The sequence below is a fragment of the Triticum urartu genome, chromosome 7 (genome assembly GCF_003073215.2).
Source record: "Triticum urartu cultivar G1812 chromosome 7, Tu2.1, whole genome shotgun sequence".
Classification (NCBI taxonomy): domain Eukaryota; kingdom Viridiplantae; phylum Streptophyta; class Magnoliopsida; order Poales; family Poaceae; genus Triticum; species Triticum urartu.
Window position 1 is genome coordinate 66,606,052 of NC_053028.1, and position 72,089 is coordinate 66,678,140.

A 72,089-nucleotide genomic window follows, 5' to 3' on the forward strand; every position below is an offset into this window, starting at 1 on the left:
ACTACCGAAACGAATCCCATCAGACCAGACCACCAGTCGCTTGGGCACTTGAAGAACTACCGAATCTTAGCACCGCAGCTACGAAATGATCCGGCACACCCCACCCGCGACCCCAAATTTCGAAAATCTCTCATATTCCCCCCCGGTTCGATCCCGAACCAACGCCATAGATTTTTCTTCAACGGAGCGGTAAAGAAGCTACGGCAGGGACTTTGGTGAAACGGATCCTGGGAGCAGAACGTACCTGATGGGCCGGCGGCGCCGCTCCGGGGACGAGCGTGGCCGGGAGGGGAGGGGCGGGGGCGCAGGCGGCGGCAGAGATGTGAGCGGTCGTGGTGGCGGGGAGAGCAAAGCGTGGACGCCATCCCGCGCGCGCGTAAGCGGAAGTTATCGCCGCCGACGCTCGCGAATCGAGGGAATGCGGCGGCCGACGAGGGGCTGACGCGCGTGCGGACGACGCGGCGGTTTCGGCGCTCGGGTGGGATACGGCGTCGCCGCCGTCCGTTGGATTCGCCGCGGACGGCCGGCGGCTCAAACGGCTCTACATCCGATAACTCTCCGTGGATTATTTTATTTAACACAGTATGGACTACAGACGCGGGTGTCATCATGAGATTTTTACATAGTTGATGGAAACGTCTCCTTCCACCGAATATGTATCCAAAATTTTGAAATAAATTCAGGATAAATGCGAGCAGCAAGATTCGAATTCTAATGGGTTGGGATACCACTGTTCTCAGCATATTGTCCCACACACAGTGTAAAACCTAAGGTAGACTGGTCACAAACCAAACATCCCCATATTTTTTTTCTGAGAGACCACCAATTTTATTGATTACTCGACAACATTATGCAGAGTTTCCCGAATGTAGTCCGGAACAGAAAAGAAAACACATGAACTAGCTGAATACATACAAGTTATAGCTAACAAATGAGCAACAATATTCAAATGCCGACGTACGAGCTTGAAGATCACCGAATTGAAGGCAGCGGCCGCATTTTTATTGTCAGAAACCACCGTGCCAATAGCAGAACGATCAATTCCTGAAGAATGAATTATGTGCACCAAAGATAGACAATCTGTAGCAAAGATAATATCATGTACTTGCTTTTGCAATGCCTCATGAACAGCTCGTATAAGAGCTATAGCCTCCGCCATCTTCGGCATGAGAACACCAAGAACCGGGTCACTGCAGGCCACTACAAAACGTGAGGCTAGGGGACATATCCGCGATGATGGACCTCGCTGGCGATGACGAGGGGTGGCGCGCGCAGTTGACGGAGGTGTGCGGCTGGTTCCCCAGCACGGAGATGTTGGTCAACCACGCGCATGGCCTCGTCAAAGTCCTCACCGACGCCGAGAGAAAGCGCGCCTTCCCCTACGGCCGCGGCGTCCCACCGGCTGTCCTACTCGTGTGGGCAATGCGAGAGGCCACGCTGAGCGAGTCCCCCTTCAGCGCGCAAGGTGGTGGATGTACCGCTCCACCACCATGACGCTGCGGCCAGATTCAGCACGCGTCGTGCCGAGGGCGGACCGCGTCGACGTCGAGCTCGCTCTCCCTGCGCCCGTCAGCCCGGACTACAAGGTCCGCCACGTGTCGAAGCCAGTGCTGCTGTTGGGCTGTGACGTCGTGGAGGACGATGTGGAGGAGGTACTGGTCATCCCTGATGACCATGAGGAGGGCGAGGAGGACGCTGTGCAGATGGTAGCACCGGTCGCGTCGAGGGTGGCAAGACAATGCCCATCGACGTCGAGCTCCTTCCCCTCCTCCCTGACATAGTGAAGGTGGAAGAAGAGGAGGTGGCGCAGGATCAGGTGGCGCAACTGTCGAACAGAACGGCGGTCAAGAAGAAGGCTTCTCCGTGTGTGGTGCGCCGCTCACGCTGCCTCAAAATTCTGAAGAAGTGAAGATGGGCACAGTTGCTGAAGGAGGAGGAAGCTGGTGGTTATCTTAAGTTAGGTATGTTGTTATATGTTTCAGCATATAAGTTAACATTATTTTGGGTTTGATGTTGGTTAGGTATGCTTTTATATGTAAGCATGTAAGTCATGCAATTCGTACGGTTTGATCGGGTTCTTTGTGGCCGAAGAACTGAATATCTACTGCTCACCCTAAGTGCCAAGTTCAGTTAAATTTCTGAATATTGAATATGTACTGTTGCTTTGCTTCAGTGTTGCATGGAAGCTGCTAGATGTTGCTCCTATGTTACAACAAGACAATGAACTGGGCTGCTGCATAAATCAGTAGTGTTGCTAGGTGATGTGCCCATGTGCATCACATACCAAATATAGAACATGCCAAAAGTGCATTGTCTGTCAAATATAGGACATGCCAAAAGTGCATTGTCTGCCAAATATAGAACATGCCAAAAGTGCATTGTCTACCAATCATGATGGCCCCATGTTATTTATGCTGCAATCTCTGTTACACTTTGCCCATAAATTGAATAGCAAATAATTCAGCAGCATTTCATCATGTCAATTACAATGATGTCAATAACTTTATGAACAATCTACTTGCTAACTATGACAGCAATCATAATGGCAAGCATGCCAAGATACAGAAGACCTCCAAATCCTAAAATCCTATCCCTATAGAGCAATATCTCCTTGTGCATCTTAACCATTGCCCTCTTTTCTTTCTCATTCCTTTTAATTTCAGCTTCATATTCTGTAATCTCAGTCTCCAGTTTCTTGTTCTTCATGGCAAGATACTTAATGACTGACTTTGCTTTGCTATCCCACTCCCCATCAACCCATTCAACATACTCAGAAGTGATATCATCCTAATTAAATCATGAGCAATTCAAGTCGTTTTATAACTGAACTTGTCGCTCCAAGCGTTAAACACTGAACTTTTTTGCAGCTTGACCGCAATAGCAATACTAGTTTGAAGATCATGCTCACTAGACTAACCTCAAACACACATCCCCCGAGTGTGCGCTGCCAAAATTGTCTGCATCTACGCAGACACGGCCATTAGGAGTTTCCTGATGACCACATAGATGGAGCTTGTCATGGCCACAGGTGATGAATTATGGGCGATAATGCTGGGATGTAAAGAACAACGGTAAAGAACTTACCTTTTTGCCACCAAAGTGTAGCACTGAAGAAACCCTAGCATTGGGTTCTCCCGGCCCGCCGCCGCCCACGAAACCCCCGTTCCCCTGTTCCACTAGATCCGCCGCCGCTGCCTCCTGTGCCACTGAATCCGCCCCACCTGCTTGCAGGACCCAGGGTTCGACCTAACTTGCGGTCGCCACCGCTCTTCTCGCCGCAGCCGCAGCCGCCCGACGCCCAACTCACTGTCATGCTTTCACCGTCGAGATTTGGAGGCGCAAATAGAGAGGGAGGGCTAGGGATTTGGAAAGGGAAACGAGAAAAGGGGAAAGATCGATGTGAACCTGGCAAAATGGACTGGTGTAGCGCTGCCGGGAAGATAGCCCGCCTGTGGGGCCCCTCATGTGGTTAGATGGGCCGTGCCTGGCATTATGGTGAGTACACAAAAAGTTAATTATACATATAATAAAAAATGAAGGGTTTGTAAAACAAAATATAAAAACATGATGGCTGATAACACGTGATAGAGCCAACGAGCTGACATGACTAATTTTGATCAGTGTAATATTACATTTTGGCTCGATATATTTACTTATCTACCATGACTACTTTTCATAATCATGTGATGAGGGGGAATTACTAGGAGATTATGCAAGATGATGACATGCAGATAGCTAAGGCAGAAGGCTAAGCTTGGTAGAGTTTTAAAAATAGTTAAGATTGTGAAAATTTTAATATGAAACTTACGAGAGCAGTTGAAGAGAAAAATAGACTATTATAAAAAATGGAGAACGAGAAAAATATTAAGCAAGAACACTTGATAAGTGAAGCCGTGAAAAATACAATTATAAAAAATTGGAAACAAGAAAAATATTAAGCAAGAATAATTGATAAATGAAGCCAAAACTTTATTGGTACGACCAAATTGTCTTCTCCGAGCGAATGTTATGACCGAATTGTCTTGTACGAGCGAATTGTCTGATAGACACATACACATGCATGTGTCACAATATTCGAGATGCCCTGTTTATTACATAAAAATGATAGAACCCCTAAGATAATCATGCCGTCGAAACCTTCGACCAGACTAAATCCAAACCACTAAAACTTCAATCTTGCATGCCGCATGAATTCTTCAGGCGCGCCTCTTATTCTTCACACACTCCATCGAGTTCGAAGGTGACATAATCAACTCTGCGACGAAACGTCTTCTCCTTGCGTCAACGACGGCCTGCAAAAAATGACATAAAGGTTACATGAACCGAAGTTGCTACACCACCATAGTAGCTAGTCTACAAACGTAAATAACAGCATACCTATGTAAAAGTGCAGGTGATTCGGTCCCCATCCCAATTTTCTAGACATTCTGTGACAAAAAGGCCACAAGAGTTCCTGGTACATATGCAAACATTAGCGGTGGGCAATACGAACATGTGTGTTGTTGTTTGATTGTGCATGATGTCCTATTAACTCACCCATCCTCTTGCTGGGGTATGTCATACTCCTTGATAGGCCACTTACTTACGTCTGGATATTTCCCTGGTGTAATAAGATTTGCCTCACGCATATCGTGTGCTATAGCCATTCGCTATAAAGAGGATAGTGTTAAAGAACAATCATAAACAATATGTAAGAGCAATGGTACAAATGTTGGTTACATTACCAGTGCTTTAACAGTCCTCTCAGTCAGCTCCAGAGGATAGAGCGAATCGAGAACTTGGAATTCTTTCTTGATCATGTGCATGACCACGGTCATCCAGTGGCTATTGTCGATATTCAACGCGATATACGTCTACAGTGCAAAAAACCATTATGGATCAAAAGAAATACTTGATGAACTATCCTGTAGTGATGAATCACAAACATTACGTACCTTATCACGCACAGTATACTCTTTCGTGACTCTATTAACTGCTCCAGCTTTGGTCAGAGCACTATCCATGTTGCGGCTCAATGGCAATGGATCGTCATGTGCGATAGCACGATCTACAAGGAATTTGGACCTCCACGCTGGACAGAGGTAAGGATCATGACCAACACGCAGCTCCAAATGTCCCATATAAGCATCAATAACCTGCATAGAATATCAGTGCATTACATGTTGAAAGTTGAGACATAGATTATTGAGCATTTAAAAAATAGGACATGCAAGTACTACTTACATCGCCCGACAGCCATCTATGAGCTAGTACTGGTAGAATCCTTTCGGAAGTCAGAGTTATGCCACGCCCTTCACTGTAGTAAATTTTTTTGTTCTTGTTCTTCTCAGTGCTAGCAGCTAACTCGACAAATGAAACAGCTGCATCAATTATTTCCGGCGTCAACTCATCTGCCACAACCTCTGGCACATTATTGTTCGAAAATAGAGCTGCATGAAATAATATGAACGTCAACAATGGTGATCATATGCATTGGTACTAAATAAAAAAATTAAGAATGTTAGTTACGATACCTCTAGTAGCAGTACTAGTACCAGAGGTTCTCTGACCACGGCTGGTACGCCTGCCGGGCTTGTCAAGTGCGTAGGGGGATTCAAATTTCTTGGGAACGGTCCGCTTTCGCTTACCAGACATAATCTCCTCATCCTTATCGATTGTTGCACCCTTTTTTTCATTCGCCTTAGCCATGAACTTGCTGACAGAAGATGGAAAAATGTCTATGTCCGATGAAGGTGCTAGAGTAGAAGTACCAACCACCCAAGGGTTTTTCGGTGTACCCCCACATACATCATTACGCTTAACAGGTGAAGCTTCCTTGTGTCCATTCATATTCGGTGGGGTTTTCTGTTTGGCAAACTAAATCGTGTGAACATTTCTGGACGTAAAAAAATTAAACGAGAAAATTATAGACAGAAAGATAAATACATAGTACCTCAGGTACGGTTTTATGGTCGGGAAGCACTATATCAGGCTGCGTCATGTCAATGATCGGCTGTCCATCACTGTCCATGTCTTCCTTGTACAAGAATTCCTTCTTTTCATATGGACCATTCTCGAACGAATCCACTTCGTCCGGATCATTCTCGGCGGATGGCACGGCAACAGCCGGCTTGTACATGACACCTGCTTTGTTCAACTTCTCCAACAACCTCTGCAATAGAAATATAAACTTAGTAATGCTAGCATGGTTTAAAACAGCAAACATATTGTAAACTATAAAGTTTGGGTGTGATACCTCAGCAACTTGATCAGGGATTTGCCTCATCTGGGTGTGTATGAAGTCCATGCACCGCTTCATTAGAAGCTCCATCAAATCTTCCGACAATGCGGCTATCGTCGACTTCTTTGCGTTTCCAGTTGCAGGCTTGGTTTTTGGCTTCATGGTAGGCGCATTATTTGGGATGTTGGGCTCCTGAGCCCTATACTCCTGGGTGATATTATTTTCGATCTGCATGCGATATTCAAGTACATGTGATCAATAAAAAATAAATATTATTAAGTTACAAAACATTTAAGAAAGACGAAACACAATGACTTACCCTGACGTTACCACGGTCGCGCCCATTGTCATAGTCGAACCTATCTCTCCTAGTGGTTGCACCTTCTGTCCAGTTCCTCATAAGAGGTTGTAAGGACAAGTTCTGATTATAGGCGCATTCGCCGTCGACCGGTTGCACCTTCTCCCAGTACAAGTACTACAAAAAAAACATAAGGATTTAGAGTTAGTAAACTACATCACATAAAATTGCAATGATCTGATAATTGACATTATGCAACAGGTCTCATATGTGTACCAGCAAGAGAGCCAAATTGCCTTTCGGCCATTGGCGGAGGTGTTTGCCTTTCTTCACTATGCGAAGGCAATCAAGGAGAACACGCATGGTGAAGTCATTCCAGTTAATCTTTGAAATATGTTTCACATCTTCGACCAAAGCGTAGTACTGCTTTGGCACAATCTTGCTCGACATGGAAGCAATAATTGTTCCTAACAGGACAAGGACTACTTTGCGAAGGAAATCATTGTCTGTGGCTTTACTTTTAATTATGTCCTCAATGAGATTATCTATCACTATGTTTTCTGATGTCTTACTGAGAAATTGTGGCGGCACCCGCTCCTTCATGTCCTCGCCTTCTTCAGTCAGAATGTCCGAAGCAGACAGTCCTTGGTTCTCGAGGTTAAAGATGCACTCGACATCGACCGCACAGAGAGTCACCTCCCCAACCTACTCTTGTATAATGAATCTGCCCGTGCTGGCCTGAAAATTCTCAATCATATACCTAATCAGTAGGGTACGCATCTTAATAGCTGGTATCTGCAGCATGTTGCGCAATGTTGTATCAGCCACTCTAGCGCGTTGGCCGCTCGATAGAGCTGCAACAAGCTTGCACCATTTCTCTACGGCGCATACCATTTCTCCATTCAGCTCGTCCATCCTGTTGAAAGAAAATATATAACTTCATGACATTAGCTAACACTAAAGCAAAAATAACAATAGACATGCAAAAATATAAAACTTTCTGGCAGTAGCTAACACTAATGCAAAAATAACACTAATGCAAATACAAAACTATCACCATGTATAATGCAACATGCAGCCAAGTGTGTGCTGACATGAGGCAAAAAAAATAACTACAATTGGTAATTGAATTTACTTGCATCTGATCAAGTTCTTTGAGTATCAGATAAATTATATAATCAATAAATTTAATATGGTCAACTGTTACTAATTCGTCTGGTTGTCTTATTAACAGGGTGACAAATTGTTCAGCTGTAACTATAAACTAGAGTCTATAGCAATGGTACCTATTTGAGGTTCATCAACACCTAATGCTAATAACTCTTTAATGTTCTATGTGCACAACAATATAATTGGATCGTGTGACAAAAATATAATTGGATCTTGTGACAAAAAATGTATTGCATCATGCTTCTCGAGAAACAACATCTTATTCTACCATGCTATGAAAGAACCAAAGATTGTTTTTATCTACGCCATCTGGTCAGAACGCATCTAGTCGAGTTCATACTAGTTGAAAATATGTGGTAAACCTAAGTCCATCAAAGCAACGAGACGGAGGAAGTAGCTTGCTATGAAGGCGCGAGTGAAGGAGGACAATTTACTTGATCGGTCGACGGAGATGAAAGAAGTCAGCGATGCGTTCTGGACGTAGTTCGTCGAGGTCGGCCTCCAAGTGCGGACGACCTTGATCTTCTCGGGGTTTTTGTGGCGTGTGGGATGCGGCGGACGGAGCTGTCGACGCCTCGCCGGCAGGAGTCGATCTAGTCGACGACATGTGCGAGGAGGAGGAGATTATATACGAGGTCGACGCCTAGGTCGTCGTAACTTCCCTGTGGCCAATCTCGCGATCTATATTTTCCTCCGTTGAAGCGAGGCTGAACGTGCTCCTCAATCATAGGGATTAGGAACATATGGATTAGCACGATCCTAGAAATGTGTAACTGAACGGCAACTACTCCCGTGATCGACGTGCGTGTGATCGACGTGCATGGAAAGCACAGCGTCGTGGGCCCCACAATATGGATCCGACACTTATTTGCGGTCTGGGCCGGTCCACCTACCTGCATTGTTTCTTCCCTCAAAATAAATATCATTGGTTCATCCCTAAAAAAACTCTTTGTGACACCTATTAGTTATTGTATACTTGTATATGTTCAATATCTCTATCATTTCTATAATATTATACATGGATCGAGTGTCGGAAATGAACGATACTTGTCATGCATGCATGCCATGGTCATCGTATAGGTTACGCATAATGTTTGGGATAATTTCGTGAGATCGTAGGTTACGCATAAACCACTTTCAGACCTGCCCTCCGGCAGACCCGAATGGTCCTGCTTGTACATGGTGCATGTGGAAGCATGCATGAGATGACCCCAACTTTTGGGACCATGTGGGCTTGGCCAATGTGGTCCCCCAGGCAAGGTGTGCACAAATTCGGACACAAAACGCACGTTGCGTCACGTGGGGGCAGTGTTGTAGGGTTTTGTCGTCGGAAATACCCTAGAAAATGCATCGAGTGTCGCAAATGAACGATACTTGTCACGCATGCATGCCATGGTCATCGTAGGCTATGCATGAAGTTTGGGATCATTTGGTGGGACCGTCAAGGAAAACCAATTTCAGACGTGACCTCCGGCAGACCCGAATGGTCCTGCTTGTACATAGTGCATGTGAAAGCATGCATGAGATGACCCCAACTTTTGGGACCATGTGGGCTTGGCTAATGTGGTCCCCCAGGCAAGGTGTGCATGAATTCGGACACAAAACGCACGTTGCGTCACGTGGGGGCAGTGTTGTAGGGTTTTGTCGCCGGAAAACCCTAGAAAATGCATCGAGTGTCGCAAATGAACGATACTTGTCACGCATGCATGCCATGGTCATCGTAGGGTATGCATGAAGTTTCGGATCATTTGGTGGGACCGTCAAGGAAAACCAATTTCAGACGTGACCTCCGGCAGACCCGAATGGTCCTGCTTGTACATAGTGCATGTGGAAGTATGCATGAGATGACCCCAACTTTTGGGACCATGTGGGCTTGGCCAATGTGGTCCCCCAGGCAAGGTGTGCATGAATTCGGACAAAAAACGCACGTTGCGTCACGTGGGGGCAGTGTTGTAGGGTTTTGTCGCTGGAAAACCCTAGAAAATGCATCGAGTGTCGCAAATGAACGATACTTGTCACGCATGCATGCCATGGTCATCGTAGGGTATGCATGAAGTTTGGGATCATTTGGTGGGACCGTCAAGGAAAACCAATTTCAGACCTGACCTCCGGCAGACCCGAATGGTCCTGCTTGTACATAGTACATGTGGAAGCATGCATGAGATGACCCCAACTTTTGGGACCATGTGGGCTTGGCCATTGTGGTCCCCCAGGCAAGGTGTGCACGAATTCGGACACAAAACGCATGTTGCGTCACGTGATGGCAGTGTTGTAGGGTTTTGTCGCCAGAAAAACCCTAGAAAATGCATCGAGTTTTGGAAATGAACGATACTCGTCATGCATGCTTGCCATGGTCATCCTAGGGTGTGCATACAGTTTGGTATGAATTGGTGAGACCGAGAAGATAATCCTGCTTCTAGTACATGGTGCACGTGGAGGTATGCATGCGAATGTCCCAACTAGATTTGATTTAATAATATTTCAAGGATCAAACAGAAAATAAAATTTATAATTAGGAACGAAGAATTGAAATAAAACAGAACATTTTATCAGAATGAAGAAGTGCAATAGAAGATAACATATTATCTTACATTTTGAAAATATTTCAAATATAAAGAAGAGAACAAATATTAGAATGAAGAAGTGAAATAAATCAGAACATTTTATCTTACAAACTAAAAATATTTAAAAAATAATAAAGATAAGAAATATTAGAATGAAGAATTGAAATAAAACACAACATTTTAGTTCATATTTCGTAAATATTATCAATATACAAAAGAGTACGAACAAATGAAATAAAACACAACAGAATTTGGCATTTTTTTTTAATTTTAGTAAACACTGTTAGAAATAATATAGAAAAAAAAGAGATTTGATTTTAAATATTAGAAATATAAACAAGAAAAGAAACAAAGAAAATATAAAACATATTAGCGCGCCGGTAAGGCTGCCCTGGGCCAGCCCGCCCGAATTGGGCCCAAGGCGGAGCCGCGCAGGGCACATTGCAGCGCACAGCCGTTGGGTGGTGGGAGTTTAGTCCCACCTCGCCAAGCGAGAGAGCGCCGCACCGGTTTATATACCCGACTGCGACTCCCCTCCCAAGCTCCTATCAATTGCAGGCAGTACATTGCCTAACTCTCGTCCCCTCTGCCCCGTGGGGCCTACTAGTAGCAGAGATATTCTGCACCACGGGCCTGCATCCTGGTCCATGCACGGCAGGGTTCCTAGTCGTATGCAGGCCGTGGAGTATGAATTCTCCTGCTCTGGTAGGCGGGCACTTTTTTTTGGCATATTGCCATGTGTATTGATCTTTAAATCACACACTAAATTATACACCTGCTCACTTGCATTCAATACACATTTTTTTGCATATATGACAAGTAAATGTTTTGACCTTCAAGTCATCTAATATATTTTACACATGCTCACTCACATGTAATACACATGGATATTAATTGGATTTCAACAAAAATGAGGCCGTGGTGTATGAATTCTACTACCACATTATATCATACATTAGGAAAGACAACCATGAAAAGTGAAATATGAGACAACATTATATCATACATTATTTAAATTTATAACTGTCAGAACAAAGAAAAGAGGAGAATATAGAAAACAGAAGAACAAATTTGAATGAATAAGTGCAATAAAAGACAATATATTATCTTACATTTTGGAAATATTTCAAATATAAAGAAGAGAACAAATATTAGAATGAATAAGTGAAATAAAAGATAACATATTATCTTACATTTTGGAAATATTTCAAATATAAAGAAGAGAACAAATATTAGAATGAAGAAGTAAAATAAAAAAGAACATTTTATCTTACAAACTAAAAATATTTAAAAAATAATAAAGATAAGAAATATTGGAAAGAAGAATTGAAATAAAACACAACATTTTAGTTCATATTTCGTAAATATTATCAATATACAAAAGAGTACGAACAAATGAAATAAAACACAACAGAATTTGGCATATTTTTTTAATTTTAGTAAACACTGTTAGAAATAATATAGAAAAAAAGAGATTTGATTTTAAATATTAGAAATATAAACAAGAAAAGAAACAAAGAAAATATAAAACATATCAGCGAGCGCGTAAGGCTGCCCTGGGCCAGCCCGCCCGAATTGGGCCCAAGGCGGAGCCGCGCAGGGCACATCGCAGCGCATAGCCGTTGGGTGGTGGGAGTTTAGTCCCACCTCGCCAAGCGAGAGAGCGCCGCACCGGTTTATATACCCGGCTGCGACTCCCCTCCCAAGCTCCTATCAATTGCAGGTAGTACATTGCCTAACTCTCGTCCCCTCTGCCCCGTGGGGCCTACTAGCAGCAGAGATATTCTACACCACGGGCCTGCGTCCTGGCCCATGCACGGCAGGGTTCCTAGTCGTATGCAGGCCATGGAAAATGAATTCTCCTGCTCTTGTAGGTGGGCACTTTTTTTGGCATATTGCCAATGTGTATTGATTTGATCTTAAAATCACACACTAAATTATACACATGATCACTTGCGTTCAATACACATTTTTTTGCATATATGACAAGTTAATATTTTGACCTTCAAGTCATCTAATAAATTTTACACATGCTCACTTACATGAAATACACATGGATATTAATTGGATTTCAACAAAATGAGGCCATGGTGTATGAATTCTCCTCCCACAAGCATGCCATGGTCATGGTACGCTGTGCAAAAAGTTTGTGATCATTTGGTGGGTCTGGCAAGGAAAACCTCTTTCAAACTTGCCCTCCGGCAGACCCAAATGGTCCGGCTTGTACATGGTGCATGTGGGGGCATGCATGAGATGACCCCAACTTTTGGGAGCATGTGGGTCACCATGATCAAGAAAGTTTGTGTGATTTGGAGGTGGTGGGAAAAATCACATTTTTTCAAAAACTGGCTTAAGTTAGACCAAATGGCCCCTCCGGAATGCGGTCATTTTTTCGACCACCTCCAAATGACCTCAACTTTGGCACACATGATCTATTGCACAAACAAAGGTGGGTTTCCAAGGTTTTATATTTTTTTGAATTTTTATTAATTTATAATGCCCTCTAGACTGACTGGTCAAAACATCGATCTATACCTCAGGGGGGCATTGTAAAATATTCTTTCTATATTTTTGAATTTTTTTGAATTTATAATGCCCTCTTATATTTGTTTACTTTTTTAATACCCTCTTATTTTTTTTGAATTTTTTATTTATAAAGCTAGGTTTCCAAGATGGCTAGGATGGCCCATACTTTTCCTTTTGTTTATTTTTTCCTTTCCCTTCACTTTACATAAAAATTACCTGTGCACTCAAAAAATAACATAAAAATTACATGACTCCTCAAATAATAACATACCAACAATTCAAAAGGTATTTTTATCAAACACATCATTTTGAATATTTATATTTTCTTTTCTTATAAATAAGTGACATTTTCAAAATTCTAATAAGTAGGGTAATATAACTTTATTACAAAATAAAGTAGATCTTATTTCAAATTCCTTTTTTTGCACACATTATTTTTAACTAGTATTACATTACTCTTCTAAATTTACATTTAATTCCTTCACACTTTGATGATGGAATATTTGCTCTCTAATTGCAATATAGGTTCAAATGATGGAACATTTGATCTTTTTGCTTATTCAAATTATGCGTTGATGGAATGTGTGAGGATGAACAATTATCAGTAACTTTACTAAACCCCATGTACTATAATTCATGATAGCCATTTTGGAACATTGCCACATTCAATATTTGGTATAATTGGCACATGGGCATAGCATGTTGCACTTGCCCACAGCATAGACAAGTGTTGCAGCATGTCTCAAGCAACACTGAACCGCCATTTGTGCTCATTGCACCATCGAAACAACAACTAAACATGAAGGAAGCATTCACCACCAATAAAGTTAAGGCCACATATATATAGATATCATTCTAGGCTACCACCACAGGTAGCAGGCAGTTCACAACAGATCCAGTTCAAACACACAATACATTACATTACATTACATTAATATAGCTAGTTTCCAAGCAGTTCAGACCCAGATGCAGCTTTCCAAAAGTAAAACATCATCAAATATACTGATGATGAGTACGGCTTCCAGCTTCCGATGATCAGCATGATGTACGACTAGAGGTCAGGGTTTCTCAGGACCTTCAGGAGGGCAGAATGCTGACCAATGATCTTGTAGTCATGACTGGAGATCGATGTAGCCCGGCAATGTTCCATCGGATGCTCCAATAACCCAGATCTGGGCTTGGGCTTGCTGCAGTAGGGGCAACGGTACTTTTCATTCCTCCAGTTGTAGTACTTAGCTGGTCCTTGGGCCCTGATCTTCAACACCTCCTTCTCTTCAAAGGACTCGACATTCCCCTCGACCACATCATCTCCAGATTCATACTGCACACATTAATGACTGACATTAATACATTATGCATTCAAAAACTATAAACACATAATACTAACTCAATGCAGAAATAACATTTCAACTAGGCCTTACCTCGTACGGCTCATCTTCATCAGACTCATATGGGTAGAACCCAGTCTTGTCCCACTTCCTCTTGTTGCCCACAAGATCCTCCTCCTCCTGCTATATTGTCAAACAAGCACATCAATTACAATGAATTAAATTGCAGTTCACAGAATGTCATTACAAACAAAATTGTTAATGTGAACCACATTGGTATGTTGCAAGTGACCAAATGCTTTCCTTATAAATACATAATCTAAGCAATCAATCAACAGACAAATGATGTCCTTCATAAATGCTAATGAAAATGCAAGCTGGATTCTTGACATTCCCTGGATTAACCCAACACTTTTCTTTTGAGGGAATTCCCCCCCACACACACACACTACTTAATGGAAACATATAGTATATTTTGTTGCTAGGATCCTGCCTTGGAATGTTTACTTCACACTTTACATATAGTATATACTAATTACAGAAGCCAACTACAAATTTTAATATGTTTTTGGGATAATGCAGCAAAGCTCCTACACATATTAACATAATGCAGTAGTTAATTAGGTACAACTTCAACTATAAATCCATACGTCTCCAACAAACATCTAAAATTTCATTACTTACCTAAACAACAACAAATTATACTATAGATGAATCTTGTATCATCTAAATCAATTCATTGGCACATCTTAATTAATGCATTCCAAATCAAATATGTTTCCATCCAGTATCATTGAACCACAGATCAAATCAAATAATCATAAATGTCAGCAGCATTGAACTACAGATCTAATAATCATATGACATCTATCTGACCTTAAATTCCCCCTTAAATAAGGTATTCAACCTCATACTAATTAAATTCTAACAAGCAAAAATTCAACTACTAATCTAATAAGCATCTGAAAAAACCCCAAGATACTTTTATCTCTGAAGCAACGGCATTGCAGAGGATGTTCAATGCTGTCAATATCTCTGAAGGAACGACAAAATTCCACTACTAACCCAAACTAAATAAGCATAGACTGCCCCTTCCCCTCGACCACGCTTCCCCTCTCCTTCAGAAGCCCCAATCCAGCACAAAACAAATCCAGCCCTTGAGAAGCTCTTTTTGATTAACATGACAACACCCAGTACATGAGCACATCCTTCACTATATTTACAACCAAACTAATGCACCATCTAATTACCTCACGTAGACAATTTCCAAAAACACAAGGCCATGCACAACCCATCTCATAGCCTCTGCCTGACAGGCATCAATCAAGCATCAAATAATTGCAACTATGACAACATGCATCAATCAAGCATCTAAGAATTGCAACTATGACAGCCATAATCCCTAGAACTAAGCATCCATTTAATTAATCATCAAGCCAAAGAACTAAAGCAGGCACCAACCCAAACCAATACAAAAGTATATATTTGACTAATCCATCGTCTAATCCTCAAGCCAAACACCTAAAGAATTGCAAAAATTCCACTACTAATCTAATAAGCATCTGAAAAAACCCCATCTCTCAATCTGGCTACTTCTAACCTAAACCAATACAAAAGAAGACGCATGGTGGGCGCACCGATTCCATCTCTCCAGAACCGGCGACGATCGAAACGGCGACTTTCCGTTGCACGTGCACATAGCTAGAGCACGCGGGTAGAGGATGTATGGTGGTGCACGGGACACGCAGAAGGCGATGAAACGACACTGCTTGTGAGCAGTATATATAAAAGAAAACGCCTCTAGCTACGTGGCCTTTGGTTCACCGCGGAAGGCTGCCCCAGCTCCGGCCAGCCCGATCGACCGGCCACCGCACCCGCAGAGAAAAGGAAAAGGAAAAAGACACGCAGAACTGTGCCGCGACGCCGAGACCTGACGCCGCACCTCCGACCGATCCACATCCATCCATCCACTCGGTAGGGAAGGAGGGCCGGTCACCCACCACCACCATGTTCATGTTCCGTCCATGAAAGCTAAGCTAGCTAGCTAGTCCATGTCGATCCTATCCACAACGTGCGTGCGTGCGTGCGTGCGTGTTTTCCGGCGCATGATCCAAAGCATGCACGCAGCAGGTGGCAACTGGGATTGGGATTTAGTTAGGTACGCACGTAGTAGTACGTAGCTGCTCCTGCTAGTCAAGTCAGCTAGATAGATAGTGCATGCCACACGCAAAGCCAACGACGAAACGAAACCCAATCCCACTCACATGTCCATGTCTATCTCCAGTTCTCGGTCGGGGCCGGGACCCGGAGGTTTGGGCTTTGGTGTTTCCTCCCAACCTCCCTCCCTCCCTCCATGCTGTCGTCGCATGCTTGGATGCTCAGGGATAGCAGGGCAGGGTAGGTGACTGGGTTGATCACATGGACGTCCCTCTTATTGGATGCTCCGCCCGGATAAGGCGGAGAAGATACCACATTTTGTTTAGTACTACTTGTGATCCTTATTTATTACTCGTGCTATCAGTGTAGGACCCAATAAAAGACGGTTTAATTAATTATAACATCGACAGATGTAATGTGTACTTCCTCCGTTCCTAAATACAAGTCTTTTTAAAGATTCCAGCATGGGACTACATACGAAGCAAAACGAGTGAATGTACACTCTAAAATATGTCTATATACATCCATATGTTGTAATCCATTTAAAACCTCTAAAAAGACTTATATTTAAGAATGGAGGGAGTATTAACGATTAGGATGAGCCACAGGGAGAAAAAAAACCCAGGATATACTCCGGTTAGTAGAATGGCACGATGCTTGATGATGAAAAAGACTGGGCAAGGTGGAAGGAAACTAGACAAGGGGACGGCCTAGCTAGGACGCACAAACTTGCTCCAAGCTATGCACCCAACCAAAACTAATCACACCTTTTCAAATTGGTCGATTTCTGAAGGCGTTGCTCCAAGGCAAATACGAGGATGCTGCGGATAGTGGCAGCGAGGCCGGGCAAGGAGTGACCAGGAGCCGAGGACGGCATGGCAACAGCGTCGCCTGAGGAGAGGAGTCGGAGGTTGATAGGTGGTGGGGGGTGCTGGAAGGTCATCGACGTTGGAGTTCAGGGCGGCGGCATGGTGGATGAAGCGGCTTGGACAGGGCGGGGCGCCGGGTGGTTGGGCGCGGGCGGGATGGATAAGGGACGAGGAAGATGAACGAGAACCATTGGATGTGAATTAAACAGCTATGAAAATCAACTGATCGAAAAGAAAAACGGACAAGGTTGTCTCAAACTGCTACTGAAAATCTAGGTTTAGGCAACTGGTTGGTGCGATTTATGGCTTCTAATTCTTTCCCGCGGGCCGACCCGGCTGGTACATATGCCAAGCATATACATGCATAGTATTTTCTTTAAATAATGGCAAAAGCTTTGTCTCATCTCATTAATTAAGAAGAGTTTTACAAGTTACCGAAACAATCAAGAGCGGCCAAAAAGCTCGTAAGCCGAATCTTACGGCATCAAGGATCTCAAATGTTTAGCGCCCGCTAATCCCTCAAGTGCGGACTCGGACTTAATCCTGCCTGCTATTACCGCGGGCGTGGATGCCACGTTCCCAAAAGACTCTTGCATTTCTCTCATTCCAAATCTTCCATGAAGCCAACATAACCATGGAGAGACACCTTTCCTCACATTACCGTTGGCATTTACCATACCATGGAGTGCCACCAATCTTCGATCGAGTCAAAAATTGATCCAATTTGTCCAAGTTGATGTGCGCTAGACCAAGCCTGTCCGCGGTCCACACACGATCTTGGATGTGCCCTAGCCTGATGGACGTACGGAATGCCGACGATGATGCACTTGCCTTGTCCGATCGAGTTGCAGATCGAAGTGGTATGCACGTACCCCTGTTTGAATTGATACGGCTACTGGCTAGCTGCTACGTACCCCTTGGGGGTTTTGGCTTAGCTTGGCCCTAGCCGGCCATTTGCTTTTGCCGACCTTCGGTGAAAGCAAAGGCTGAAAGCCTGAAAGCAGCATCCGGCGCAAGCTACTACTGGAACGCGCGCCGGGAGGAGGGTTCGCGATAGCCGAGATGCTACCGCACGCCGTCGCTCTCCGCCGCGATTCCTCTCCCGCTTTCTTTCTTTCTCCGTGGATGGATAACAAAGACAAAGCGCGCAGTGAATGGAGAGCCGATCGATCCCTACATGCTGCATGCAGTGAAGGCCGTTGATCCATACATGTCCGCAGGGAGGGATCGGTGACGGGCATGCTGCATGCAGTGAGAGAGCCAGCTGCCGGGTCTCGACGTACGCCGCGGTGGATGGCGTTGGCGCCTTAGCTACTTCGTGGATGAAAACGGGGTATAAAAGCGGCACCATCCGTAGAGTGGAAATCCTGGCCGCTGAATAGCCCAGCACAGACGGACGAGTCACAGCTGGGGCCGGGCCGCATGCACCTGTACGTGTCGATCCATCAGTGATGATCAGTGGACAGCACGTAACGTACGTAGCATGGTGACGTCACTGCATACGGCGACCCGCACGGAGACTAGTCCACGTGCGCCCTCCACCATGCATGCATTCTCGCAGTACATGTTGTACGTCTGGTGATCCATCGAACTAGACGAACGGTCACGACGCGGCGCAGCGGAGCGAAAACGAACGGACGGACGGGCGGTATCGATCAATGATCAATCTCATCAGTCTCGACCCGTCATGATCCGTTGTCTTCCATCGATCGATCGAACTTACGTACGTGCCGTTCCCTTTCGCTTTCATTTTTTAACTGCTACTACGTGGTGACCAGTACCACCACGGCCCGGCCGAACCGATCGAGGAACAATTAGACGGTCCAAATTATTATTTTTCCGGAACTTACGTGGTTTTGTTCATGTCTATATTTTACCAAACCTACGGGGGCACAAGTTTAAGGTAATCACGATCTGTTTAGTGTTAGTAGAAAGAGAGTATCGATGATTTATTTGTGGAATAGTTTCATTAATATTCGGAATAGTTACAAGAGGAACCGAAAGCGTTTCAAGGTCACCAGAAGGGTTTCGAAATTTATCAGGCAATACCGGATATTCCAGATAAATAATATACAGGTGAAAAACGTTTCTGATGATGTTAAACTAATAATAAAAGGTTCTAGTAATTGTAAGGAGGCTTTTATATTTTATGCAATATCAACAGGTCTTAAAAGACTGAAGTAGTGAAAGGCAGCTTGGGCAACAAGGGCCCAAATGGAGGTCCCCCCCCTTTTCTATAGGGGAGGCCAAACTGGGGGGGGGGGGGGTGGGGTGGGGGGGGGGATTCCTTGGCCGGCGCACCAAGGAGGGCCCTCCTTGGTGGCAGCCCCTCCTCCCCTCTCTAACCTATATATACTAATGGATTTTGTCCTTTGGACACACAAGTTTCGGAGCCTACTCTAGTTCATTTAGTTCTAATTCTAATTGATTCTATTTGATCTAATTAGATCTAGACCTAGTTCTTCTGATCCTCATAATTAGAAGCCCCGTGTGGTTCTAATCTCCCCCTCTAATTCTCCGGCGATGATTAGCTCTGGACGACGAAGCGCTTTCGGATCGTGAAGACTGTACGCTTGCAACCAAGTAGAGAGGCTGTGCTTTCGGTCTTTCGTTCGAGTGATCGTTCGCGGAATTGTTAATCTACTGTTCAGGGGACTCTAAGTATGATCTACACCGACTCGTCTACTTTCGGTGGACTCCGGAGTCGGTAACGATCGTGATCCCAACCTCATATGAATCTTCATATTGTTCATGGGCGATCGTAGGATGATTTTTGTTTTTTTATACAACATTTCCCAACAGGAATGTACATTGAACAATGTGAACTCATGTCATAGTCATTGCAGCGCTCCAAGGGCAAGGATGTAGCAGAGGGCAGCACCTCGAAGAGGCATTGAGGAAGGCCGACGAATGTCGGCCATTTCCACGAGAGCGTAGGTCCAACCCTATGGAAGATAATTTTAACACATGTGTTGGGGTTACTTTTGATCCCTAATGGTTTTCGTAAGCACATGACCACCATCCCTCCGAAGATCGGCAATATGATGAAAATAGGTTACGACTGGAGGGTGAAGGTTCGGGATGCCAACGGGAGGCTTGCCATTGATCAAGGGCGGCCGGCTTCGCCATCGCTCACCAGCTAAAGATTGGCTACATGCTCACCTTTAAGGTTGCGATTTACATGACTTTTAACGCGATTGTGTTCGACCTTTCCGGCTCTGAGGTGGTGGTCAAGTGCGATAAGCATGACCCAACCCTTCAATGAGCAGAGATTAATGTCTGTTTGTCGGTCCTAAACTATTTTGTGGTCGTTTCTGCTCTACTGACATGTTTGTTCGCGGGTGGTTGTCCATGTGATACTATTATGCATGACTTCCTAGTTCCTAGACCGTAGTCTAATATATGTGTGTTAAAGTCGCTTAAAATATGTTCATTGTTGTTGTGCCTATCAGTGTGTGGTAGCCTCACCACACAAAGAAAAAGCTTGGCAGATGCAAGTTTTGCATGTAACCGAACAACTACAAATTGCATCTTGGGAGTACATGTTTGCAACCAAACGCTAGTAGTTCTGCAGTAACTCAGCTTGGAGTTTTGTGGGCTACTCCCTCTGTTTCATAAGGTACGGTGTCGAAAAATGTCTTACATTATGGAACGGAGGGAGTGTTAAATGAAGTGTAGATAGAGATTGCATTAGCACAGCCAGAGACTCCAGCGATCGACAGATGCAATATGGCGAAAATGGCTATTAGGTAATCAAAATTAGACACTCCCTAGATTATTAGAGACTAATGTCTGTTCGTCGGCGCGTCGGTCCTGAACTATTTTGTGGTTGTTTTGTGTTCTACTGGCATGTTTGTTCATGTGTGGTCGTCCATGTGATACTATTATGCATGATTTGCTAGACCGCTGTCTGGTATACGTGTGTTAAAGTCGCCTAATGCATGTATGTTCATTGGTGTTGTGCTTATCACTGTAACCTCAGTACCTCACCACTCGAAAAAAGATTGGCACATGCATGTTTTGCATGTAACCAAACAACTGATGTTGCATCTGAGGAGTACATGTTTACAACCAGACGCCATGTTAGTATTTCTGCTGTAATGCAGCTTGGAGTTTTGTGGGCTATTAAAATGAAGTGCAGATAGAGATTGCATGCTCCAGCGATCGACGGATGCAATGTGGCCAAAATGGCCCTAATCAAAATCAGACACTCCCTACATATACGGTGAATCCACCTACGACATGCATGCATGTAGTGGCACTGTTGTCTTTAAACGGCAACGGGATGGTCGAGAAGAGTAGCGTGCCTTGCCTTGCCCGCCGCCACCACGTACGGTTCCACCCGCGCTCCCGAGCAAAAGTAAAGGTGACGATGCATGGTCATGGTGTTGGTGTCCGTTCCATCCAAAGGAGTAAAAGGAAGGATAGGCCTCCCCTCTACGTGGCCCCTGGTTCGCCGCTGGAAGCTGCCATCCTCGTCCATGGCCTCCACTCATCATCCTCCTCCTGCCATGCATGCACCCGCAAAGAAAAGGAAAAAAGGACCCAGCCAACACTGTGCCGCGACGCCAAGACCTGACGCCGCACCTCGGATCCGACCGATCCACATCCATCCGTCCACTCGGGAGTCAGGAGGGAGGGAAGGGCACCCACCACCACCACCAACGCACCATGTTCCACTAGGCACTAGCTCTCCCGGACAAGCTCAAGCCCACGTCCATGTCCATGTCTATCTCCAGTTCTCGGTCGGGCCCGGGACCCGGAGGTTTCGGATTAGATTTGGTGTGTTCCTCCCTCCGTGCTGTCGTCGCATGGGTGGATCCACAGGGGTACTAGTAGGGCAGGGTAGGTGACTGGGTCGATCACATGGACGTCCCTCTCCTCCCAGTGGATGCTCCGGCCGGATAAGGAGGAGAAGATACCCCCGTTTTGTTTACTTGTAATCTTTGTCCATCAGTATGTCACGTGCCATCACTGTAGGACCCAACAAAACACGGTGTAATTAATTCACATAGCCGAACGTAATGTGTATTAACAAATAGGACCAGCTACAGGGAGAAACAAAACCAGGATATAGTTAGTAGAATGGCACGATGACGGATGAAGAAAAACACTCGGCAAGGTGGAAGGAAGCTAGCCAGCCAAGTTGAAGCTATGCCCCGAGCGGGGCGAACCCAAAACTACTGACAATTGACAATTGTTGTTCTTCATTTGCCTGAAAACCCTACACTAGTGTAGAACCAGGCAATAGCACCGGTTCATAAGGCCCTTTAGTGCCGGTTCCATAACCGGCATTAAAGTGTGGGCACTAAAGGCCCCAACCCTTCCTTTAATATCGGTTCAGTACAAACCGGTGCTAAAGGGCAACCACGTGGCACGAGCCATCTCCGGAGGCTGGGAGCCCTTTAGTACTGGTTGGTAACACCAACCGGTACTAAAATGTTTGAGTTTTTTTTGATTTTTTGATTTCTTTTTCATTTAATTTTGTGTTTTCCATTTTAATTCTTTTTCGTTTGCTGGTATTTTACGATACTACACATTGCACACGTTATGCATATATATATATATATGTATATATATATATATATATAGAATTTCTAGTGGAACCAATCATATATATATCATCAATGTCTCACAAACCATCATATTAATTCACACATACACACATGTATAGCTATATACAATTTCTCCTACATATGCATGTTGCCTTCGGAGCCAGTGGCATTAGCCTAATTGGTGCCTTCGGAGCACGATGACAATTGGAAGTGGTTCATGACCTGGTCGATGGGGGCGGTAGCTGGTAATAGTATTCTCCCTTCGGATTTATGACCTGGTCGAGCAAAAATCCCGCTATTTCCTCTTGACGTGCTTCTACGCGCTCCGTTTTTAGGAGCTTGTCCCGCACCTCTGTGAACTGTTAAGAAGGAGATCAATATGCATGTGTATTAGTTGTGCGACTAGATATCGATAATGGTGTAAAAATTGTGAATAGTGTTCTGACAAGCGTACCCATTCTTGTCTTTGAGATCTGCTTCTTTCGGACGCCATCATGCAAATGTTCTCGCAAACGCATAATGCACACAGATCAGTCCCCTGCGCCTGCTTCAGGGCCTTTACGAGAATGGAATTTAATTTGATCAGATAATAATTAATCAAGCATGATAATTAAAGAGATGGCAGCTAGCTAGCTAGCTAGTACTACTTAATTACTTACCTTGAGTCGAAACTATTTCAGCTGTAGTTTCCATTCGCCTGGAGTGACGCTGATGAACCTTGCTCAAGCCCTACCCGCCGACAAAGAAAATGAATAAAGGGGTTATTAAATAGTTCATATCATGAAATGACGAACTAAATAGGCCGAAATATATAGTTAATAATGATTGAAATTACCTGTTGACTATCCCAAACAAGATGTTATAGTCACTATTTGCTTTGAGTAGTGAGTCCAGTATTTCAACTGTTCCGGCGTCAACTTTAATGATACACAAGATCCAGTGAAATCTGCATGCACACACGTTTGCATGTCTTAATTAAGCGGGCATATGTAAGCAAAAACATGTAGCTAGCTAGTAGGCAAAAATAGAGAATTTGTAGTACAAAATAGTGTGACTCACTGAAAGTTGTAAGAAAGTAGTATATCTTTATTGTATTTGAGGCGCTTCAAGAACTCTAGCATGCTGTCCTCTACCTGCTTTTCATGATGTGGATTTATTTTCCATGTGTATTCATTAACGGTGTTTGGGTCAATGAACCCAATGCCATAGCGTCCACCTTTTCTCATTTCATACATCTTCATCCTGCATAATACCACAGAAAAAAATATAGTGAGAATAATTACAGGTAATGATTGATCAAAAGGATCACTACAGCTAGCTTGAGACTTAAATTACAGAAAGAAATCACTTACAGACAATAGCAACTGACGATAGATTTGTCGAGTGCGTCTTGATTGTATAACTGAAACAGTTCAGAATACTCAACTATCACATGTTTCTGATGGTAGTAATGATCCTTCTTGACTTGCACCATGAGGGACTCTCGATCAGATCTCTTGGTAATGTCCATGTACCATTGATGCAATTCATACATTCTCGTTGGGAGCTTCTTGACCTCTTCTGGCTTGACCAAAGGTTGGCCCCGGGCATATTTCCGTTTTATTTCCTCCTCTCTAAGCACAGGCATGGGTTCGATCTCGAGGAGTTGTCCAACAGTGATGTTGAGAGTTTCAGCCTGCATTATATGCTCCTGGGTTATTACCACATCGCCCAGCTCGGGAACGTAAACTGTTTGCCCACAATAATATTGGGCGCGCGTACTGTCACGTGTTGTTGGCACAACAAGCGGGGGGATCGATTGCGCCGCCTGTTCTCCCAGCTGGGCAACGGTTTTCCCGCATTTTTTGACAGCTGCTTGTTGTTTGCTCGAGCTCGAGCTCGCCTCCTTCTGTAGACGTTGTCGATTTAACTTCCTGATGTGGCGCTCATAGTCTGTGTCAACAGGCTTAGGAGCTGGTGGTTGAGCCATACGAATGAAGTGGTCAATCTTTTCCACAGGCACTTTCTTCCTTGGCGGCGGTGGCGGTTTCGGTCCAAAATGGGCGTCGACTTCTGCCCGCACTATGGCATTGGTTTGCTCCTCGGTCCTGTCGTAAGCCCTCTCAGGAAGAGGAGTAGTGAGGTTTGGACCATATTTATATCGCTTGCCTCCGCCTGTACTTCCTGTACTATGACCTCGACTCGTACTGCTACTCACCATAGCTGCGGGGTGTCTCTTCTGCGATTGTTGAGGCGGCGGAGACGGCTGACGGGGCTGAGTTGGACGAGGAGTGGCCTGAAGCTGTGCCGGACTTGGAGGAGGAGTGGCCTGAGGTTGTGCCGGACTTGGAGGAGGAGTGGACGTCTGACGCTGTGTCAGACTTGGAGGAGGAGTGGTCTGACACTTTGCCGGACTTGGAGGAGGAGGAGTGGCCTCACGCGTTGGTGGACTTGGAGGAGCGGGAGTCTGCTGAATCGGTGGCGAACTTCGACGAGGAGTCGGGTGACGCGGTGTCGGTGGCCTTCGAAAGATGATGCAATCCTTTCTTCATAGGATGATACGATGTTTGGCCTCTCCGAGTGTGTGTTCCTCGTCACCTCCAGGAATGTCAAGCTCTAGCCCCGAATATTGGTCCACCACCTCATCAACCACGACACGAGCATAGCCAGCTGGAATCGGGTTGCAATGGAAGGTTGCATCGGGGGAATTTGTATAAGCAACGCCGTCCGCCACCTTCAAGGATATGTTCTTAATTTTGAAGTGTAGCTCGCAGTTAGTGTTCTCCGTGATGTCATTCACGGGGTATCTATCCAGCATTGTGTCAAACGGGGCGGAACCCATGCTGCTTCTCGGCATGGATGGGGCGGTGGTATCCAATGCTGGATCATCCGCTAGCTGCTGCAGCTGCTGAGACCCCCTTTGCTGGCTAAGTGAGTCGATCTGCTCCTGCTGCCGCTGGAATTTGACTGCCAAGTCCGCGTGCGCTGATTCTAGGCCTTGAAGGCGTTCATAGTCCAGCTTCCTCTTCTCCTCCTCCATCTTCCTCTGCTTCTCCTCCGCAATCTTCCTTCTCGCACGGGTTCTGTAGTCGGTGTTCCAGTCCGAAAACCCCTCATACCACGGAATAGCGCCCTTGCCTCGTGTTCTTCCCGGGTGTTCAGGATTTCCCAGGGCACGCGTAAGCTCGTCATTCTCTCTGTTGGGCTGGAACACCCCCGTTCGAGCCTCTTCTATTGCAGCAAGTATATTATCGTCGGCTCCGTTCAGACATGCCTTCGTCGAAACTTTGCCTGTCTTCGGGTCCAACTCCCCCCATGCGCATAGAACCAAGTCCTGCACCTGGGGGGCCACCTCTTAGTAACTGGAGTGACACCTGCATCCTCCATCTCTTTCTCAGACTTATCCCACTTAGGCATTGCCACCGCGTAGCCACCTGGCCCCAGCTTATGGAACTTATCCTTTTTTTCGGCATTCTTTTTGTTTATTCTCGACCGTTCCTTAGCTAATTCTGAGTCCTTGAATCTCACGAAATCGTTCCAATGAGCACTTTGATTCTCTAGTGTTCCCTCGAATACTGGAGTCTTCCTTCCATCCTTGATGTACTTGTCCCATACACAATTCTTGTGGTTGTCGAATGCAACCGCCATCTTCCTAAGAGCGGCGTCCTTGACTTTCTCCACATCTGCATCTGTGAAATGATCTGGTAGGGTGAAATGTTCCATGAAAGTATCCCAAAGCAGTTTTTTTGTCTGTCGTCGACAAAAGTAACATTTGGACGTGGCTTTGCTGGCTCTCTCCATTCTTGAAGGGAGATCGGGAGTTGGTCCTTCACAAGAACTCCACACTGACGAACGAACTTGTCTGCAATCTTCTTAGGCGCTAATGGTTCTCCATTAGGTCTGATTGCCTCGATATTGTACTTTATGCCCTCCTTCAACTTTTTGTTCGGGCCTCGTTTCGTCCTGTTGCCTGAAGATTTGCTCAATCCGGATGGCTGAAAGAAGAAAGATTGATTCGTTAATATATCTTCAACTCATTTAAAATATGTGATGATCACCAGATGCCTGCTTATATAAATATATATACCTCGCCGGTCTTTGTTGTTTCAGGATCAACATCTTCTTCGTCATCGTCATAATCGTAGTTCATGACTTCATCAATTCGGTTGTCGCGATCGAATATCATATCACCCTCTCCGGTGTTGTTTAGAAATTCGGAGCCGTCATAATCTTCTTCATTCTGATCATCATCTGGCCCGCGTATCATATCGAACATGGTCTGTTCTTTCACTCTGTCGGTATTGTCCGCCATTGCTTTTATTTAACTAATCCAAAAAAAATATAAAACAATTTAGTATTCAAATTACATCGTCTCGAATAATAGATATAATCTCGAATACATCGTCTCGAATAATAGATATAATCTCGAATACATCGTCTCGAATAATATATAATATTGAATAGTACATCACTGGCTAGGTAGCTAATTAAAGATCGAATACTACAGAAGAATCTAGGACACTCGCGGTTCCTGCGGCGCGGGCGGTGGACACCCAAAGAGAAGGAACCCTCACAGGATCATCGCTGAAGTGAGATCCCTGAAGAAACTGACAGGTATTGGAGAACCTGCCGCCCTCTAACGCAACCATGTAGCGATGGACGTGCTCGTCCTCCTCCCTGACACGGCGACGTACCACCTCCGGCGGGGCCGGCTCCCTCCGCACCGAAACTGGCCCACGCGAACGCCACCAAACGAGATCAGGGTCGACGACGGGACCCGGGGCCAGGTTCCTCATCAAGCGGCGCGCCCCTCCAGGTAGCATCTCCCAGTGCCAGCCCGGCGGAGCCCAATCCCGGACATGGGTCAGCCGGACGTCGTCGCGGACGGGTCGACGGCGAGGATGCGGGCCGGGCATCGTCGAGAACAAATACTAGCTCTATGCCCGCAAAAAGTAACATTTTTAATGATTGGATTTTGATAACTAAAATTTCTAACATTTCTATATAACACTAATTATGCTATCATTGCATCTGTCAAAATTCTATATGCTATTTCATACTAATTAAGCATCTAACACTAAAAACAGAAAACACAACTTCTATACATCCATTAAAAAACTGAAAAACAACATTATATAAAAAATTTCCATACTAATTAAACACTAATTATATCCATCTAACATGCATTCATACATATATACTAGTGAAAAAATAATAATCTAAAAAATCTAAACTAATTAAACATACAAAATACGTATATACTAATATATACATGCATTAATTCATACATATGTACGTGTATGTGTGTGTGTGTGTTCATCATGCTTGTGTGTGTATGGGCTCGGGGAGGGGCGGCGCCCATGGTGGCCGCCGGGGGCGGGGGAGAGGGGTTAGAGGGGGAGAGCTCACAGCGGGGCGACGGCCGGGGGCGGCGACGGGCCGGGGCGTGATGCGGGGGCGGCGACGCGGGAACGGCGCGACGGGGACGGGCCCGGGACGGCGACGGAGACGAGGGCGGCGACGAGGACGGGGGCGGCGACGGGGACGGGGACGGCGACGACGACGGCGTCGATCGATCGGGGCGCGCGGGCGGTGCTTCAATGGGGAAACAGAGGAAGAAACAGAGGGAGAATGAAATTTCATAAGTGTTGTATATATAGAAGGCACCTTTAGTACCGGTTGGAGCCACCAACCGGTACTAAAGGCCTGTTTTGGCCAGGCCAAGCGGCGGGAACCGCACCCCCTTTAGTACCGGTTGGTGGCTCCACCCGGTACTAAAGGCCCCCCTTTAGTACCGGTTGGTGCCACGAACCGGTATTAAAGGGGGTGCGCGGGCGCAGGTGCGGTGCGGCAAGTTTAGTCCCACCTCGCTAGCCGAGGGGCGACCGCACTGGTTTATAAACCCCCGTGCGGTAGCTCTCTCGAGCTCCTCTCCAAAGCAGGCCTACTGGGCCTACATGTTCTGTGCTGCCCTGTGGGCCTACTGGGCCTTTGCAGGCCTGCATCCTGGCCCAATAACAGGTTGGGTTTCTAGTCGTATGCAGGCCGCTCTGGCCTAGTAGGCGGGCTTTTTTTAATTTTTTTTGCTTTATTTATTTTTGAGTTGTTTTTTTTTGTGTATTTAGAGTTTCTTTGTGAATATTTTTGCTTTAGGTATAAAAAATTTACAAACTTTCTGTTAGTGCCCGTAGTTTTCAAATTTGAATAGTTTAAATTTTGAATTATTTGAAATTAGTGTGAATCACTAGTTTGTGAATAACTTAACTTTAAAAATCAGTAAAGGCATGAAAGAATTTGTTTGCACATAAAATTTCTTCGCGTTTCAAATGCCAAAACACATAATTAACTACCCTAACTATTACAGAGATTCCCTTCTGGGTGTGAAACACAGAAGAAAGTGATGATAGTGAAGCCGATCACATCCCAGATCTTTGGATGTGAAACTTTTTCTTCGCGTGTGTCCCTTTGCGTCGCAACCATGGAAAATCTTCATCATTTAACGGGATGCTCGAGTCAATATTCACTGTGAATGGAGAAATTTCATCAAACTTTTCATAATCTTCTGACTTGTCTGTCTTGTCATCCACTCTCACGATGTTTCTCTTGCCAGAAAGAACTATGTGCCGCTTTGGCTCATTGTACGATGCATTCGCTTTCTTATCTTTTCTTTTTGTTGGCTTGATAGACATGTTTTTCACATAGAAAACCTGTGCCACATCATTGGCTAGGACGAATGGTTCGTCTGCATACGCAAGATTCTTGAGATCCACTGTTGTCATTCCGTACTGCGGGTCTTCCGTTACCCCGCCTCGTGTCATATTGACCCATTTGCACCAAAAAAAAGGGACCTTCAAACCACGTCGATAGTCAAGTTCCCATATTTCTTATATATAACCATAATATGTTTCCTTTCCGTCTTGGTTTCTGCATCAAAGCGGACACCACTGTTTTAGTTGGTGCTCTTCCTATCTTGGGCGATCGTGTAAAATGTATTACCATTTATCTCGTACCCTTTGAAAGTCATTATATTCGAAGATGGTAACTGGGACAGCAAGTACATGTCATCTTTAATAGAGGTGTCATGCATGGTACGTGTCTGCAACCAGCTGGCGAAACTCCTGATTTGTACACGTGTAATCCAATCATCAGACCGCTCCGGGTGTTTGGAGCGTAGCAAATTCTTGTGTTCATCCATATACGGAGCCACCAAGGCGGAATTCTGTAGAACTGTGTAGTGTGCTTCAGTGAGAGAATGTCCGTCCATACATATTATTTGTTCCCCTCCTAGCGTGCCTTTTCCATCCAGTCTGCCCTTATGCCGCGATTCAGGAACACCAATCGGCTTAAGGTCAGGAATAAAGTCAATACAAAACTCAATGACCTCCTCATTTTGATGGCCCTTGGAGATGCTTCCTTCTGGCCTAGCACGGTTATGAACATATTTCTTTAAGACTCCCATAAACCTTTCAAAGGGGAACATATTGTGTAGAAATACAGGACCCAAAACGTTAATATCTTCGCATAGGTGAATTAGGACGTGCGTCATGATGTTGAAGAAGGATGGTGGGAACACCAACTCGAAACTGACAAGACATTGCACCAAATCATTCTCTAACCTTGGTATGATTTCTGGATCGATTACCTTCTAAGAGATTGCATTGAGAAATGCACATAGTTTCACAATGGCTAATCGAACGTTTTCCGGTAGAAGCCCCCTCAATGCAACCGAAAGCAGTTGCGTCATAATCACGTGGCAGTCATGAGACTTTAGGTTCTGAAACTTTTTCTCTGCCATGTTTATTATTTCCTTTATATTCGACGAGAAGCCAGACGGTACCTTAATACTGAGCAGGCATTCAAAAAAGATTTCCTTCTCTTCTTTGGTAAGAGCATAGCTTGCATGACCCTGATGTATGCCATCTTTTCCGTACATACGTTGCTGGTCCTCCCGTGCCTCAGGTATATCTTTTGTCTTCCCATACACGCCCAAGAAGCCAAGCAGGGTCACACAAAGATTCTTCGTCACGTGCATCACGTCGATTGCGGAGCGGACCTCTAGGTCTTTCCAATAGGGCAGGTCCCAAAATATAGATTGCTTCTTCCACATGGGTGCGCGTCCGTCAGCGTCATTCGGAACAGGTTGTCCACCAGGACCCTTTCCAAAGACCACCTTCAAATCCTTGACCATATCATGTACATCAGCACCAGTACGGTGGCGAGGCTTCGTCCGGTGATCCGCCTCACCTTTGAAATACTTGCCTTTCTTTCTTACGGGATGCCTGCTCGGAAGAAATCGACGATGTCCTAGGTACACATTCTTCTTACAATTAGCCAAATATATACTGTCGGTATCGTCCAAACAGTGCGTGCATGCGCGGTATCCCTTGTTTGTCTGTCCTGAAAGGTTACTGAGAGCAGGCCAATCATTGATGGTCACGAACAACAACGCCTTTATGTCAAATTCTTCCCCCATGTGCTCATCCCATGCACGTACACCTGTTCCATTCCACAGTTGTAAGAGTTCTTCAACTAATGGCCTTAGGTACACATCAATGTCGTTGCCGGGTTGCTTAGGGCCTTGGATGAGCACTGGCATCATAATGAACTTCCGCTTCATGCACAACCAAGGAGGAAGGTTATACAAACATAGAGTCACAGGCCAGGTGCTATGGTTGCTACTCTGCTCACCAAAAGGATTAATGCCATCTGCGCTTAGACCAAACCATACGCTCCTTGCGTCATGTGCAAACTCCTTCCCATGCTTTCTTTCGATTTTTCTCCACTGCGACCTGTCAGCGGGTACTCTCAACTTTCCGTCTTTCTTACGGTCTTCTCTGTGCCATCGCATCGCCTTGGCATGCTCTTTGTTTTGGAACAAACATTTCAACCGTGGTATTATAGGAGCATACCACATCACCTTGGCAGGAATCTTCTTCCTGGGGCGCTCGCCATCGACATCACCAGGGTCATTGCGGCTGATCTTATAGCGCAATGCACCACATACCGGGCAAGCGTTCAAATCCTCGTACTCACCGCGGTAGAGGATGCAATCATTAGGGCATGCATATATCTTCTGCACCTCTAACCCTAGAGGGCAGACAACCTTCTTTGCTTCGTACGTACTCTCGGGCAATTCGTTGTCCTTTGGAAGCATATCCTTTATCATTACCAGCAACTTTCCAAATCCCTTGTCAGATACACCATTCTCTGCCTTCCATTGCAACAATTCCAGTGTGGTGCCCAGCTTTTTCTTGTCACCTACGCAATTCGGGTACAACAATTTTTTTGTGATCCTCTAACATGCGCTGCAACTTCTTCTTCTCCAAATCACTTGCGCAGTTTCTCTTTGCATCGGCAATGGCCCGACCTAGATCATCAACGGGCTCATCTGATGCCTCTTCTTCAGATTCTTCCCGCATTGCCGGCTCAGCTTCTTCCCGCATTACTGGCTCAGCTTCTTCCCCCATTGTTGTATCATCGTATTCAGGGAACCCATGGCCAGGATAGCTGTCGTCGTCCTCTTCTTCTTCATTGTCTTCCATCATAACCCTTCTTTCTCCGTACTTGGTCCAAACATTATAGTGGGGCATAAAACCGGACTCAAACAGGTGGACGTGAATGGTTCTTGACGTAGAGTAATTGTGACCATTCTTACAGCCAGCACATGGACAAGGCATAAAACCATCCGCCCGCTTGTTTGCCTCAGCCGCAAGCAGAAAAGTATGCACGCCCTCAACGAACTGGGGAGAGCATCGGTCATCGTACATCCATTGCCGGCTCATCTTCATTACACAACACCGAATAGACCAAACTAATACAAGTTCATACATAAAGTTCATACAACACTTAAATGCAACAAACAAATAACTCTCTAGCTAAAGCATTTAAATGCAACAACAAATGCGATCAAGATCGCAACTAAGGTAACAATTGATCCAACAGCATAATGATACTAAGCCTCACTATCGATGGCATATTTTCTAATCTTTCTAATCTTCAAACGCATTTTCTCCATCTTGATCTTGTGATCATCGACGACATCGGCAACATGAAGCAATATGGGTGAAGGAGTTCATCACCGACCTAGGAGTCATACCCAATGCGTCGGGGCCAATCAAACTCTTTTGTGACAACACTGGAGCTATTGCACTTGCCAAGGAGCCCAGGTTTCACAAGAAGACAAGGCACATCAAGCGTCGCTTCAACTCCATTCGTGAAAATGTTCAAGATGGAGACATAGAGATTTGTAAAGTACATACGGACCTGAATGTAGCGGATCCGTTGACTAAACCTCTCCCTAGAGCAAAACATGATCAACACCAGAATTCCATGGGTGTTCGATTCATCACAATGTAACTAGACTATTGACTCTAGTGCAAGTGGGAGACTGTTGGAAATATTCCCTAGAGGCAATAATAAAAGCATTATTATTATATTTCCTTGTTCATGATAATTGTCTTTATTCATGCTATAATTGTGTTATCCGGAAATCGTAATACATGTGTGAATAACAGATACCAACATGTCCCTGGTAAGCCTCTAGTTGACTAGCTCGTTGATCAACAGATAGTCATGGTTTCCTGACTATGGACATTGGATGTCATTGATAACGAGATCACATCATTAGGAGAATGATGTGATGGACAAGACCCAATCCTAAACATAGCACAAGATCGTATAGTTCGTTTGCTAGAGTTTTCCAATGTCAAAGTGTCTTTTCCTTAGACCATGAGATCGTGTAACTCCCGGATACCGTAGGAGTGCTTTGGGTATACCAAACGTCACAACGTAACTGGGTGACTATAAAGGTAGACTACGGGTATCTCCGAAAGTGTCTGTTGGGTGACATGGATCAAGACTGGGATTTGTCACTCCGTATGACGGAGAGGTATCACTGGGCCCACTCGGTAATGCATCATCATAATGAGCTCAAAGTGACCAAGTGTCTGGTCACGGGATCATGCATTACGGTACGAGTAAAGTGACTTGCCGGTAACGAGATTGAACGAGGTATTGGGATACCGACGATCGAATCTCGGGCAAGTAACATATCGATTGACAAAGGGAATTGCATACGGGGTTGATTGAATCCTTGACATCGTGGTTCATCCGATGAGATCATCATGGAGCATGTGGGAGCCAACATGGGTATCCAGATCCCGCTGTTGGTTATTGACCGGAGAGTCGTCTCGGTCATGTCTGCTTGTCTCCCGAACCCGTAGGGTCTACACACTTAAGGTTCGGTGACGCTAGGGTTGTGAAGATCTGTATATGCAGTAACCCGAATGTTGTTCGGAGTCCCGGATGAGATCCCGGACGTCACGAGGAGTTCCGGAATGGTCCGGAGGTAAAGAATTATATATATAGGAAGTGCTGTTTCGGCCATCGGGACAAGTTTCGGGGTCACCGGTATTGTACCGGGACCACCGGAAGGGTCCCGGGGGTCCACCGGGTGGGGCCACCTATCCCGGGGGGCCCCATGGGCTGAAGTGGGAGGGAACCCAGCCCATAATGGGCTGGGGCGCCACCCCCCAGTGGCCCATGCGGCTAGGGTTGGGGGGGAAACCCTAGAGGGGGCGCCCCCTTGCTTGGGGGGCAAGCCCCCCACCCTAGGCCGCCCCCCCCTAGTAGATCCATCTACTAGGGCCGGCGCCCCCCCCATGGCACCCCTATATATAGTGGGGGAGAGGAGGGACTTCACACCCAGCCCCTGGCGCCTCCCTCTCTCCCCGTTACGTCTCTCTTCCTCGTAGTATAGGCGAAGCCCTGCTACTGTGACGCCCTGCATCCACCACCACGCCGTCGTGCTGCTGGATCTTCGTCAACCTCTCCTTCCCCTTGCTGGATCAAGAAGGAGGAGACGTCTCCCGTCCCGTACGTGTGTTGAACGCGGAGGTGCCGTCCGTTCGGCGCTTGGTCATCGGTGATTTGGATCACATCGTGTTCGACTACATCATCACCGTTCTTTTGAACGCTTCCGTGCGCGATCTACAAAGGTATGTAGATGCATCCAATGACTCGTTGCTAGATGAACTCCTAGATGATCTTGGTGAAACGAGTAGGAAAATTTTTGTTTTCTGCAACGTTCCCCAACAAAAGTCAATACAAAACTCAATGACCTCCTCATTTTGACGGCCCTTGGAGATGCTTCCTTCTGGCCTAGCACGGTTATGAACATATTTCTTTAAGACTCCCATGAACCTCTCAAAGGGGAACATATTGTGTAGAAATACAGGACCCAAAACGTTAATCTCTTCGCATAGGTGAACTAGGACGTGCGTCATGATGTTGAAGAAGGATGGTGGGAACACCAACTCGAAACTGACAAGACATTGCACCAAATCATTCTCTAACCTTGGTATGATTTCTGGATCGATTACCTTCTGAGAGATTGCATTGAGAAATGCACATAGCTTCACAATGGCTAATCGAACGTTTTCCGGTAGAAGCCCCCTCAATGCAATCGGAAGCAGTTGCGTCATAATCACGTGGCAGTCATGAGACTTTAGGTTTTGGAACTTTTTCTCTGCCATGTTTATTATTCCCTTTATATTCGACGAGAAGCCAGACATCACCTTAATACTGAGCAGGCATTCAAAAAAGATTTCCTTCTCTTCTTTGGTAAGAGCGTACCTTGCATGACCCTGATGTATGCCGTCTTTTCCGTGCATACGTTACTGGTCCTCTCGTGCCTCAGGTGTATCTTTTGTCTTCCCATACACGCCCAAGAAGCCAAGCAGGGTCACACAAAGATTCTTCGTCACGTGCATCACGTCGATTGCGGAGCGGACCTCTAGGTCTTTCCAATAGGGCAGGTCCCAAAATATAGATTTCTTCTTCCACATGGGCGCGCGTCCGTCAGCGTCATTCGGAACAGGCTGTCCACCAGGACCCTTTCCAAAGACCACCTTCAAATCCTTGACCATATCATGTACATCAGCACCAGTACGGTGGCGAGGCTTCGTCCGGTGATCCGCCTCACCTTTGAAATGCTTGCCTTTCTTTCTTACGGGATGCCTGCTCGGAAGAAATCGACGATGTCCTAGGTACACATTCTTCTTACAATTAGCCAAATATATACTGTCGGTATCGTCCAAACAGTGCGTGCATGCGCGGTATCCCTTGTTTGTCTGTCCTGAAAGGTTACTGAGAGCAGGCCAATCATTGATGGTCACGAACAACAACGCCTTTAGGTCAAATTCTTCCCCCATGTACTCATCCCACGCACGTACACCTGTTCCATTCCACAGTTGTAAGAGTTCTTCAACTAATGGCCTTAGGTACACATCAATGTCGTTGCTGGGTTGCTTAGGGCCTTGGATGAGCACTGGCATCATAATGAACTTCCGCTTCATGCACAACCAAGGAGGAAGGTTATACAAACATAGAGTCACAGGCCAGGTGCTATGGTTGCTGCTCTGCTCCCCAAAGGATTAATGCCATCTGCGCTTAGACCAAACCATACGCTCCTTGCGTCATGTGCAAACTCCTTCCCATGCTTTCTTTCGATTTTTCTCCATTGCGACCCGTCAGCGGGTACTCTCAACTTTCCGTCTTTCTTACGGTCTTCTCTGTGCCATCGCATCGCCTTGGCATGCTCTTTGTTTTGGAACAAACATTTCAACCGTGGTATTATAGGAGCATACCAAATCACCTTGGCAGGAATCTTCTTCCTGGGGCGCTCGCCCTCGACATCACCAGGGTCATCGCGGCTGATCTTATAGCGCAATGCACCACATACCAGGAAAGCTTTCAAATCCTCGTACTCACCGCGGTAGAGGATGCAATCATTAGGGCATGCATGTATCTTCTGCACCTCTAACCCTAGAGGGCAGACAGCCTTCTTTGCTTCGTACGTACTCTCGGGCAATTCGTTGTCCTTTGGAAGCATATCCTTTATCATTACCAGCAACTTTCCAAATCCCTTGTCAGATACACCATTCTCTGCCTTCCATTGCAGCAATTCCAGTGTGGTGCCCAGCTTTTTCTTGTCACCTACGCAATTCGGGTACAACAATTTTTTGTGATCCTCTAACATGCGCTGCAACTTCTTCTTCTCCAAATCACTTGCGCAGTTTCTCTTTGCATCGGCAATGGCCCGACCTAGATCATCAACGGGCTCATCTGATGCCTCTTCTTCAGATTCTTCCCGCATTGCCGGCTCAGCTTCTTCCCGCATTACTGGCTCAGCTTCTTCCCCCATTGTTGTATCATCGTATTCAGGGAACCCATGGCCAGGATAGCTGTCGTCGTCCTCTTCTTCTTCATTGTCTTCCATCATAACCCCTCTTTCTTCGTGCTTGGTCCAAACATTATAGTGGGGCATGAAACCGGACTTAAACAGGTGGACGTGAATGGTTCTTGACGTAGAGTAATTGTGACCATTCTTACAACGAGCACATGGACAAGGCATAAAACCATCCGCCCGCTTGTTTGCCTCAGCCGCAAGCAGAAAAGTATGCACACCCTCAACGAACTGGGGAGAGCATCGGTCATCGTACATCCATTGCCGGCTCATCTTAATTACACAACACCGAATAGACCAAATTAATACAAGTTCATACATAAAGTTCATACAACACTTAAATGCAACAAACAAATAACTCTCTAGCTAAAGCATTTAAATGCAACAACAAATACGATCAAGATCGCAACTAAGGTAATAATGGATCCAACAGCATAATGATACCAAGCCTCACTATCGATGGCATATTTTTTAATCTTTCTAATCTTCAAGCGCATTTTCTCCATCTTGATCTTGTGATCATCGACGACATCGGCAACATGCAACTCCAATTCCATCTTCTCCCCCTCAATTCTTTTCAATTTTTCTTTCAAGTACTCGTTTTCTCTTTCAACTAAATTTAACCTCTCGACAATAGGGTCGGTTGGAATTTCCGGTTCACATACCTCCTAGAAAAAATTTCTATGTCAACTTGACGGGCATAATTTGTCATAAACACGAAATGCAACTAGTTTTAAAAGAGAATATATATACCACATCCGAATCATAACAAGGACGAGGGCCGACGGGGACGGATATCAAAACCATGGCACTATATGTATAACAAACAACGTACGGGTAAGATAATTATACGAGTAACTATATATCCAAATCACACAAACATCAATTTTTATATAAAAATTGCATGAACAAGAGGCTCACCACAAGGTGGTGCCAGCGACGGGATGGTGCGGGCGATCGACGGTGGTTACGACGGAGATTTAGAAGGCACTAAGTAAACCACACCTACATATGCAAAATAAGTGTTATTTTTGACCTCAAATTGCATATAAATCAAATACTAGCACATATATATATATTTCCTCCCAAATTAATAAACTCACAAATTAATCACTATATAAAGCATTGCAAGAGCTAATCTAGCAATGAGAGATGAAAGGACAAAGTTGCTAACCTTTGTGATCATTTGAATGGATGGGGGCCTTCAAATCTTGACAAATTTTGGGCAAAATGTGTGATGAGGTCGAGAGGAAGAGGGGAAGAACAAAGAGGAGAGGGGAAAGTGGAAGAACAGAGCGAGCTCGGGTGGACGAAGGGTTTATGTAGGACGACCTTTAGTACCGGTTTGTCCCAAGAACCGCTACTAAAGGTGCTGGAGGAGGCCCAGACTGACAACATTCTGCCACCACTCTCATTAGTACCGGTTCGTGGCACGAACCGGTGCTAAAGGTTAGCCACGAACCGGTACTAATGAGAGCGGCCCGGCTAGCCGTTGAAACCGGCACTAATGTATACATTTGTGTCGGCTCAAATACAAACCGGCACTAATGTGCTTCACGTTTGACCCTTTTTCTACTAGTGTTATTTAGTTCGGTCGAATCCTGAAGGCGTTGCTCTGAGGCAAATACTGGGATACTGCGGAGTGTAGCAGCGAGGCCGAGCAAGAAGCGACCGGGAGCCGAGGACGGCACGACAACAACGCCTCCTGTGGAGAGGAGTCGCATGTTGACAGGTGCCGGGGTTGTTGGAAGGTCGTCGACGTCAGAGTTCGTGGCAGCAGCATGTGGGAGGATGCGGCTCAGGCAGGGCGGGGCGGGATGGAGAAGGGATGGGGAAGATGAATGAGAACCGTTAGACGAAAATCAAACGGGTCTGAAAACTGAACAACTAGCTCGTGCCGTTCGTCAAAAGAAAAAAAACCTAGCTCGCGCATGCATAGCATATATAGTAGCCTACCTACCTTGATCGACGGAATGCCGGCGATGATGCGTTTGCCTTGTCCGATGGTAGATGAATACGCGCAGGATCGAGTTGCAGATCGAAGTGGCACGTAGTACGCACGCACTCCTGTTTGAATTGATGCTCCTGATGGATGGCCAGCTACTACACCTTGGGTTTTGGCCTAGCTAGCTTGGCCCCTAGCCGGTCGGCCGTCGGCCCTTTTCCGTGGCCGACCTCCGGCGAAAGCAAAGGCGACCCTTGACCCGTGCCCAAGCGACTACTCGAACACGCGCGAACCCGGCCGGCCAGCTGCAGTGCTACCTCAGACACGCCATCGCTCTCCGCGATTCCCCTCCCGCCTTCCTTTCTCCGTGGATGGATGACAAAGAACGCCGTGATTGGAGAGCGTAGGGATCGATGATGTCCTGCGGCATGCACCGAACGAGCCAGGCCAGGGGTCGATCACCTGCTCACATCTATCGGTACCGCCCGCGCGCGGCCTTTGTCCTCGCCGCGACGGCGACGCGCGAGGGGCATGGATCGTCGCGGTGGATGGCGTTGGCGCCGTGGAAAAGATCGCACCACCGGGTATCTACGTCGGAGCAGGACCGGCAGCTAGGCACACGGAACGCGAAAGGGGGAGAGAGCGACGTACGGGGCCGGTCGCCGTCTTATCGGCACGGATGAGGATGGACCAATCACGTGGAGGTGGGGCTCGCACGCCACCTCCGTCCCCGGCCGGTCGTCGTCAATCGGCATGGATGAGGCGATCGGATCTGTTGCACGTCGTCCGTGGCTGAGAGCTAGCTAGCCAATTAGCCGACGGACAGATCAGCAGCTGTCCGGGTGGAGTCTAGCTACTTCTGTAGATGAAAACGGGGTATAGAAACAGCACCATCCGTAGAGTGAAAATCCTGCGTGGCCACAGCGTATCGTTTCTTTCTTCGAGAGGAAGAAAGAAAGCCATCTCGCTCGCATGCCGCCGAGCGCTTCCTTCCGTCGCCGCCCTCCGGCGGCTCCTCTCCGCCGACGACCTCGATCGGCGGTGGTGAGGGGGTCGCCGGATATCGTTTTAGGCTTAAGTAGATTATAGATTTTGGGATGTTCATTGTCTTGGCTTCGGCGGTGACGGTGGCGGTGGCGGCGTTGAATATATCCTACCCTCACAAGTCGATCGGTCCTATGGTTGAGGATGATTTTGGACACCAGTCTGTTCAAGTAAAGATGGTGCGGCGCGGCAACATCCTCATGGTGAACATGTGTCTTTGGGCTCTGCCGTTGCAACAACGTTGGCTCCAGCGGCGACACGGAGCTTGGGAGATAGTTCAGAAGCGGATGCATATTGCGGGGTCTGAATCGGCATCATCTGTAAGATGGTGAGTTGTCTGCTGGGTTTGCAGATGGCAGTATTGTTTCCTCCTTCGACGGTTTTGTCTTGCGGGGGTGCAAGTTTGATGAATGCACCGGTCTGATTCGTTCAACGGTAACGGTTTTGACTTTGGGAGCCATCTTGGAGGCTTGCAAAGCTAAAAAAAACCGCATATCATCAATGAATTCGCGTCCAGCTCAGACGAGGAGGTGATCCGTCATTCTTTTGTGGTTGTTGTACTGGTGCCAGGGGCACGTGATGAGCGCTGGTGTCAAATTTAGAGGATTCTTCAGACTTGATTATAATTTTTCTTCTTGGCTGGTGTTCCTTTGTGCAAAGACTAGTATTTCGTTGTCTTTTCAGCTAAATCAGATCGGTGTGTACCTAATTTGTACTTCTAATTTATGCTACTAGTCAATGTGCACGTGCAATGCACATTAATTCGGAAGTATATTAAGTGCATGCGGATATTAAGTAGGATATTATTAGCGTGTTATTATGTGATTAGCTCTATATCTGGCATGAAATTAACTGCACGCTAAACGTGTTGAGCGCTCGACATTGAAGCATTGAAGCAGTCTAGGTCCTTGGACTAATCTGATTTGATGGCCGAGATTAATTTGATATGCCCCTTTAACTCTTTTTATATTGGTATAGATAAATTAAATGAGACACTTATTACCATGAAAAAAACAGACCACAGCTCAGCTCAGCCGGGCCGGCTGCATGCACTGGTGTCGATCCATCAGTGATGATGGACAGCACGTACGGACGTTCACTGCCTACGGCAACGCGCACGCAGACTAGTGGACGTTCGCCCTCCACCATGCATGCATTCTTGCAGTACATGTTGTACGTCTGGCCATCGATCCACCAATACCAACGGGAACGGTCAAGCCGCGGCCTGCAGCGGAGGGAAAACGAACCGACGAACGGACGTACATGTGGCAGTAGTATCGATCAATCTCATCAATCTCGACCCGTCATGATCCCTCCGTTGTCTGTCATCGATCCAACGTACTACGTACATGTCGTTCCCTTGCACTTTCATGTTTAATTGCTAGTAGCACGTACGTGTCACCAGCACCACCTGTGTTAATTTCCCTCTGAAAGCATTTTTTAGGAATCACACGAGGAGAGTTCTCCCACCTGATCATATTTCCCTCTCTGAAAGTAGTAGAACTCCATCTGTGAACTAATATAAGGCCTTGTACAATGAGAGGTGCTTAGAGAAATAAACCAGACTTTTCTTAAGCACCGGTGCTTATTTGTATAGGGTAGACGCTTAACTAAGCGTCTCTAGTCACCGGTGCCTGAGAAAATCTCGTTTTATTTTTCTAAACATCCCTCTAAGCATCTCCCATTGTATAAGGCCTAAGATGCTTCGGCAGTTTGAATTGAGCTGCCAAAACACATTATATTAGTGCGCGGAGGTAGTACTATTTTAGCAGGCAACTTTTGGAGCATCATATTGTCAACTATCGAAGAACGTCATTTTTCACTACTAATCAAAAAAAGGTGATCAAACACAACACGTTTAGCCATTTTCTATACGCTAATACAAGTCAGATCCTCGTTAGTGTCAGCTGTTATCCACTGGCACCAAGGACATTATGCGATCGAATGACGTAGAACCTCCATGCAGAAAGAAAAAGGAAAAGGAGTGACGTATCGTAGAAACCACATTTGTTTCTCGCTGCCTCAATCTTATCTGGACATTACTTCAACCATAATGAAATATAAGATCTTTTATATCACTACTTTAATGATATGAACGATCCTATACTCCCTCCGTATCAAAATATAAGACATTTTTAGACCAGCTTAGCCTACAAAATCGTTTCATATTTTGATACAAAGGTAGTATTTCTTTACGGAGGGAGTGCATTTTTCATAAGAAGAGTCTGATCTAGTTAGGGTAAGTACAGTGGTTGATAAGATAATCTTATCTGAAACCTTGCATGTAGTTTAGAGATGACAATAAAAGTATGTCTATAATGAGTTATCTCTTAACCTTATCTTCAATAACTAGTTATTACTAAAAATATGGTGAGACATATTGTGCTAAAAGATCATCTCTTAAATAAGAGAAGATTCTTATGATTTTTCTTTTCTCCACCTCAACGTTTATTCTACGTGACACTCCTAAGATAACACCGTTGTATATGCCCTTAGAGCATCTGTAGTGTGTTAGAGGCAAACCTGCCTCTAAGCTGGGCCCCATGATCCGCCTCTAACCAGGGGCGACTTGTGTGAGAGCTCACATTAGATGAGATCTATAAGATCGTTTTTTAATACATGTTCAAACTCCTATGTACAACCACAAAAAGTTTGAACTCCAAATTCAACTTACATTAATAGAAACAAAAAAGACAAAATTGAATGTGAATAGTATTAATAGTATTAAACTACTATTCACCCAAACATGTCACTATTCACATTCAAATTTGTCGCCCAAAGAGCCGCAATGTGTTGAATGTTTGCTGCCTCTATAGTTAAGCCCACCCCCTATTAGAAAATATATTGTTTGACCATTCATACAGTGTGTAGATGCTAAAAAAGCAATCTTTTTTTTTTGAAACAAGAAAAAAAATGGGCCTGGACTATGTTTTAGTGCTTAGAAAAGAATAGAGGCAACTTCTATGCTTAGAGGCGACGCTAATCATTTTTGACATGAAGACAGCTTGTGCAGTGTTTAGAGGCGGCAGCAAAGGCGTTAGAGGCAGGCGGATATTTCTCACAGATGCCCTTAGCAATCTCATTGACGATTGTGTAGTTTCAACATAATGAGCAAGATTAGGTGTAGTGTACGTCAACATGGCTAAGCGGTTGTTCCAAATCACTTTTTCCTTATCTTCATACGTGGATGACGTTATTGTTGATAATAACCAATATCACGCGGGTTACTATTCTTGCAATGAAAAGGCAAGGCACAACTCAAAATGAAAAAAGAAAAGGCAAGCTAGGTTATGTTGGCCCTTGAATCAAAATGAAATAACCATGAACGGCCCAAATTGGTCTGGAAGCGTCGCAAAAGCAAACCGATCCAACTCAACAAACTACTCCCTTTGTAAAAAAAATATATCAGTTTTGCTAAGTCTCAGTCGACTTAGACTTCGTTATGTTTCAGTCGATGTTATTTTCCTTTGATCTTGCATGGAGATTCATACACAAAAATTCTTTTCAGTTTTTCTTTTTCTTCTTATATACTGCTCACTTGATTGAGACTTGGTTAAGTCTCAATCGACTGAGACCTAGACACACCCAAAAAATATAAGAACTTTAGTGATCTAAATGCTCTTATATTTCTTCATGGAGAGAGTACTAGTAATTCACATCACGCCGAGGATAACACTTTCAGAAAACCAAGGAAGGAAGCCAGCAGAGCTAGCTACTAGTAGCACCTACAGCAAGCAAGCAAGCAAACGCTTTACCCTTTTCCCTCTCCACTGCTTTTCCGAGCGAATGAGGTGCATGCATACACAGCTCTGCACATGCATGTTTGACTTCGCTGCCCGTCTCCGTACCGCACGCGGCGGCGACGACCACAAAAATCCTCCGGCCGATGAGTCGACATGTAGCAGGATTTTAAATCATACGGCGTCGGCCATAGGTTCGGCTGAACCATGGTCCAGAATCACGCCTCTCAGCACGCGCGTTGCGCTTTCGCTCGCAGGAAGCGCATCGCCTGAGGCCCACGATCGAGCAAGCATCCATCCACCGGGCGATCTGACCTCGGAATCACTCCTCATCAGGCAGGCACTTTTGGAATGGAACGGCATGGAGAATTGGGCATCTGCGGCTGATGGAATGGCATGGCATGGAGAATTGGGCATCTGCGGCTGCTTTTGAGCTTTGGTTCATAAACTGATGGATAAACCGCACGACGGAAGGGAGGCACAACCACTAGATCAGTACTGCAGCATGGAACCGCCAGCAGAATAACTCGTCGCGACGTTTGTTCTTCCACGGCAACCTGGCATTCAGCAGGGTAAGAACAAGTCATTAGCACGCCAACTTCACATTGTAGAGTAGAGTACCACCGCGCCTGGAGGAAATATACGAGGTGGAAATGCCCCCGAGGTCGCAAAAGATGTGGGTAAAATGGATGCAAGAGTCGCATACAAGTCTAGAACATTTTGCAGTTATATGACGGGCATATTCTATTTCTACATGATGCAAAGTTTCGGTTACAAATTCCGTCTGTGGATCTCAATATTAAAAGGACGAATAATTTGTAATGGTAATGCTAACTAAATATGAGATGAGATATAAAAGATAAAATGCCGCGGCGAACCTTTTGAGCTCCGTCTGCCCAATGCCCAATGTCCAATGCCCAATGCCGACCAGTTGCTTAAACGATAGGCAACGGGACGATGCATGTGTGCGTCTTTGTCACACACACACAAAGGGCCAATCGAGTGACCAACAAGCCCTCAACGTGGCACATGCACGCGAGAGGAAGAAAGAAAAGAGGAAGCTTCTGCTCTACCTAATCTAATCTGGCCCTTCTAGACGCCAGCTTTGCACTGAATTCTATAGACCACCAGCATCCTACTCCTCCACTGAGACGCCTCCAGCTAACTACTTAACCCGAAAAGAAGGCATACTATTAGCGCACGCGCTGCTCGCACATTAGATTGGGACAAACAGAGACCTCTCTGTCACCAAGAGTACGCAGGGCTGTGCTTTAGTGCTTGGCTGCCTGCCTTTCTTCTGCAATAAGAGGAGAAAGAATCGTTGGGACTTGGCTTTGACAAAACGCACCTGGGATCGGAACTTGGAAGGGCGCGCGTCCATACCAGTTCTTCTGCAATAGGTTCCGATGCCGATCTTGTTCCGCGGCACGCCTGTCCGTCCTGTCCTCCTTGTCATGCTGCGATTTGCGGAACCACTCCTTAGTTGGGGGCCTTTGGGTTAACAAGTACTCCTATCAGCAAATTGTGGTAGTCTGCTCTGATGATGGGCTTCTAGCTTGGACCTTGCAGAAGCTCCTTTGATCTTTGATGCCTGCATCAACAAGGAAGAAAGTTAATTTGAGCACTCCGTACTTCTGTTGTCAGATCAGACCCAATTCTTAATGGCGGGGTGAACTTTCTTCTGTCAGGTGTTACAAGTTCATCTCATTTCAGTACTTAGCATAGCAGCTTGCAAGCCGGTTTGCCATGCAGTTTGAACTTATGGTCAAACCTGTGGATGCAAGGCAAAGGAGACAGTAGTAAGCACAAGGACACAGCGACAAATTATAACTTCCCAGTGCAGCTACTACGTATGCACCAGTTTCTCCATTCGTATAATTAACCAGCAAATTTTGGAATGAGGCCATCTTCAGAATGACGAAATGTGACAGTTGAAGGACAAGGGCATATGACAAACAAGTGACTGCCGATTTTTCTAATGTTTACAGAGCTCAAACATTACAATTTACCCGAATAATAACGCCAATTTCTCTTGCCGCAGTTCAACTGAGCTCAGCTTGAAAATAAATAAAAAACTTTTTCCCTTGACAAAATTCCCTCAAATGCTAATTTATCATCTTGCCTCCTGCAAATATGTGAACTCTGAGTCTCTCTCTTATTACACCAGAAAAAGAAAAAGGAATGCAAATAAAGATTCGATACCACTGTCACTTGATCAGGCATTGTCTTCTACTCTTATCATCAATGGACTGAGCAATTCCAGTTACTACAGCAATCATCGCAAGCAACCCAAAGATACTTCAGTAGCACTCTGGGTGACTAAACAAGAGCAAGGGCTCTCTGTGTTGATGTATTCAACATCGAATCACTGTAATGGTGCACCCAATTCGGCCTCAATCAGGAATTTGCCGAAATTGCCGGTTGTTCAGCTGCTGCTCGAACCGGAGACAAGATTCAGCCCGCATCTCTGTGATCATCATGTCGTTCTCCGGTGCTGGATAGTAGTCCTCCCTTAGCTGCACGTCCCTCAAGTTTGGCATTTTCTGGAAGAAGCTCATGAAGTGCTCGTGTGTGGTGCCATGGATGAAGAGCTTCCTGAGTCCGATGGAGTGCTGGAAAAGTGCGACCGCTGGCAGTGACAGGCTCCGGTGGTTCACATCCTTGTCTTGGGGCGGCCAGTAGTCCAGCTCATACAAACTCAGCAATGATTCGATACCGCTCAGATAAAACCGCTCCCACTGTGAAAGATCCATATGCCCCGTTGGCGCGGTGAGCGCATAACCCACCGCCTCGCTGAGGTCCAACTTCATCTTGGCCAGCGCCTGGAAGGCTCCAAGGTCGCTTAAGCCAAAAGCTGACCCGTGAAATGGACGCGGACAAGTCCGGAGATCGCCCTCCACCTTAATCGAGATCTTCTCAAGAACAGGGCAGCTATCGAGCCCGGCAGAAATGAGCGGGGAGAGCAGCTGACCAGCAGGGCACCAAAGGGAGAGTGAGCGGAGCATCTCCCAGCTTTCATAATTATCCATTTCCAAGTAGGAGAACCTGCATTTCTTGGGCGCGGACTGGTACGCCATTTCACTAGGCTCGTCATCCTCATGATCACTTCCGGTTGTGCCGTTGGCCAGGCAGCTGGAGCTGGGCTGTTCAACCTCCTCCCAGTCACAGTTGATCTCAAGGCTCTCAATCCGATCGCGGATTGGGTTCAGAGCAGCAAGGCATGCTGCAGTGTGCAGAAACCGGCAGTGCAGCACACTGACCTCCTTCAATGTAGGCCGAAGCGCCATGGCTAGCCTCCTGATCCCATCTGACGTGACAAGGTTGCATCCTTGTATGGCAAACTTGGCAAGCCTCCCACAGCCACGGCCGATCGCGCCGAGGCTGGCGTCGGTGAGATCCTCGCAGTTCTTGATGCAGAGCGACTCCAGCCCGCCGCACACGGCGACGCCGTCGAGATGCAGCCAGGCGGCCTTGCACAGCCCCTGGAAGCACCCCAGCGTCAGGACCTTGATCCGTGGGCACCTGCGTGCGAGCACCTCCATCGCCGGAGCTGCCTCGAGCACATTGTGCTGGAGGTCCAGCATGAGGTCCTCCAGCCCAGGGAGCGCGGCAAAGAAGTCAACGAGCCCCACGGCGGTAATGCCCGCCTGCTCCCGCTGGCTGGTGGACGCCGGCTCGAAGGGCTCGCTGAGGCGCAGGACGGTGAGCCGGGGGCAGCTGGCGGCGAGCGAGCGCAGCGCGTCGTCGCCGACGTGGTCGACGTAGCGGGGGTTGAAGACGCAGGGCGCGACGAGCCGCCGGAGGCCGGGGCAGGCGGCGGCGATGGCCGCGAGCTCGGCGGCGTGGAAGCCGTTGGAGGCGCCGGCGAGGCCGAGGTCGAGGTCGGTGAGCCTGGCGGCGGCGGCCGGGTGCGCGTCGAGCGCCGGCACGACGTCCTCCGTCCAGCAGTAGAACTCGGAGAGGTCGAGGGCCGCGAGCTGGGGGCAGGCCCCGAGCAGCGGCTCGAGATCCGCGCCGCCGGGGAGGTCGAGCGGCCGCTGGTGCCAGCGCACGAGCTTGACGGCCCGCAGCGTGGCCCGCCAGCAGGGGGCCAGGCTGGCGAGCGTGGAGGGGTCGCGGCAGTAGACGGCGAGGCGGGCCACGGCGGGGAAGTAGGCGGCGAGGCGCGCCGCCACGTACGCGTTCCGCTCCGCGATCTCCTCCGGGCGGAGCGCGAGGTGGTTGGAGGAGGAGGAGGCGGGCGCCCCCGCGACGCGCGAGGCGGACGAGAGCAGCGGGTGGCCCCACGGCGAGGCGAGGGAGAGGTCGAGCCGCTCCAGCGCCGGGAAGCAGAAGGCCGGCGGGAGGAGGAGGAAGTCGGCCGTCCGCGGGTCCCCGCGCAGCGCCATGGCCGCCCGCGTCGCCCGCTCCGCCGCCAGCAGCCGGCGGCAGGCCATGGAGGCCCGGTGCCGCGAGCGCGGGTCGTGGAGGGCGCCGAGGATGAGCAGCAGCAGCGGCTCCGGCAGGTCCAGCAGCGCCGACGCCGCCCCCGCCGCCGCCTCCGCCATGCGCAAAGCCGCCGGCTTTCCCCTTCCTCTTCTCCCCCCGCCGCGGGGGCTCGTCGCCGCGGGAGGAGGACGGATTTGGGTGCGGGTGAGGGAGGGGACGGGGCGGAGGCGTGCGCACAGGGGAAGTGATATACTCGACAGCTCCGCCCGGCTCCGGCTTTCCTTTTCTTCCCCGCTTTGCCCTTTCTTTTTTCTCCCCTCCCTCCCTCGCCGGTTTTATCCTCTTATCCCCTTCGTATTTTGTACTCCTCCTCCTGCCATTGTTTTTTATCCTTTTCCGCTTTTTGTCGCCGCAAAGCGCGAAGCTTTCTCGCGCGCGCTCTCCCGGCTCGACAGCGCGGCGGATGCGCCACGTGCTGCCGGCTGGCCGCGCCGTCGTCTCGCGCGGGGCGCGGGCGGCGGCGATGGGGTCGTCGGCGGGGGCGGGGGCGGGGGACCCGGGCGGGAACCCGACGGTGGGGAGGCTGCGGGAGATCTTCCGGGGCGGCGGCGACGCGGCAGGTGAGCTCGCTCGATCTCTGGGCCGATTGGTTGGTTGGCTGCTGCGGGTCGCTGTTGGGTGGGTGGGGGAGTTGAATGAATGAATGAATGGGGTGTGCTGCTGGTGGTTTCTCGTCCTCGTCGAGGTCGGGCGATCTCGTCTAGTCTCGTCTCGTACCTGGTGGTTGGCGCGATCGGCTAGCTGTGTGTGGGGTGGACGGATCGCGGCAAGCGGGCCGACGAGTAGTTGGGGAATTTTCCTCGGCGAGTTGGTTGGAGGCAACGACCTATGTATGTTTGGTAGCAGACTAGGCGTCAATGTGTGAAAATTGGATTATGGTTGGGGAGTTTCTCAGATGGGGGTCGCAGGTTAGGGGAGAATCTTCGCCCATTTCGTCGGGGAGCAATTCCAGAAATACGGAAATAACGCGGTAGAGCGGTCGATGTAGGAATCAGCTAGAGGGTAATCCATAACAGAATGAGGGGATTTCACTAGAGGGTAAAGGGCGTATGCTCGAGATACGTATAGTGGAATTGGATCACTGCAAAGCAGAAAATGCACTGTCGGCTTAATATGGTGCCTCGTACCATCGCTTGATTCGTTTTTCGGTTCGCCATTGTATCTGTTTCCTGTCTTGTGGAGTGATTTCCCTTGCTATTTTTGGTTGCTCATTATTGCTGCTGCTGCTGGTCAGATGGCTGGGAGAAGTCCTGGGAGACTGGCGTGACCCCGTGGGATCTGGGGAAGCCGACACCTATCATCGAGCATCTCGTTAAATCAGGAACTCTCCCTAAAGGAAGAGCGTTGGTCCCGGGATGCGGCATGGTATGTTAAGCAGATGGCATTTATCATCTGCCTCTGTCTGAACACTTACGCCTTTCCCTTCAATCTGTGCAATTTTCTGGCTACACCTATAAACCCAAGTGACATCCGTTATATGGAATGAGTCATCTAAGTCTTTATAAGATTTAAAAGAAACCCAATGGTAATCCCAAGTTTCTTGCTAAGGAAAAGGTTCAATAATAATGTGGTGATCAATTACTAAAAAAAATTGGTCGCCAGCTAAACATTCAGCTCTTTCACCATTTGATAAAAAAAGAGTCATCACATACCGTAACAATGTGATCTAGTACTTCTTTAGCCTACTATAAACATATCAAATTTGTTTACACAGAGAGCAATTGTCATATGTATGAACTAGTGTGTTGAATATATATATTTTTCTATGGGGAGTCCTGGATGCGAGATTAATGTGGCAACTAAACTATTCTTTTAATGAATATGACAATTAAACCAAAATTTACAGCTTGAAATGCAAAACACGTTAAGTGGTTACCTGGTTCATGTCTATATATAAGATCATTTTGCAAATTGATACTAGTAGGACGGTTCTGCTCCAATTTTCCTTGCAACGACTTGTCATCAATCTTTTCTGATTGAGCTGCTGTATAACAGGGTTATGATGTGGTTGCTCTGGCAAGCCCTGAGAGATTTGTCGTTGGCTTAGAGATTTCTAATATAGCTGCTGAGAAGGCTAAGCAGGTGAGATGTAACTGAGTAAGAGCTTGATTGGCAGCTAAGGTGAGTTTATAACACAATGCTAGTTGCTTCTTTTAATGTTTTTTTTGGTAAATTCTTCTGTGCAGGATGATGATTTGTCATGTAAACATGCTAGATACCTTATCTAGAAAAAATATAGTTAATTCCAAAGTAGTTCAGGTCCATTTTGTGCTGGGAAAGATTAACCGTGTTTCTTGGAAGCAAAAGCTTTTATGCGGAGAATGGTTGTGTTTGATTTATGTCACGGGGCTAATTACAGCAGGCAACCATATATCTTCTAAAATGATGACTTTGTGACCAAGGATGCTACCTCTAATTTTTACATTTTTACATTAACATGTGTACTCATGAATCCTACTGCAGTATTGATTATAATGGCAACTGAACCCAGCTCTTGGTATTTGGATTGAATTGGTGTTTTTATAAATAATAATCATAACTGGGAATAAATTTAATGTACTATTACCATTTATCTAAAAAAACATCTTGTTATCCTAGGTACCCTTTGTGGTTTTAAAACTTATATACATTTAATTGTTTTCCCTGTTGATGTACCAGTGGTCATCATCTTTGCCAAATGCAGATTGGTTTTCTTTTCTGATTGCTGATTTCTTCAAGTGGAGACCAAGTGAACCATTTGACCTCATTTTCGACTATACGTACGTGTCAATTTATCTTGCTTATTTGTCATTCTGGAGGCAGTTTAGATCACCTTTATTAATTCACACAGGTTCTTTTGTGCACTTGATCCAAGCATGAGGCTGGCTTGGGCAGAGACAGTTAGTCGCCTTCTGAAACCAGATGGAGAGCTTATCACCTTGATATATTTGGTGAGGATAGAATCTCTCTATGCTTCTTGTTTACTTTTGCATTGGAGATGTTATTCTACTTATCATATGATATGATATATACTAAACTGAACTCTAAAAATGTTAACCAGTTGATTTACCTTTTAAGATTTCTATGCTGTTCTATGTTATACGAATAGCCTAATCCTGGAGGATTGTGGTGGTATTGCTGTCCTTCTATCAAGGATCATGAGTAGACAGAGTAGTAGTCATAGGTAACAACTGGAACTCGCTACTAAATTCACAGCAACTATGCCTGCAGCAAGTTCTGAACTCCGAAGAAAGCAAATACTCCCTCCGTCCCAAAATATAAGAACGTTTTTTACACTAGTATAGTATCAAAAACGTTCTTATATTTTGGGACAGAGGGAGTAGAATCTAGGTATCTTGGTAGAGCCAAATTCTTATGAGTAATTACCTTATAGTTTCCTGGACCTATGTTCCGGAGAACTGCAACATGCAACAATACGCATCGAAGGACATTGGATGAATTGATTAATGTGGGGTCCATAGCTTGGTGTGAAGCAGCAGGACTTTGCAGCCAAGTCTGAGCACTTGACGTGCAAATCCACCAACCATCTTATCGCTTTTTCCTCATTTCCTATCCTTATGTAACCACATGTTTTCATGACCTTTGGTGCATGGCACACTTTAAAAGAATCAGTATGCTTACTCTTCTTAAAGCTAATGCTGACATTTGATAAAGACATGCTAAAACCTCCCATGCTGTCGTTCCAATGTATTTTGCTTTGACACTTCGGAGTCGGACAGACAATCAGTGCTCTAATAGAAAACACACAAAAAATTCCGGGTGCCTACTCCAATGCCCATCCCTGATTGAAACAAGGGGGTGTTGATGCACATATTAAATCACTAGTTAGCACCAAAATCAATCTGGATAGGTGCATGAACGTGACCGGCTTCTTCGGATGCCGTCACATTACTTTGTTCACAACTGGAAGGCACTGCATATAATATTTCTTATTACAGATCAGCGATCAGGAAGGGGGGCCGCCCTACAATAATACAGTTGCTGAGTAAGTATGCATGCATGTCCCGTCCCTATCGTCGAAAGAATTAATTTCCAGTTGAAAAGCCCGGGTTTTTCCTCGGTGATGACGCAGCTTTGTGTAGGACAGAAACCGAAATGTTATCCTGCCTTCATTATTGACCCGATGGCCGTTCTTTTGCGAAACTGCAGCTATCAGAATGTGCTGGAGCCGCTGGGTTTCAAGGCTGTTTGGATGGAAGACAACGAGCTGGCTATTAAACCGCGCAAGGTACATCCTACACGCCGCTGTTGCTTTTCCTGTACCGAGTTATCTCCGGGGAAGAAAAATGAGTTATCTTGTGAACGCTCGCTCCTCTTGTCGGCAGCTATATTGGAGCTATGGCCCCCTTCTGTTCATGTCTTTGATCTTTCACATGCTTTTCCGTTCCAGGGTTTCGAGAAACTTGGAAGGTGGAAGAGATGCGGCAGGCGGCAATCTTCTTTGTGAGCATATATGAAGACCTTGCTGTATAGTTTGTATACACTGTGTATTGTGTTAGCTTCTGTGCTCAGTTCGTCATGTGCACTTCCTGAACGATGCATGCGTGATGTGCCATTTACTGCTTCTGTTCGAGATGAAATCGGCCGTGTGAAATTTCCGTGTGCTCTAAATGAGCACCGTATGGTATGGTGAGACGCTATTTGTGTTGTGCTGTCAACTTGGAGATCATTTTGAAACAAATCAAAGAGCTCAGGAAATGGTGATGGTAAATTATTTTTTCTTCGGAGCTTCTTGGTAAGATTTTGTTGTTGAGGGGAGCCAATTTGACCTCTCATGTTCCCTCTCCTTTCATCCTTGAGAGTCACCCAGATACTTTATTTCCGCAGGCCATAGCAGGTGTTGTGAGCGGTGGTCCCACTTGTCCCTGGCAAAGGCTCATTGGGACCGGTTAATCCCACCCGTTGGATCTGGATCCAACTGGGTGCTCGTTCCTGACCTCATGCTAGGGTTTTCATCGTCTAGGGCTGACGTCACTGCTCTCACCGGGTTGTTTGTTCTGTGCGCCTCTCCCTACCTCTCATGGGCTAGTTTGCCACCGCCTTCATGGCATGGGATGTGACCACTAGCGAGCACGCTCCAGAAGTCTATTTAGTCGATCAAGCATGAGATTGGACTTGGGCTTTTCATTTCCATATGAAATGGAGATGTGACCCTCTTCTGGTTAACCACAAAAAAGAAAATGCTGGTTAATTATCTCTACTCTTATAAAAATCTGAGTTGGTGATGATGGTGTGCCTGCCATCTTTCATTTACAGCCATCCGATTTGCATCCAACGCGTCTGAGACAAACTATGGCAATTTTACAAATAACCCCCTGCCACTCCAGTTCAGTGTTTAGCCCATCTCTACCCCACCTCATCTAGCGCCATCTCCGGAAAGAAAGAAGGATCTGGACAGGTCGGTGCCGTCGTTCGTTCACCCCCAGGCTCCATTGCCGACCACTACCACAAACCCCTCCTCGCCGTCTCCACCACCCCCTTCCCTGTCTCCCTGACTTCGACCTGGGTAAGTATGCTGCCGATTAGGACTGGACACGAGCCAAGCCGAATTCAAACAGCCATGTTAGCTCGCTCGGAAGCAGCCAGCTCGGCTGGGTGATGCCAACGAGCTGCATATGGGTGGCTCGGCTCGTTCTGCACTGGCTCTGTTTAGCCTGAGCGGCTCGTGAGTGGATGGACAAGGGAGGTGCATGCTGTGGATGTGCTGTGAGTGATGGTGGTCACCGCCGGCCACCAGGGCGTGCCAGAGCAAGTGGCGGTGCGGCGTTGAGGCGGAGGGCACGCACCTGCCGACGTTGGTGAGGACGCAACACAAGCAGAGAAGAACATGGGTGGGCAACGCGTGAGCATCTGCGTGCGTGTGTGCGCTCGGCGACGAAAGCATGCCTGTGTGCGTGCGGCGGGGACGGATTATGGATGCGTTGGGAAGAAGAAGAGAATGTAAGAGGGAGGGAGGTGTGAGCAACAGCTGTGTGCGGCGGCGGGGGGGGGGGGGGGGGGGGGGGGGGGGGGGGGGGGGGGGGGGGGATGGATGCATCGCGTGGGTCAGTGGGTACATGCTGCTCGTCTAGGTCACCAAATAAGGATAGCTTCGTATTGGGCTTGGGCTGCTCTTGTAGCCTATACATTTCGCTGCTAATTTTTTAAAAAATACTGGGCTGGAAACGAGCCACAGCCCCAACATTTCACCACCGGAGTCGTTCGAGCCCCAACGTTTCACTGCCTCCCCTGTATTCTTGCTTCAGCAGCCCCAACTGCGACCACAACGTCTGTGTCCTCCCCTGTCTCCTCCAACACCAACCCCCACAAGTACGTTGGTGGCTACGCCCTGCTCATCCTCGGCGGCGCAGCCACCACCTACTATTATTTCCCCCTTCCCGGCAACGTAATCCATGTTGATCACACTCTCATAGATGGAACAGAGTGTGGGGAGGTGAGATGCACTGCCCTTCGCCTTCTGATCTGACAAGGACCAATGTATGGGTATTGATGAAGAAGAAAATCTTCTTCTGCAGTTGCAGATATGTAATGGTAACATATGGAAGAAATGCCTATTCTGTAGTGTTGGAAATATGCCCTAGAGGCAATAATAAAAGCATTATTATTATATTTCCTTGTTCATGATAATTGTCTTTATTCATGCTATAATTGTGTTATCCGGAAATCGTAATACATGTGTGAATAACAGACACCAACATGTCCCTAGTAAGCCTCTAGTTGACTAGCTCGTTGATCAACAGATAGTCATGGTTTCCTGACTATGGACATTGGATGTCATTGATAACGAGATCACATCATTAGGAGAATGATGTGATGGACAAGACCCAATCATAAACATAGCTTGAAGATCGTATAGTTCGTTTGCTAGAGTTTTTCCAATGTCAAAGTATCTTTTCCTTAGACCATGAGATCGTGTAACTCCCGGATACCGTAGGAGTGCTTTTGGGTATACCAAACGTCACAACGTAACTGGGTGACTATAAAGGTAGACTACGGGTATCTCCAGAAAGTGTCTGTTGGGTTGAACAAGATCAAGACTGGGATTTGTCACTCCGTATGACGGAGAGGTATCACTGGGCCACTCGGTAATGCATCATCATAATGAGCTCAAAGTGACCAAGTGTCTGGTCACGGGATCATGCATTACGGTACGAGTAAAGTGACTTGCCGGTAACGAGATTGAACGAGGTATTGGGATACCGACGATCGAATCTCGGGCAAGTAACATACCGATTGACAAAGGGAATTGTACACGGGGTTGCTTGAATCCTCGACATCGTGGTTCATCCGATGAGATCATCGAGGAGCATGTGGGAGCCAACATGGGTATCCAGATCCCGCTGTTGGTTATTGACCGGAGAGTCGTCTCGGTCATGTCTGCATGTCTCCCGAACCCGTAGGGTCTACACACTTAAGGTTCGGTGACGCTAGGGTTGTAGGGATATGTATATGCAGTAACCCGAATGTTTTTCGGAGTCCCGGATGAGATCTCGGACGTCACGAGGAGTTCCGGAATGGTCCAGAGGTAAAGAATTATATATAGGAAGTGCTATTTCGGCCATCGGGACAAGTTTCGGGGTTATCGGTATTGTACCGGGACCACCGGAAGGGTCCCGGGGGTCCACCGGTTGGGTCCACCTGCCCCGGGGGGCCACATGGGCTGTAGGGGGTGCGCCTTGGCCTACATGGGCCAAGGGCACCAGCCCCAAGGGGCCCATGCGCCTAGGGTTTCCAAAGGGGAAGAGTCCCACAAGTGGAAGGCACCCCTAGGTGCCTTGGGAGGGGGGGAGGGAAACCTCCCTTGGCCGCCGCCCCCCTAGGAGATTGGATCTCCTAGGGCCGGCGCCTCCCCCCCTTGGCCCTCCTATATATAGTGGGGGAAGGAGGGCTTTTCATCCACGCCTTTGGTTGCCTCCTTCTCCCTCTCCAACACCTCCTCCTCCTTCATAGCGCTTGGCGAAGCCCTGACAGAGTACTGCAGCTCCATCTCCACCACGCCGTCGTGCTGCTGCTGGAGCCATCTTCCTCAACCTCTCCTTCCCTCTTGCTGGATCAAGAAGAAGGAGACATTACGCTGACCGTACGTGTGTTGAACGCGGAGGTGCCGTCCGTTCGGTGCTAGGATCTCCGGTGATTTGGATCACGTCGTGTTCGACTACCTCATCCCCGTTCTTTGAACGCTTCCGCTCGCGATCTACAAGGTACGTAGATGCATCCAATCACTCATTGCTAGATGAACTCATAGATGGATCTTGGTGAAACCGTAGGAAATTTTTTGTTTTCTGCAACGTTCCCCAACAGTGGCATCATGAGCTAGGTCTATGCGTAGTTCTTCTTGCAAGAGTAGAACACAATTTGTTGTGGGCGTAGATGTTGTCAACTTTCTTGCCGTTACTAGTCTTATCTTGCTTCAACGGTATTGTGGGATGAAGCGGCCCGGACCAACCTTACACGTACGCTTACGTGAGACCGGTTCCACCGACTAACATGCACTAGTTGCATAAGGTGGCTGGCGGGTGTCTGTCTCTCCTACTTTAGTTGGAGCGGATTCGATGAAAAGGGTCTTTATGAAGGGTAAATAGAAGTTGACAAATCACGTTGTGGCTTTCACATAGGTAAGAAAACGTTCTTGCTAGAACCCTATTGCAGCCACGTAAAACTTGCAACAACAATTAGAGGACGTCTAACTTCTTTTTGCAGCAAGTGCTTTGTGATATGATATGGCCAAAGTTGTGATGAATGATGAATGATCTATATGTGATGTATGAGATGTTCATGCTATTGTAATAGGAATCACGACTTGCATGTCGATGAGTATGACAACCGGCAGGAGCCATAGGAGTTGTCTTTATTTTTATATGACCTGCGTGTCATTGAGAAACGCCATATAAATTACTTTACTTTATTGCTAAACGCGTTAGCCATAGTAGTAGAAGTAATAGTTGGCGAGCAACTTCATGGAGACACAATGATGGAGATCATGATGATGGAGATCATGGTGTCATGCCGGTGACAAGATGATCATGGAGCCCCAAGATGGAGATCAAAGGAGCTATGTGATATTGGCCATATCATGTCACTATTATTATTTGATTGCATGTGATGTTTATCATGTTTAGCATCTTGTTTACTTAGAACGACGGTAGTAAATAAGATGATCCCTCATAATAATTTCAAGAAAGTGTTCCCCCTAACTGTGCACCGTTGCGACAGTTCGTTATTTCGAAGCACCACGTGATGATCGGGTGTGATAGATTCTAACGTTCACATACAACGGGTGTAAGACAGATTTACACATGCAAACACTTAGGTTGACTTGACGAGCCTAGCATGTGTATAGACATGGCCTCGGAACACAGAAGACCGAAAGGTCGAGCATGAGTCGTATAGAAGATACGATCAACATGAAGATGTTAACCGACGTTGACTAGTCCGTCTCACGTGATGATCGGACACGGCCTAGTTGACTCGGATCATGTTATACTTAGATGACTAGTAGAGGGATGTCTATCTAAGTGGGAGTTCATTGAATAATTTGATTAGATGAACTTAATTATCATGAACTTAGTCTAAAATCTTTACAATATGTCTTGTAGATCAAATGGCCAACGTAGTCCTCAACTTCAACGCGTTCCTAGAGAAAACCAAGCTGAAAGACGATGGCAGCAACTATACGGACTGGGTCCGGAACCTGAGGATCATCCTCATAGCTGCTAAGAAAGATTATGTCCTACAAGCACCGCTAGGTGATCCACCCGTCCCACAGAACCAAGACGTTATGAACGCTTGGCAGACACGTGCTGATGACTACTCCCTCGTTCAGTGCGGCATGCTTTACAGCTTAGAGCCGGGGCTCCAAAAGCGTTTTGAGAGACATGGAGCATATGAGATGTTCGAAGAGCTGAAAATGGTTTTTCAAGCTCATGCCCGAATTGAGAGATATGAGGTCTCCGACAAGTTCTTCAGCTGTAAGATGGAGGAAAATAGTTCTGTCAGTGAGCACATACTCACTATGTATGGGTTACATAACCGCTTGACTCAGCTGGGAGTTAATCTCCCGGATGACGCGGTCATTGACAGAATCCTCCAGTCGCTTCCACCGAGCTACAAGAGCTTTGTGATGAACTTCAATATGAAGAGGATGGAAAAGACCATTCCTGAAGTATTTGCTATGCTGAAATCAGCAGAGGTAGAAGTCAAGAAGGAACATCAAGTGTTGATGGTCAATAAAACCACTAAGTTCAAGAAGGGCAAGGGTAAAAAGAACTCCAAGAAGGACGGCAAGGAAGTTGCCGCGCCTGGCAAGAAAGCTGCCGGGAAGAAGCCAAAGAATGGACCCAAGCCCGAGACTGAGTGCTTTTATTGCAAGGGAAGTGGTCACTGGAAGCGGAACTGCCCCAAATACTTAGCGGACAAGAAGGCCGACAAAACAAAAGGTATATGTGATATACATGTAATTGATGTGTACCTTACCAGTACTCGTAGTAGCTCTTGGGTATTTGATACCGGTGCAGTTGCTCACATTTGTAACTCAAAGCAGGAGCTGCGGAATAAGGAGAGACTGGCGAAGGACGAGGTGACGATGCGCGTCGGGAATGGTTCCAAGGTCGATGTGATCGCCGTCGGCACGCTGCCTCTACATTTGCCTACGGGATTAGTTTTAAACCTCAATAATTATTATTTAGTGCCAGCTTTGAGCATGAACATTGTATCGGGATCTCATTTAATTCGAGATGGCTACTCATTTAAATCCGAGAATAATGGTTGTTCCATTTATATGAGAGATATGTTTTATGGTCATGCTCCTATGGTGAATGGTTTATTCTTAATGAATCTCGAGCGTAATGCTACACATATTCATAGTGTGAGTACCAAAAGATGTAAGGTTGATAATGATAGTCCCACATACTTGTGGCACTGCCGCCTTGGTCACATAGGTGTCAAACGCATGAAGAAGCTCCATGCTGATGGACTTTTAGAGTCTCTTGATTATGAATCATTTGAACCAAGACTCCGTTCTCCGGAACAATGGAGCGAGCAACCAACTTATTGGAAATCATACATACTGATGTGTGCGGTCCAATGAGTGTTGAGGCTCGCGGTGGCTATCGTTATGTTCTCACTCTCACTGATGACTTGAGTAGATATGGGTATGTCTACTTAATGAAACACAAGTCTGAGACCTTTGAAAAGTTCAAGAAATTTCAGAGTGAGGTTGAGAATCAACGTGACAGAAAAATCAAGTTCTTGCGATCAAATCGTGGGGGAGAATATTTAAGTCACGAATTTGGTACGCACTTAAGGAAATGTGGAATCGTTTCACAACTCACGCCGCCTGGAACACCTCAGCGTAACGGTGTGTCCGAACGTCGTAATCGCACTCTGTTGGATATGGTGCGATCTATGATGTCACTCACTGATTTACCGCTATCATTTTGGGGATACGCTCTAGAGACAGCTACATTCACTTTAAATAGGGCACCGTCTAAATCCTTTGAGACGACACCATATGAATTATGGTTTGGGAAGAAACCTAAGTTGTCGTTTCTAAAAGTTTGGGGATGCGATGCTTATGTCAAGAAACTTCAACCTGAAAAGCTCGAACCCAAGTCGGAAAAATGCGTCTTCATAGGATACCCTAAGGAAACCATTGGGTACACCTTCTACCTCAGATCCGAAGGCAAGATCTTTGTTGCCAAGAACGAGTCCTTTCTAGAGAAAGAGTTTCTCTCGAAAGAAGTAAGTGGGAGGAAAGTGAAACTTGATGAAGTATTACCTCTTAAACCGGAGAGTAGCGCAGCTCAAGAAAATGTTTCTGTGGTGCCTCCACTGATTAGAGAGGAGGTTAATGATGATGATCATGAAACTTCAGATCAAGTTGCTACTGAACTTCGTAGGTCCACAAGGACACATTCCGCACCAGAGTGGTACGGCAACCCTGTCCTAGAAATCATGTTGTTAGACAACGGTGAACCTTCAAACTATGAAGAAGCAATGGCGGGCCCAGATTCCAACAAATGGCTTGAAGCCATGCAATCCGAGATAGGATCCATGTATGAAAACAAAGTATGGACTTTGACAGACTTGCCCGATGATCGGCGAGCGATAGAGAATAAATGGATCTTTAAGAAGAAGACGGACGCGGATGGTAATGTCACCATCGATAAGGCTCGACTTGTCGCTAAGGGTTATCGACAAGTTCAAGGGGTTGACTATGATGAGACCTTCTCACCCGTAGCGAAGCTGAAATCCGTCCGAATCTTGTTAGCAATTGCCGCATACTATGATTATGAGAGATGGAAAATGGACGTCAAAACGACATTCCTCAATGGCTTTCTTAAGGAAGAATTGTATATGATGTAGCCGGAAGGTTTTGTCGATCCTTAGAATGCTAACAAGGTATGCAAGCTCCAGCGCTCCATTTATGGGCTGGTGCAAGCATCTCGGAGTTGGAACATTCGCTTTGATGAAATGATCAAAGCGTTTGGGTTTGTGCAGACTTATGGAGAAGACTGCGTTTACAAGAAAGTGAGTGGGAGCTCTGTAGCATTTCTCATATTATATGTGGATGACATACTTTTGATGGGAAATGATATAGAACTTTTGGACAGCATTAAGGCCTATTTGAATAAGTGTTTTTCAATGAAGGACCTTGGAGAAGCTACTTATATATTAGGCATCAAGATCTATAGAGATAGATCAAGAAGCCTCATAGGTCTTTCACAAAGCACATACCTTGAAAAGATATTGAAGAAGTTCAATATGGATCAGTCCAAGAAGGGGTTCTTGCTTGTATTGCAAGGTGTGAAATTGAGCTCAGCTCAATGTCCGACCACGGCAGAAGATAGAGAAAAGATGAGTGTCGTCCCCTATGCCTCAGCCATAGGGTCTATCATGTACGCCATGCTGTGTACCAGACCTGATGTAAACCTTGTCGTAAATTTGGTAGGAAGGTACCAAAGCAATCCCGGCATGGAACACTGGACAGCGGTCAAGAATATCCTGAAGTACCTGAAAAGGACTAAGGACATGTTTCTCGTATATGGAGGTGACGAAGAGCTCGTCGTAAAGGGTTACATCGACGCCAGCTTCGACACAGATCTGGATGACTCCAAGTCACAAACCGGATACGTGTTTATTTTGAATGGTGGGGCAGTAAGCTGATGCAGTTGCAAGCAAAGCATCGTGGCGGGATCTACATGTGAAGCGGAGTACATGGCAGCCTCGGAGGCAGCGCATGAAGCAATATGGATGAAGGAGTTCATCACCGACCTAGGAGTCATACCCAATGCGTCGGGGCCAATCGCTCTCTTCTGTGACAACACTGGAGCTATTGCACTTGCCAAGGAGCCCAGGTTTCACAAGAAGACCAGGCACATCAAGCGTCGCTTCAACTACATTCATGAAAATGTTCAAGATGGAGACATAGATATTTGTAAAGTGCACACGGATCTGAATGTCGCAGATCCATTGACTAAACCTCTTCCGCGAGCAAAACATGATCAACACCAGAACTCTATGGGTGTTCGATTCATCACAATGTAACTAGATTATTGACTCTAGTGCAAGTGGGAGACTGTTGGAAATATGCCCTAGAGGCAATAATAAAAGGATTATTATTATATTTCCTTGTTCATGATAATTGTCTATTGTTCATGCTATAATTGTGTTATCCGGAAATCGTAATACATGTGTGAATACATAGACCACAACATGTCCCTAGTGAGCCTCTAGTTGACTAGCTCGTTGATCAACAGATAGTCATGGTTTCCTGACTATGGGCATTAGATGTCATTGATAACGAGATCACATCATTAGGAGAATGATGTGATGGACAAGACCCAATCCTAAGCATAGCACAAGATCGTGTAGTTCGTTTGCTAAAGCTTTTTCAATGTTAAGTATCATTTCCTTAGACCATGAGATCGTGTAACTCTCGGATGCCGTAGGAATACTTTGGGTGTGCCAAACGTCACAACGTAACTGGGTGACTATAAAGGTGCACTACGGGTATCTCTGAAAGTGTATGTTGGGTTGACACGAATCGAGACTGGGATTTGTCACTCCGTATGACGGAGAGGTATCTCTGGGCCCACTCGGTAATGCATCATCATAATGAGCTCAATGTGACCAAGTGGTTGATCACGGGATCATGCATTACGGTACGAGTAAAGTGACTTGCCGGTAACGAGATTGAACGAGGTATTGGGATACCGACGATCGAATCTCGGGCAAGTAACGTACCGATTGACAAAGGGAATTGTATACGGGATTACTTGAATCCTCGACATCGTGGTTCATCCGATGAGATCATCGAGGAGCATGTGGGAGCCAACATGGGTATCCAGATCCCGCTGTTGGCTATTGACCGGAGAGTCGTCTCGGTCATGTCTGCGTGTCTCCCGAACCCGTAGGGTCTACACACTTAAGGTTCGGTGATGCTAGGGTTATTAGGAAGACTTATATGTGATTACCGAATGTTGTTCAGAGTCCCGGATGAGATCCCGGACGTCACAAGAAGTTTCGGAATAGTCCGGAGGTAAAGATTTATATATGGGAAGTTGTCATACGGTCATCGGAAAGGTTCGGGGGCATATCAGTATTGTACCGGGGCCACCGGAGGGGTTCCGGGGGTCCACCGGGAGGGGCCGCCTCTCCCGGAGGGCCTTATGGGCTGCAAGAGGAAGGGAACCAGCCCCAAGTGGGCTGGGGCACCACTCCGCCCTAGGGCCCATGCGCCTAGGGTTGGGGGAAACCCTAAAGGGGGCGCCCCCCTTGCTTGGGGGGCAAGCCCCCTCCCCTTGGCCACCGCCCCCCCTCTAGATCTCATCTAGAGGGGCCGGCCCCCTTCCCCCTTCCCCTATAAATAGAGGGGCGAGGGGAGGGCTGCTCACCACATCCAAGGCGCAGCCCCTCCCCTCCCCAACACCTCTCCTCCTCCGTCAAGAGTTTGGTGAAGCCCTGTCGGAGTACTGCTGCTTCACCACCACCACGCCGTCGTGCTGCTGTTGGAGCTTTCTTCCTCAACCTCTCCTTCCCCTTGCTGGATCAAGAAGGAGGAGACGTCTTCCCCAACCGTACGTGTGTTGAACGCGGAGGTGCTGTCCGTTCGGCACTTGGTCATCGGTGATTTGGATCACGGCGAGTACGACTCCATCATCCCCATTCTCTTGAACTCTTCCGCTCGCGATCTACAAGGGTATGTAGATGCACTCCTATCCCTCTCGTTGCTAGAGAACTCCATAGATTGATCTTGGTGATGCGTAGAAAAATTTTGATTTCTGCTACGTTCCCCAACAGTGGCATCATGAGCTAGGTCTATGCGTAGTTACTATGCACGAGTAGAACACAAAGCAGTTGTGGGCATCGATATTGTCAATTATCTTGCCGTTACTAGTCTTATCTTGATTCGGCGGCATTATGGGATGAAGCGGCCCGGACCGACCTTACACGTACGCTTACGTGAGACAGGTTCCACCGACTGACATGCACTAGTTGCATAAGGTGGCTAGCGGGTGTCTGTCTCTCCCACTTTAGTTGGATCGGATTCGATGAAAAGGGTCCTTATGAAGGGTAAATAGAAATTGGCATATCACATTCTGGTTTTGACGTAGATAAGAAACGTTCTTGCTAGAACCCTAATGCAGCCACGTAAAAACATGCAACAACAATTAGAGGACGTATAACTTGTTTTTGCAGCATGTGCCGTGTGATGTGATATGGCCAAAAGATGTGATGAATGATATATGTGATGTATGAGATTGATCATGTTCTTGTAATAGGAATCACGACATGCATGTCGATGAGTATGACAACCGGCAGGAGCCATAGGAGTTGTCTTAATTTATTTATGACCTGCGTGTCAACATAAACGTCATGTAATTACTTTACTTTATTGCTAAACCGTTAGCCATAGTAGTAGGAGTAATAGTTGACATGACAACTTCATGAAGACACGATGATGGAGATCATGATGATGGAGATCATGGTGTCATGCCGGTGACGAAGATGATCATGGCGCCCCGAAGATGGAGATCAAAGGAGCAATATGATATTGGCCATATCATGTCACTATTTGATTGCATGTGATGTTTATCATGTTTATGCTTCTTATTTGCTTAGAACGACGGTAGTAAATAAGATGATCCCTCACAATAATTTCAAGAAAGTGTTCTCCCTAACTGTGCGCCGTTGCGAAAGTTCATTGTCTCGAAGCACCACGTGATGATCGGGTGTGATAGATTCTAACGTTCACATACAACGGGTGTAAGCTAGATTTACACATGCAAAACACTTAGGTTGACTTGATGAGCCTAGCATGTACAGACATGGCCTCGGAACACAAGAGACCGAAAGGTCGAACATGAGTCGTATGGAAGATACGATCAACATGGAGATGTTCACCGATGATGACTAGTCCGTCTCACGTGATGATCGGACACGGGCTAGTTGAGTCGGATCATGTATCACTTAGATGACGAGAGGGATGTCTAATCTAAGTGGGAGTTCATTAAATAATTTGATTAGATGAACTTAATTATCATGAACTTAGTCTAAATAATCTTTGCAATATGTCTTTTAGATCAAATGGCCCACGCTAATGTCAACCTCAACTTCAACGCGTTCCTAGAGAAAACCAAGCTGAAAGATGATGGCAGCAACTATACGGACTGGGTCCAAAACCTGAGGATCATCCTCATAGCTGCCAGGAAACAATATGTCCTAGAAGCACCGCTAGGTGAAGCACCCATCCCAGAGAACCAAGACGTTATGAACGCTTGGCAGCAGCGTGCTGATGATTAATCTCTCGTTCAGTGCAGCATGCTTTACAGCTTAGAACCGGGGCTCCAAAAGCGTTTTGAGCAACACAGAGCATATGAGATGTTCGAAGAGCTGAAAATGGTTTTCCAAGCTCATGCTCGGGTCGAGAGATATGATGTCTCCGACAAGTTCTACAGTTGTAAGATGGAGGAAAATAGTTATGTCAGTGAGCACATACTCAAAATGTCTGGGTTGCACAACCGCTTGACTCAGCTGGGAGTTAATCTCCCGGATGACGCGGTCGTTGACAGAATCCTTCAGTCGCTCCCACCAAGCTACAAGAGCTTTGTGATGAACTTCAATATGCAGGGGATGGAAAAGACCATTCCTGAGGTATATTCAATGCTGAAATCAGCGGAGGTGGAGATCAAAAAGGAACATCAAGTGTTGATGGTGAATAAAACCACTAAGTTCAAGAAAGGCAAGGGTAAGAAGAAGGACGGCAAGGGAGTTGCCGCGCCCGGCAAGCCAGTTGCCGGGAAGAAGCCAAAGAATGGACCCAAGTCTGAAACTGAGTGCTTTTATTGCAAGGGAAAGGGACACTGGAAGCGGAACTGCCCCAAATACTTAGCGAACAAGAAGGCCGGCAACACTAAAGGTATATGTGATATACATGTAATTGATGTGTACATTACCAGTACTCGTAGTAGCTCCTGGGTATTTGATACCGGTGCGGTTGCTCATATTTGTAACTCAAAACAGGAGCTGTGGAATAAACGGAGACTAGCGAAGGACGAGGTGACGATGCGCGTCGGGAATGGTTCCAAGGTCGATGTGATCGCCGTCGGCACGCTACCTCTACATTTACCTACGGGATTAGTTTTAAACCTCAATAATTGTTATTTAGTGCCAGCTTTGAGCATGAACATTGTATCTGGATCTCGTTTAATGCGAGATGACTACTCATTTAAATCCGAGAATAATGGTTGTTCTATTTATATGAGAGATATGTTTTATGGTCATGCCCCGCTGGTGAATGGTTTATTCTTAATGAATCTCGAACGTAATGTTACACATATTCATAGTGTGAATACCAAAAGATATAAGATTGATAATGATAGTCCCACATACTTGTGGCACTGCCGCCTTGGTCACATATGTGTCAAACGCATGAAGAAGCTCCATACAGATGGACTTTTGGAGTCTCTTGATTTCGAATCATTTGACACGTGCGAACCATGCCTCATGGGGAAGATAACCAAGACTCCGTTCTCCGGAACAATGGAGCGAGCAACCAACTTATTGGAAATCATACATACTGATGTGTGCGGTCCAATGAGTGTTGAGGCTCGCGGTGGCTATCGTTATGTTCTCACTCTCACTGATGACTTGAGTAGATATGGGTATGTCTACTTAATGAAACACAAGTCTGAGACCTTTGAAAAGTTCAAGAAATTTCAGAGTGAGGTTGAGAATCAACGTGACAGAAAAATCAAGTTCTTGCGATCAAATCGTGGGGGAGAATATTTAAGTCACGAATTTGGTACGCACTTAAGGAAATGTGGAATCGTTTCACAACTCACGCCGCCTGGAACACCTCAGCGTAACGGTGTGTCCGAACGTCGTAATCGCACTCTGTTGGATATGGTGCGATCTATGATGTCACTCACTGATTTACCGCTATCATTTTGGGGATACGCTCTAGAGACAGCTACATTCACTTTAAATAGGGCACCGTCTAAATCCTTTGAGACGACACCATATGAATTATGGTTTGGGAAGAAACCTAAGTTGTCGTTTCTAAAAGTTTGGGGATGCGATGCTTATGTCAAGAAACTTCAACCTGAAAAGCTCGAACCCAAGTCGGAAAAATGCGTCTTCATAGGATACCCTAAGGAAACCATTGGGTACACCTTCTACCTCAGATCCGAAGGCAAGATCTTTGTTGCCAAGAACGAGTCCTTTCTAGAGAAAGAGTTTCTCTCGAAAGAAGTAAGTGGGAGGAAAGTGAAACTTGATGAAGTATTACCTCTTAAACCGGAGAGTAGCGCAGCTCAAGAAAATGTTTCTGTGGTGCCTCCACTGATTAGAGAGGAGGTTAATGATGATGATCATGAAACTTCAGATCAAGTTGCTACTGAACTTCGTAGGTCCACAAGGACACATTCCGCACCAGAGTGGTACGGCAACCCTGTCCTAGAAATCATGTTGTTAGACAACGGTGAACCTTCAAACTATGAAGAAGCAATGGCGGGCCCAGATTCCAACAAATGGCTTGAAGCCATGCAATCCGAGATAGGATCCATGTATGAAAACAAAGTATGGACTTTGACAGACTTGCCCGATGATCGGCGAGCGATAGAGAATAAATGGATCTTTAAGAAGAAGACGGACGCGGATGGTAATGTCACCATCGATAAGGCTCGACTTGTCGCTAAGGGTTATCGACAAGTTCAAGGGGTTGACTATGATGAGACCTTCTCACCCGTAGCGAAGCTGAAATCCGTCCGAATCTTGTTAGCAATTGCCGCATACTATGATTATGAGAGATGGAAAATGGACGTCAAAACGACATTCCTCAATGGCTTTCTTAAGGAAGAATTGTATATGATGTAGCCGGAAGGTTTTGTCGATCCTTAGAATGCTAACAAGGTATGCAAGCTCCAGCGCTCCATTTATGGGCTGGTGCAAGCATCTCGGAGTTGGAACATTCGCTTTGATGAAATGATCAAAGCGTTTGGGTTTGTGCAGACTTATGGAGAAGACTGCGTTTACAAGAAAGTGAGTGGGAGCTCTGTAGCATTTCTCATATTATATGTGGATGACATACTTTTGATGGGAAATGATATAGAACTTTTGGACAGCATTAAGGCCTATTTGAATAAGTGTTTTTCAATGAAGGACCTTGGAGAAGCTACTTATATATTAGGCATCAAGATCTATAGAGATAGATCAAGAAGCCTCATAGGTCTTTCACAAAGCACATACCTTGAAAAGATATTGAAGAAGTTCAATATGGATCAGTCCAAGAAGGGGTTCTTGCTTGTATTGCAAGGTGTGAAATTGAGCTCAGCTCAATGTCCGACCACGGCAGAAGATAGAGAAAAGATGAGTGTCGTCCCCTATGCCTCAGCCATAGGGTCTATCATGTACGCCATGCTGTGTACCAGACCTGATGTAAACCTTGTCGTAAATTTGGTAGGAAGGTACCAAAGCAATCCCGGCATGGAACACTGGACAGCGGTCAAGAATATCCTGAAGTACCTGAAAAGGACTAAGGACATGTTTCTCGTATATGGAGGTGACGAAGAGCTCGTCGTAAAGGGTTACATCGACGCTAGCTTCGACACAGATCTGGATGACTCCAAGTCACAAACCGGATACGTGTTTATTTTGAATGGTGGGGCAGTAAGCTGATGCAGTTGCAAGCAAAGCATCGTGGCGGGATCTACATGTGAAGCGGAGTACATGGCAGCCTCGGAGGCAGCGCATGAAGCAATATGGATGAAGGAGTTCATCACCGACCTAGGAGTCATACCCAATGCGTCGGGGCCAATCGCTCTCTTCTGTGACAACACTGGAGCTATTGCACTTGCCAAGGAGCCCAGGTTTCACAAGAAGACCAGGCACATCAAGCGTCGCTTCAACTACATTCATGAAAATGTTCAAGATGGAGACATAGATATTTGTAAAGTGCACACGGATCTGAATGTCGCAGATCCATTGACTAAACCTCTTCCGCGAGCAAAACATGATCAACACCAGAACTCTATGGGTGTTCGATTCATCACAATGTAACTAGATTATTGACTCTAGTGCAAGTGGGAGACTGTTGGAAATATGCCCTAGAGGCAATAATAAAAGGATTATTATTATATTTCCTTGTTCATGATAATTGTCTATTGTTCATGCTATAATTGTGTTATCCGGAAATCGTAATACATGTGTGAATACATAGACCACAACATGTCCCTAGTGAGCCTCTAGTTGACTAGCTCGTTGATCAACAGATAGTCATGGTTTCCTGACTATGGGCATTAGATGTCATTGATAACGAGATCACATCATTAGGAGAATGATGTGATGGACAAGACCCAATCCTAAGCATAGCACAAGATCGTGTAGTTCGTTTGCTAAAGCTTTTTCTAATGTCAAGTATCATTTCCTTAGACCATGAGATTGTGCAACTCCCGGATACCGTAGGAGTGCTTTGGGTGTATCAAACGTCACAACGTAACTGGGTGGCTTTAAAAGTGCACTACGGGTATCTCCGAAAGTGTCTGTTGGGTTGGCACGGATCGAGACTGGGATTTGTCACTCCGTATGACGGAGAGGTATCTCTGGGCCCACTCGGTAATGCATCATCATAATGAGCTCAATGTGACCAAGGGGTTGGTCACGGGATCATGCATTATGGTACGAGTAAAGTGACTTGCAGGTAACGAGATTGAACAAGGTATTGGGATACCGACGATCGAGTCTCGGGCAAGTAACGTACTGATTGACAAAGGGAATTGAATACGGGATTGATTAAGTCCTCGACATCGTGGTTCATCTGATGAGATCATCGAGGAGCATGTAGGAGCCAACATGGGTATCCAGATCCCGCTGTTGGTTATTGACCGGAGAGGCGTCTCGGTCATGTCTGCGTGTCTCCCGAACCTGTAGGGTCTACACACTTAAGGTTCGGTGACGCTAGGGTTGTAGAGATATTAGTATGCAGTAACCTGAAAGTTGTTCGGAGTCCCGGATGAGATCCCGGACGTCACGAGGAGTTCCGGAATGGTCCGGAGGTAAAGATTTATATATAGGAAGTCCAGTTTCGGCCAGCGGGAAGGTTTCGGGGATTACCGGTATTGTACCGGGACCACCGGAAGGGTCCCGGGGGTCCACCGGATGGGGCCACCTATCCCGGAGGGCCCCATGGGCTGAAGTGGCGTGGGAACCAGCCCCTGATGGTATGGTGCGCCCCACCCAAGGGCCCAAGGCGCCTAGGGTTGGAAACCCTAGGGGGCCGTTGCCCCCCGAGGGGGCATGCACCCCCTGGTTGGAAACCCTAAGGGGGCCGTTGCCCCCAGGGGCCGCCGCCGCCCCCCTTTTAGATGGGATCTCCAAGGGGGCATGCGCCCCCCTAGCCCCTATATATAGTGGAAGGTGTTGGGGAACGTTGCAGAAAACAAAAATTTTCCTACTCGTTTCACCAAGATCTATCTAGGAGTTCATCTAGCAACGAGCCATCGGATGCATCTACATACCTTTGTAGATGGCGCACGGAAGCGTTCAAAGAACGGTGATGATGTAGTCGTACACGACGTGATCCAAATCACCGATGACCAGCGCCGAACGGACGGCACCTCCGCGTTCAACACACGTACGGGACGGGAGACGTCTCCTCCTTCTTGATCCAGCAAGGGGGGAGGAGAGGTTGATGAAGATCCAGCAGCACGACGGCGTGGTGGTGGATGCAGGGCGTCACAGTAGCAGGGCTTCGCCTATGCTACAAGAGGGAGACGTAACGGGGAGAAAGGGAGGCGCCAGGGGCTGGGGTATGAACTCCCTCCTCTCCCCCACTATATATAGGGGTGCCAAGGGGGGGCGCCAGCCCTAGTAGATGGCATGTACTAGGGGGGGCGGCGGCCAAGGGGTGGGGGGCTTGCCCCCCAAGCAAGGGGGCGCCCCCCTTAGGGTTTCCCCCCCAACCCTAGGCGCATGGGCCCTTGGGGGGTGGCGCCCCAGCCCACTTATGGGCTGGGTTCCCTCCCACTTCAGCCCATGGGGCCCTCCGGGATAGGTGGCCCCACCCGGTGGACCCCCGGGACCCTTCCGGTGGTCCCGGTACAATACCGGTGACCCCGAAACTTGTCCCGATGGCCGAAATAGCACTTCCTATATATAATTCTTTACTCCGGACCATTCCGGAACTCCTCGTGACGTCCGGGATCTCATCCGGGACTCCGAACAACATTCGGGTTACTGCATATAATATCTCTACAACCCTAGCGTCACCGAACCTTAAGTGTGTAGACCCTACGGGTTCGGGAGACAAGCAGACATGACCGAGACGACTCTCCGGTCAATAACCAACAGCGGGATCTGGATACCCATGTTGGCTCCCACATGCTTCCACGATGATCTCATCGGATGAACCACGATGTCGAGGATTCAATCAACCCCGTATGCAATTCCCTTTGTCAATCGGTATGTTACTTGCCCGAGATTCGATCGTCGGTATCCCAATACCTCGTTCAATCTCGTTACCGGCAAGTCACTTTACTCGTACCGTAATGCATGATCCCGTGACCAGACACTTGGTCACTTTGAGCTCATTATGATGATGCATTACCGAGTGGGCCCAGTGATACCTCTCCGTCATACGGAGTGACAAATCCCAGTCTTGATCCGTGTCAACCCAACAGACACTTTTGGAGATACCCGTAGTCTACCTTTATAGTCACCCAGTTACGTTGTGACGTTTGGTATACCCAAAGCACTCCTACGGTATCCGGGAGTTACACGATCTCATGGTCTAAGGAAAAGATACTTTGACATTGGAAAAACTCTAGCAAACGAACTATACGATCTTTGCTATGTTTAGGATTGGGTCTTGTCCATCACATCATTCTCCTAATGATGTGATCTCGTTATCAATGACATCCAATGTCCATAGTCAGGAAACCATGACTATCTGTTGATCAACGAGCTAGTCAACTAGAGGCTTACTAGGGACATGTTGGTGTCTGTTATTCACACATGTATTACGATTTCCCGGATAACACAATTATAGCATGAATAAAGACAATTATCATGAACAAGGAAATATAATAATAATGCTTTTATTATTGCCTCTAGGGCATATTTCCAACAGTCTCCCACTTGCACTAGAGTCAATAATCTAGTTACATTGTGATGAATCGAACACCCATGGAATTCTGGTGTTGATCATGTTTTGCTCTAGGGAGAGGTTTAGTCAACGGATCCGCTACATTCAGGTCCGTATGTACTTTGCAAATCTCTATGTCTCCATTTTGAACATTTTCACGAATGGAGTTGAAGCGACGCTTGATGTGCCTTGTCTTCTTGTGAAACCTGGGCTCCTTGGCAAGAGCAATAGCTCCAGTGTTGTCACAGAAGAGCTTGATCGGCCCCGACGCATTGGGTATGACTCCTAGGTCGGTGATGAACTCCTTCACCCATATTGCT

At 46.6% G+C, this 72,089-nt stretch overlaps 4 protein-coding genes across 6 annotated transcripts in view; 1 reads left to right on the top strand and 3 right to left on the bottom strand.

Moving 5' to 3' along the window:
- LOC125524910 (putative lipase YDR444W) overlaps window positions 1-549 on the bottom strand; it is a 3,940-nt gene extending 3,391 nt beyond the window's left edge. The window contains exon 1 of the mRNA XM_048689937.1: window positions 245-549. Coding sequence (XP_048545894.1) covers window positions 245-365 — 121 coding nt within the window. The 5' untranslated portion in view covers window positions 366-549. The remainder of the gene's footprint in view (window positions 1-244) is intronic.
- A 13,051-nt stretch (window positions 550-13,600) lies between these two features.
- LOC125524217 lies at window positions 13,601-15,846 on the bottom strand. Of its 2 annotated transcripts, none has more exons than XM_048689288.1 (3): window positions 15,744-15,846; window positions 14,200-14,286; window positions 13,601-14,099 (listed from the first exon to the last, which is right to left on the bottom strand). In XM_048689288.1, exons 1-3 carry the CDS (start codon window positions 15,750-15,752, stop codon window positions 13,830-13,832), a joined length of 366 nt encoding a protein of 121 aa, XP_048545245.1. In that variant the 5' UTR covers window positions 15,753-15,846; the 3' UTR covers window positions 13,601-13,829. The 2 variants fall into 2 exon arrangements, with proteins under 2 accessions (XP_048545245.1, XP_048545243.1); XM_048689286.1 differs by having other exon boundaries at window positions 14,200-14,289.
- A 29,743-nt stretch (window positions 15,847-45,589) lies between these two features.
- On the bottom strand, window positions 45,590-48,406 carry LOC125525595 (F-box/LRR-repeat MAX2 homolog). The gene is made up of 2 exons (XM_048690609.1): window positions 45,843-48,406; window positions 45,590-45,765 (listed from the first exon to the last, which is right to left on the bottom strand). Exon 1 carries the CDS (start codon window positions 48,185-48,187, stop codon window positions 46,034-46,036), a length of 2,154 nt encoding a protein of 717 aa, XP_048546566.1. The 5' UTR covers window positions 48,188-48,406; the 3' UTR covers window positions 45,590-45,765; window positions 45,843-46,033.
- Window positions 48,407-48,420: 14 nt separating this feature from the next.
- LOC125525596 (probable thiol methyltransferase 2) lies at window positions 48,421-52,851 on the top strand. Of its 2 annotated transcripts, XM_048690611.1 has the most exons (8): window positions 48,421-48,688; window positions 49,363-49,493; window positions 50,124-50,210; window positions 50,787-50,887; window positions 50,959-51,058; window positions 52,067-52,113; window positions 52,278-52,356; window positions 52,519-52,851. In XM_048690611.1, the coding sequence occupies exons 1-8, from the start codon at window positions 48,532-48,534 to the stop codon at window positions 52,573-52,575; spliced, it is 759 nt and encodes a 252-aa protein (XP_048546568.1). In that variant the 5' UTR covers window positions 48,421-48,531; the 3' UTR covers window positions 52,576-52,851. The 2 variants fall into 2 exon arrangements, with proteins under 2 accessions (XP_048546568.1, XP_048546569.1); XM_048690612.1 differs by lacking the exon at window positions 52,067-52,113.
- The last annotated feature ends 19,238 nt before the right edge of the window (window positions 52,852-72,089 follow it).

Coding starts and splice junctions, on each gene's coding strand:
- LOC125524217 (XM_048689286.1), bottom strand. Junction 14,100..14,199: donor ATGAAGATGAGCCGTACGAG/GTAAGGCCTAGT, acceptor TAATGTGTGCAG/TATGAATCTGGAGATGATGT.
- LOC125525596 (XM_048690611.1), top strand. CDS start 48,532: ATGCGCCACGTGCTGCCGGCTGGCCGCGCCGTCGTCTCGCGCGGGGCG. Junction 50,888..50,958: donor GACCTCATTTTCGACTATAC/GTACGTGTCAAT, acceptor TAATTCACACAG/GTTCTTTTGTGCACTTGATC. Junction 52,357..52,518: donor TGGCTATTAAACCGCGCAAG/GTACATCCTACA, acceptor TTTCCGTTCCAG/GGTTTCGAGAAACTTGGAAG.
- LOC125525595 (XM_048690609.1), bottom strand. CDS start 48,187: ATGGCGGAGGCGGCGGCGGGGGCGGCGTCGGCGCTGCTGGACCTGCCG.